At 42.2% G+C, this 70,768-nt stretch overlaps 6 protein-coding genes across 7 annotated transcripts; 3 read left to right on the top strand and 3 right to left on the bottom strand.

Annotated features, from left to right (window-relative positions):
- Positions 1–14,833: 14,833 nt before the first annotated feature.
- LOC133912314 (pathogenesis-related protein 1-like) lies at positions 14,834–15,727 on the bottom strand. The gene is made up of 2 exons (XM_062354982.1): positions 15,411–15,727; positions 14,834–15,329 (listed from the first exon to the last, which is right to left on the bottom strand). Exons 1-2 carry the CDS (start codon positions 15,595–15,597, stop codon positions 15,034–15,036), a joined length of 483 nt encoding a protein of 160 aa, XP_062210966.1. The 5' UTR covers positions 15,598–15,727; the 3' UTR covers positions 14,834–15,033.
- Positions 15,728–16,187: 460 nt separating this feature from the next.
- On the bottom strand, positions 16,188–21,867 carry LOC133912313 (uncharacterized). Of its 2 annotated transcripts, none has more exons than XM_062354979.1 (12): positions 21,556–21,867; positions 21,334–21,474; positions 21,133–21,251; positions 20,690–20,844; positions 20,093–20,181; positions 19,444–19,966; positions 18,949–19,116; positions 18,494–18,675; positions 18,316–18,395; positions 18,110–18,218; positions 16,610–16,684; positions 16,188–16,514 (listed from the first exon to the last, which is right to left on the bottom strand). In XM_062354979.1, the coding sequence occupies exons 1-12, from the start codon at positions 21,649–21,651 to the stop codon at positions 16,362–16,364; spliced, it is 1,890 nt and encodes a 629-aa protein (XP_062210963.1). In that variant the 5' UTR covers positions 21,652–21,867; the 3' UTR covers positions 16,188–16,361. The 2 variants fall into 2 exon arrangements, with proteins under 2 accessions (XP_062210963.1, XP_062210965.1); XM_062354981.1 differs by having other exon boundaries at positions 21,133–21,248; positions 21,556–21,864.
- Positions 21,650–26,867, top strand: LOC133910514 (uncharacterized). The gene is made up of 9 exons (XM_062352887.1): positions 21,650–21,849; positions 21,899–22,172; positions 22,274–22,357; positions 22,451–22,584; positions 22,669–22,766; positions 23,379–23,501; positions 23,742–23,899; positions 23,998–24,054; positions 24,623–26,867. The coding sequence occupies exons 1-9, from the start codon at positions 21,650–21,652 to the stop codon at positions 24,788–24,790; spliced, it is 1,296 nt and encodes a 431-aa protein (XP_062208871.1). The 3' UTR covers positions 24,791–26,867.
- Positions 26,868–31,973: 5,106 nt separating this feature from the next.
- On the top strand, positions 31,974–34,031 carry LOC133912312 (probable xyloglucan 6-xylosyltransferase 1). The gene has a single exon (XM_062354978.1). It carries the CDS (start codon positions 32,452–32,454, stop codon positions 33,793–33,795), a length of 1,344 nt encoding a protein of 447 aa, XP_062210962.1. The 5' UTR covers positions 31,974–32,451; the 3' UTR covers positions 33,796–34,031.
- Positions 34,032–37,955: 3,924 nt separating this feature from the next.
- LOC133912311 (probable LL-diaminopimelate aminotransferase, chloroplastic) lies at positions 37,956–41,534 on the bottom strand. Its single transcript, XM_062354977.1, has 10 exons — positions 41,374–41,534; positions 41,215–41,300; positions 40,858–40,925; positions 40,649–40,765; positions 40,238–40,300; positions 39,541–39,645; positions 39,395–39,445; positions 38,880–39,200; positions 38,503–38,709; positions 37,956–38,419 (listed from the first exon to the last, which is right to left on the bottom strand). Exons 1-10 carry the CDS (start codon positions 41,451–41,453, stop codon positions 38,126–38,128), a joined length of 1,392 nt encoding a protein of 463 aa, XP_062210961.1. The 5' UTR covers positions 41,454–41,534; the 3' UTR covers positions 37,956–38,125.
- A 7,209-nt stretch (positions 41,535–48,743) lies between these two features.
- Positions 48,744–64,448, top strand: LOC133910513 (uncharacterized). The gene is made up of 7 exons (XM_062352886.1): positions 48,744–48,830; positions 50,669–50,895; positions 60,753–61,438; positions 62,154–62,262; positions 62,358–62,550; positions 62,652–62,788; positions 63,948–64,448. Exons 1-7 carry the CDS (start codon positions 48,744–48,746, stop codon positions 64,027–64,029), a joined length of 1,521 nt encoding a protein of 506 aa, XP_062208870.1. The 3' UTR covers positions 64,030–64,448.
- The last annotated feature ends 6,320 nt before the right edge of the window (positions 64,449–70,768 follow it).

Below are 70,768 nucleotides of genomic sequence, written 5' to 3'. Positions count from 1 at the left end.
GACCACAGTCGGATACTGACCAGGGTGTGGAACCGTGGCTGGGTGGTCAACTTAATTAAAGGTGATCAAAACTTCCGACCATTTAAGGTATTGAGTAGGCCTAGTTAGAGCCAAGTTGACATCGTGTTCGACCGCCTTGTACTGTCTCTTGGACTCATACGCGACAGATCCTCCGAAGATGTGTGCCAAACTTTGATTAGCCTCGTGAAATTCAGGCTCGACACCTTTAGCTTCTAGCTTGGCTTGTTTGCTATGATACTCAGCAATTGTGACCTGGAGCTTATTATCGACCTTCTTTTTAATGACATGGCATTCGTCAAAGCTGTGTTAGTTGGTTCGGTGGACGGGACACCACTTCCTACCACCTTGGCTCAGGCCTTTGTTATCCCCAGTGTTGAGTGACTTTCTCCTATCGATCACAGCTACAGTCATATCTGGACCCTTGTGCTTGTCACTATATTTATTCTTCTTACCCTCATTCTTTGAGGACTCAGGCTTGTCCTTACCAGATTGAGGATTTCTTAGTGTGTACATAGGCTTTGGCATGCTTTGCGTACTTATAGCCCAACTCAAAAGGCTTCTTAACTGTATGAATCTTCCGAGTAGCTAGCTTCCCGACCAGATATGTGTCCTTAATGCCTCGCTTGAAAGCGATGATGACAGACTGGTAAGAGATGTCCATGATCGTATTATGCCTGTCACTGAACCTACGAATGAAACCTCGAAGGGATGCATCCTTATCCTAAGTCAATTGATGAAGATCGTCTTCCATCCTCGGGCGCTCGAACGTACCCTGGAAGTTTGCAATGAATCGAGCCTTCAGCTCAACCCATGAACAAATCGAGTTGGGTGGTAGATTAAGCAACCAGGACCTCGCAGATCCATTGAAGGCGGTTAATAGATAATTGGCTATCACCATGTTGTCATCATTGGCTGTTCAAATAATAGTGGTATAGATATGTATCCACTCGTTAGGGTTGAGATTCTCGTTATACTTTTGTATCAGGCCCGCTTTGAACTTCTCGGGCCACGGTATCGATCGAAGCTCATGTATGAAAGCTTCACAACCGCTGTCGAATTCTTCAGGAGGAGACGAGAGCAGACTATCATGCCTATCCCTTCGAATGGGGGGGGGTCACATCGACCGTTCCATCCTAGAGATATATGTTCGTTGTAGCGTCGATCATCCTCACAACGTTCTTCATAATGGTTATCTATCACTCTTCGTAGATCATGCCAATCATGAGGAATGCGATTCCTTAAGTCTTCCTGATTATTACAACCATGGAGGGGGCAGTTGCAGTTCAACCTGCAAGGTTCTACTCGAGAGCGTCCATGTCCGTGGTTCCTTGAATCAGCACCTTGCTAGCTGTGGTGCCTAGAGTCACTAGGATTGTTTACTCGAGCAGCTTGGATCTAAGCCGCATTGAGTAAAGTCTTCACCTGGTTAACCATAGGGGTTAAGAGATTCATCAGATCCAACTTAGTAATGGATCTTAAAATCAGATGAGCTCCCTAGACATTAGCCTCTGGAGTACTGAAAACATCACTACCGAGACTTAGTTGTGGTAGAGCCGATGAAGCCCCATGATGGCTGTCCTGAGGGAGTTCGTTCCTCAATTTTGGAACTAGTGCTGGTGGGTGTGTGCCCACTGGGAGTCATCGCTGAAGGCCAAGAAGCACCTGACCTCCTGCAATCTATCGATGAAGGGTTTTGTCAGGGGCACGTAAGGTCCCAACCGTAGACATCTATGGTGGTATATTTCCAGCAATGCTGATACCATGGGCGCCGGCTGCTGCTGGATCCTTGGGAATTCTGGCACCATCATTTACCAAGACATTTAGATATTTCTGTGGTCAAGTCTGGTGGTGCGCCAGCGACTCCTCCAGCCATGAACATGAATTGATCCTTTCGACTGCTCCAGCTATCAATGGAGCCGTTGTTGCCACTCTCGTGGCTTTCACCGTCATTGTCGGTGTCTACGAATTGGAGAACGTTGGGCTCTATGGGATACCACTCGAGGTGTCCCACCTCACGCTATGTGTCCAATAGGTTGAACTCGAGAATACCAGTGAGGATCAGTCCACTCTGACTATCCCAGTGGAAAACCATAGTTCTGAACGTGATATCTGATACGGCTAAAGGCGATGCGTAGACGACCTCAACCAACTTCGAAGTGGTCATAAAAGCCGACGTCGGAGAATTTGGTGCGAATGTGCACTCAAGACATAATCGATCCTAAAGAGCAGAAGAAGGTCCCTACCTGGCCGTAATCTACAGGGAGTCCATTTTATCCGTCAATCGAGACCTTTCTAGTGTACACCTTCTAGATTTCTAGGTGTATTAAGTACCACAGATTCGATTCCACAATATCCAGAGTTGTGAAGTATGGACACTATGTACCATGTCCGTGTATGATATATTCCTTCCCATAGTTAGATATTCGACACTTAATGTAGCTGAATGACATGCCTACAATAAGCATGCATCCATGCCACATGTTATATGCAAGTCACGCAAGCTTAGAGTAACCAGTTGGTTACTGATTATGTCAAAATGACACGAGACGATGAGGTGGCACATACCTGGGGTGAAGTTGAATTGTCTGATGCTGCTGACGTTGCCTCCCCCTCAATAGGGTGGGCACTGGTGATGATGTGGGACACGAATTGTAACATCCAGTTTTCAAAACTTGAATTTCAAAATTTTATTCAGAAGAAATCAGTTCAAAACCTATTTTAGATCTAAATTCCAAAAGTCAACATTTTCTTCTCTCCTTGGGCTCAATTCACCTCTTTCTCTCAGCCCAACTCATTCCCGCTTTCTTTCTTTTTTTCGTTTTCCCTGGTCGGCCCTGTTCCTCTTCCCTCCGGCCCAACTCCCTCACCCTAGCCCACTTCCTTTTCTTCTCTCGTAGCTACTCGCGCAGCCCAGCCCAAGCTGGCCTTCATCTTCCTCACGTGCCCTCCCACTCACGCACGTGCTCGCGCCCGTGAGATGCAGTCATGGACCCCACCACCTAACGACCAACAACCGCCATCATGTACCTCCACTGGAATCACCAGTTCACACCACTGCTCCTCTGCCACAAACATCGCGTACGACATCTCAGAGGATGAGGGTACCCCTTGCCATAGGGTAAGGGTTGGGACCTGCTGAGTATGTTTGCACTCACCCTTGTGCTTTTAGAGGATGACCTGGACTTCACCGACGCAGACAGTGAGGCTAGAGAGTAGGATTGGTCACGTCTGCCCCCGAGTTGCCTATAGAGTGGTGTGTTCATCATGTTGTCCCTGTTGTGCACTCTAGTGTTGTGGACTATGTTATTCGTGCACTGTTGTTTAGTGTTGTATGTTTTATTACCTTAGTGGAGCTATTTCACCACTCATTATATTGTATGACTGTTATATCATTTATTGTAAGACTCTTATTTACTAGCGACTGATCCAGGAACCGGTATAATAAAGGTTTTAAGCATCAGGAATAACCTGGGGCGCTTCACGAGATTGGGCGCCAAGGTGTGCAGTCCATCACGTTGGCGCGGAAAAGGCGTGGCGTGGCGACCGGTGACGCGATCTTGAGGGTCCAACTATTGGTGGAGGCCATTATTGTTGAGCGAGCAAGTAATGGGAGTATCTGAACTCACAAAAGTGTAGTAGCTGCTACTGCTTGCTTGATCCCTTAGTGGCTGGGATGGTACGAAGCGTTTGGGCTTTAATAGATGGCTCGAAGGTTGGGGTTGGTGAGCAGGTGGGTGGTTTGGTGACTGGTGAGGCACCGACCTTGCTTTCCCTAAACAGGTGGTGCTATCGGTTCAACCTGAATTATGCTGGGTTGACAATCCAACATGGCACTGCAATACTTTGAGGCCAACATTATGTTATTGATTCGGCTGCAAACTAAGGCATGCATGCATGATGCATCTATCGGTTTAACCAATATGATACGAGGAATTTAGCTACCCTAAGGTTTCAAAATTAGTACGCCTAGCATAATAACTAGAGCATAGTAGGAGCCAAGGTGATTCTTTGTTCCCTCATAAACTCAGTGATATTATTTTGTCATATCCTCCATCTGATCACAAATAAGTGTAGATCTTTATATTAACAAAGTCTCCAAAGCATAACTTTAATTTGAAAATCAATTTCTATGTTGAGATATGTGACCAACCTATGGCAGAGATCGTCGGCGATCGGTGAAAATCCAAGAGAAATCAAATGAAGAAGGAAGAACAGAGAAGAACAAGTTGGGGTGTCCAGAGCAAAGCCGTTAGGCTTCCGCTCGCCAATTCAAATATCTTATCCTCGTTCACCAATTACAACTCATATGTTCTCTTTATACACCTCACCGTGGTCCCATTAGTACTGTCAGTGGGCCACACACACGCAACACGCGATCTCAACTGTAGAGTTCCCGCTCGCTGGTTCTGCACTCCCCGCTCTTCTTCACACTTGCATTTTGAAATTTTGTCACGCTTGTGTTGCTGACCGAGAGAATGTCACATTCCCCTCTCCTTCAAAATCGGCTTGCCCCCAAGCCAGTGAAGTGGGAAAACGGGCGGAGCATGTCCAGATCCTCCCAAGTAGCCAGATTTGCATCCATGTCTTGCCATTTAACGAGCACTCGAACAATTATCAAACGACCCCTTTTGATCAGTTTGTGGTCCAAGAGACACTCCAGTTGTTTGTGAACCTGCAAAACAGAAGCAAGTGGTGGCAAATCGGTGTTGACCACCATCTTCGGGCTGATCTCATGCTTCAACAGAGAAATATGTATGACATGATGAATCTGACTAGTAGCAAGCAATTTCAGTTTATATGCAACAATGCCAACTCCAGATTCGATCTGGAAAGGGCCATAATACCTAAACGAGAGTTTTTGATTGGAGTGATGAGCTACTGATGATTGGATATAAGGTTGGAGCTTCAAGTAGACTTTCTCCCCAACTTGAAACTCTCAGTCAGTATGATGTCGATCTGCTTGTTGCTTCATCCGGTTTTGCGCTCTCTCCAAATGCTGATGCAGCAACTGATGCATAACTTCCCTCTCCTTCATCCAAGTCATAAAATCAGGGACTATGCACTCATCTGAAGCTGGAAGTGCAAAGTCTCGTGGTTTGGATCCATAAAGCACTTCAAAAGGAGTGGTGCCCAGTGTTGTATGATAAGAGGTGTTATACTAATACTTAGCAAGAGAAATCCAATGAGACCAGTTCTTCCGACAGGCATGAACTGCACAACGAAGATAAGTTTCCACACATTGATTCACCTGCTCAGCTTGTCCATCCATTTGCGGATGATAGGAAGAACTAAGCCTTAATTCAGTATGAGAGAGCCTGAATAACTCCTGCCATAATGCACTGGTAAAGATATGATCTCAGTCTGAAATGATCGCTTGCAGTAACCCATGGAGCTTGAAGATCTGATTAATGTAAAGCTCGGCAACTTGAAGAGTTGTAAAGGGATAAGTCAAGGGAAGAAAATATGCATACTTGCTAAATTTGTCGACCACAACTAAGATTGTATCATAATTGGCTGAGCGAAGCCTGATCTAGAATATTTAGAGGTTGAAGAAGTTAGGGTGGTGCCACTCTTTTGGTTTTTGCCTGCTGATAAACATAACAAGCTTGGACATATTCTTTGATCGTCTTCTTCATATTAGACCACTCAAAGATGCGTTTGATGCGATGATATGTTGCAAAAAAAACCTGAGTGGCCACCCAAGGCACTATCATGGAGAACGAAGACAATACTTTTCTGCATGGCAGTTTCATTCCCAATGCAGACATGACCTTTGAAACGAAGTATGACATTCTGTAAAGTAAATTCAGGGTGAGAAGCACTTGGTAGTTATAACTCTGTCAGCAATTGAGTTGTGGAAGGGTCATTGGTGTAGCTATTGACCACTGTCTCCAACCACGCTGGACGACAAATAGTAATGGTTAAAATTTCATTAGACACTGAATGTGAACGACGAGAGAGAGCGCCTACAACCTTGTTGTAATGACCTTGCGTATACTGTATTTGAAAATTCAAACCCATCAGGTTCGTCAAGGCTTGTTGCTGAATTGGTGTGTGAATCCATTGCTCGGTCATGTGAATTAGGCTATGATGATTCGTTCAGATGATAAACTCAGCATGTTGCAGATACGGGCGCTAGTGATCTACTGCAAGGATCATTGCAAGGCATTATTTCTCATATGTGGCCATGCCTTGATTGCGCGGACAAAGAGCCTTGCTGAGAAATGCAATGGGGTGATCTTCTTTCATGAGAAAGGCACCAATGCCCCGATCAAAAGCATCTATTTCCACAATGAATCTCTTAGAGAAATCAGGAAGTGAAAAAATAGGAGTATTAGTGAGACGTTGCTTGAGCTCCTGAAAGGCACATTTAGCTGTTGGAGTCCACACAAACACTGATTGTTTCGTCAGCATATTTTTCAAAGGCTTGCTGATCAACCCAAAGTCTTCGACAAATTTTTGATAGTAGCCCGCCAGTCCTAAGAAATTGCGCAATTCTTTGACATTTGCAAGTAATGGCCATGTCACAATATCTTTGATGTTATCGCCAGGAGACACTCCATTCATAGAAATAGTATGACCAAGATATGAAATGTGCTGTTGAGAAAAGGTACATTTAGTCAGCTTCACCTTCAAGCCATGTTGTCTAATAATGGTGAATACTTGTTGTAAATGATCCAGATGCTCCTCCAAACTACGACTATAGATCAAAATATCATCGATAAAGACAAGGACCCCTTTTCTCATCATTGGAGCTAGTATCTCATTCATCGCATTCTGAAAAGTGGTCGGCGCATTGCACAATCCATATGGCATGCCTCGGAATTCAAAGTGCCCGTTGTGAGTTTGAAAAAACAGTATTAGCTTCATCCTCCTCTCTCAAGCGGAATTGATGGTAGTCAGCTCTGAGATCGAGTTTGGAAAACCACGCAGCACCCGCGAGCTCATCAAGCAATTTATTAATAACTAGAAGCGGATACCTATTTTTCACTATCAAGGTATTCAAATGACGGAAATCTCTACAAAATCGCCAAGTATCTTCTTTCTTCTTGACAAGAAAAATCGAAGAAGAGAAGGGACTTGTGCTAGACTTGATCAAGGCAGCTTATAGCATCTCTGAAACTTACTTTTCAATCTCCTCTTTTTGCTCGAGTGTATATCGATAAGGTCTGATACTGACTGGATTTGTGCCAAGCATAAGCACAATAGAGTGATCCCAAGGCCTATGTGGTGGCAATGTCTTCGGCTCTTCAAAGATATCAGAAAAGGATTGAACCAGATGTTGCACTGTAGCCGGTATAGCACTGTCAGGCACAATTTTAGTCAATGCAGCCAGAAAAACCAGATTTTCAACTGAGTTTTGTTGCAACAATTGCTTTAACTGCACTATAGATAAGGGTTGACACCGATCCAATTTGAGCACAATTCCTTGTAATGAGATCATTTTCCCTTTTGATTGGAATGATATGCATTTATAGTCCCACTAAGTAACCATTGGGCTATGATTTTCCAACCAATCCATGCCTAAAATGAGATCATAACACCCTAGAGGCAAGATTATGAAATCAATATTGAATGAGTGACCTTGCACCCACCACTCACACTGAGGAATCATAGAAGCACAGCTCATGTAACCTCCATCAGCAATTTTGACTATCATCTCTGGAATAGTCATCTTTTTGTGAACTATCTTCGCAGCAGTGTGGGCATTGACAAACTATGTGAACTGCCTGAATCTACCAGAATTAATACTTCTTGGTCACCAATCATACCCACTAAATGAATAGTTCGAGCACAATCAGCTCGTGTCACAGCCACCTGAGAGATAGTCATCAGACTATCTCCGTCAGATTTAGTTTTAGTTTGAACCGAATCCGCTGCTTCCTGCTCCTGTAGCATTTCCAACAATTCCTCTACTACATGGAGTTGTATTGTGAGGGCACATTTGTGTTGCTGATTCCATTTCTCACCACACATAAAGCATAGACCATGAACACACCGATAAGAATGAAGTGTTGTCAACTTATGTTCAGGTGAACAATGATCCGATGCACGAGTGTTGTCCAAGCCTCGCCGATCACCTGATGACACCTACATCTGCACTCTCCCTTGCGCGACCGCCACACCCACCACTTGGGTAGGCATCCGAGTGGTCAATTTTTTATCTCCCTGCGATCAATCCGTCCGCGAGACGGTACACATACTTGCTCCTACAAGGAAGCCAAGGCATACACAGCATCTAGATCCTTCATGCAATGGAGAATGATCATATTGCGGACATCATCTCGGAGGCCATCAATGAACCTGGTAGTGAAGAAGACGGGATCAAGCGTAGAATTATGCGTCAGTATGGAATACATCATAGGTTCAAATTGAGTCATGTAGTCTTCCACGGATGTTTGTTGCTTCAGATCAAACATCTGATGAATTAAGTCCTGATACTGCTCACACCCGAAACGATTACACAAACGGCTGCAGAATCCCTCCCAATAACCAATGTTCTTCTGAGTTTGCAGCCAAATTCCAGCAGGACCACTGAAGTGGTATGAAGCAACTCGAACCCATAGCTCTGAAGGCACGACATAAACATCAAAATAGTCTTCACATCTCCTCCTCTAGAATTGGGGGTTCTCTCCATCAAAGCAAGGGAAATCCAGTTTAAAATGAGTGTTGATTTGAGACGAATTACTGGAAAAGGAACCGGATCAGTGGAATCAATCATGAACTACATATGATGCAGAGAAAGGAGTATACACTGTGTGAGGTGCACATGTGACTGGGGTGGGCGTGGGAGTGGTGTGCACCCCAGACGCCATGGCCCGGTGATCATGACACTCACTGTAGCTAGTTGGCCCGAGACGTAAATCCGATGGAGTTGCTCCGAGCAGAGTGCTCGGCGACTTCGCTACAAGTTCGTGGTTGTGGATGCTCGTCAGGGCCGAGATCATCGGATGCTTCTCAATTGGTTCCACTTGCTGACGAAGAGCATCAACCACCTAATGTAGATCAGTCACACGTGCCTCCATTCGCGGTCGCCATTCCTCTAGCGATTGCTTCAACGCCTCCAGATGCTCTTGCATCTACTGGTGTCATAGGCGATGTTCATTGTACGTCTTGAGGAACGCGATGAATTTCTCCTTCATGGTGACGGTCTTTTTTTGCTATCACGATAGGTAGCACAACTTGGCCTAAGGGTTCTCCAAGGCGGTGAACGACGGTGGAATAGGCAGATAGGGGTCGACGACAAACGATGGTGGAAGCATGGTGGTGGTGGGGTAGCAAGCTCTGATACCAGTTGTGACCAACCTTCGGTAGAGATTGTCGGCGATCGATGACAATCCAATAGAAATCAAACAAAGAACGAAGAAGAGAGAAGAACAGGTCGGGGTGTCCAGAGTGAAGCCGTTAGGCTTTCGCTCGCCAATTCGAATATCTCATCCTCGTTCACCAATTACAACTCATCCGTTCTCTTTACACACCTCACCGTGGTCCCATTACAGCTGTTAGTGGGCCACACACACGCAACGCACGATCTCAACCGTAGAGTTCCCACTCACTGGTTCTGCACTTCCCGCTCTTCTTCAGACTTGCGCTGTCGAAATTTTGTCAGGATTGTGTTGCCGCCGAGAGAATGTCACAAGATATTTGTATAATAAGAAAAGAAATTATTAAACTATTTACTTTTTTACATTAATATATTCTTCATATTTCCCGTCAAACATATAGTAGTGAAAGTTAAAATAGTCTGAATGCACAATTGTGCAATGACACATTTTTTATGGATTAATTAGATCCATGCTATTATAAATTCTCCGGTTTTGAAATATGCCACTGCAAAAGGTCAAAATTAGAAACATGTAATTATTATTTGGTGTCTGGCTGAAACATGCCATTTTGTAAAAATTTGGACCACAATGCCCTTGTCTTCTCCTCCAACCCATCAATTTCCTCAGTCCCTTCCCCATCCGCCATGGCCGCCACCAGCTGAGTCCACCTCCGGTGACCCATCACTTTCTATGGAGGACCAAGATAGCCCACATCCAAGTGAATTAGGATCGGGGAGGTTCAGATCCGAGCGCAATGATCGGCAGTAGAGGCAAAGGTGGGCGCGAGCGGCGCCGGAATTATCGGTGTCCTGGATAAGCTTGTGTAGCGTAGTGGTGCCCTCTGGGTAGTTGGAGACCACCTCACGAATGCGCCGAGTCAGGTCCACACGCTGCCTGAAGTCCTCAAGGAGCATCCCGCCCCCGCCCACGCCCAGAGCAGCACAACTGCGACATTGCTTTCTTCCCCAACTCTGGCAGAACCGTCACTACGAAGCTTTCCTCGGCCAACCCAGTGCACGGTGAGCTTCCCCACACCCTTCTCTTCCTTGTTCACATGAACCAACCACCACCGCCACCTCTATGCTTGTCGTCGGCTATCTTCCAGCCAAGCCCATCAGCAAAGAGGCACATCATCGAGTTTGCATGCCCGTGTAGATGCTTTAGGTGCCCTCGGGCGGGCCTATTGAGCTGTTGTTCACCCCCGGCATGCTGGACTGAGCCACGATGGTACGACCGCCACTGTACGCTGTCGCAAACTGCCTTCCGATTGTCGTCATTGATCGGGAGTGAGTCAAACGGGTTTGCATGTGTGTGTTGATGCTCTTGCTGCATCCCGGTCCATGCCGTCATGCAGTTCACCGTCGATGAGGCCAACTAGTGATGCCTCCATGGTCAGCACTGTTCTGTCAGGAGCGCCATCTCCTCACCGGGGTGTGGGTTGTGAGGACCGAGGAGGAGCACGATGTGGACGGTGGTGACGGTGAGTCCACTGGCATGGTCAGCTTTGTGGTGATGTTGTAGGCTTCCTCGGTTTCCTGCGGCCTAGTGGAGGGAGGTGAGGTCAGCAGAGGGCGTCAAAGACAAGGATGACAACAAGGTCGTACAGGATGATGACAAGGTCATCTGTGATGTGGACGATGGTGGCCAGGAGACGGGAGATCGCACCGACGAGGAGAGGAGCAGCAGGGAGATGGGGACAGTGAAGGTACATCTAGCCCCTAAGTGTGTTTTTGGTAATTAATGACAATACCTATGGACTAACAATTATGTTGAAAATTATTAGTAGGTTATTTCCATAGGTGATGCATAGAGGATTAAGTATGGATTTATTGAGGAATGCATGTGATCAAGAGAAATGCATCAAGATGAATGAGCTCTAGGTAATGCTCGGGTAAGTTACGATAATACCTATGAACTAACAATTATGTTGATAATTGTTTGTAGGATATTCCATAGAAGATGTATAAGTGATAAGCATGGATTAATTGAGGAATTCTATGAGATCAAAAGATATGCATCGAGGTCATTGAGCTCTAAGTGATGCTCATGTGAAGAAGAAGAAGTTAGAGGGAAGAGACCTCAGAGTTTGAGTATGGTCCTAAGAATATTGACAATAAGTGACAAGACCAAAGTTGTTTGTGGAGATCAAGTAACTAAAGGTATGAAATTGTCAATTGAGTTTTATGTACTAACCCATGTGCTATGTGATTGAGAGTAAGTTAGGGTTAGATTTCATATGAAGGTAAATATTGAATTGAGATATTCAATGTACCGAGTTGTAAGAGCAAGATCAAGATAAGCTTAGTGAACAACTTGTGTGCTTGATGCTTGTGGTTCATACCTTAATAGTGAATCGGATAAAGATGATGTGAAAAGAAAAGTCTTTCATGATTGGTGGATAGGAAGCAATCAAGTGAACTTCATCAAACTTCCGGAAGATCAAGAGATGATTGAGATTGGAAGTGAGGATGAACATCGTCATCAAGCTCAAGTGAAGAGTTGATGAAAACCTAAAAAAACATCGGGACTCGGATGATGTGTTTGTCAAGTCCAATGGGATGGCTAGCTCAAAGCAGAGGTATAAAATGTAGGGTATTTTCTTTTACCGATCAATGGTGATTAGAGAAGAGGAATTACCTGATTGATAGGATAAATATCGTACTATTAAGAGGGGTCTTGACGATTGTTTGAGTTTTACCATGTGTTGATAAGCTCAATCTTGCATGTGCATACTCTCTTTGGTAGGATGTTATTATTTATAAATGGGTTTTGCAAATAGTTCAAGTTCATATTCCTACTTTGTGTGACATGTCACTAAGTTTGCAAACGTGGTTTGCAAGTTGACATAGTGAATGTATTAACCCTTGGTCGCATGGAACCCTTAGGTTGCAAATTTGTTTTGCAAAAGTTTAAGGTTCATGAAGTTTTCATTGTGGTGGATCTTTGGACTATGTTTTAGTTTGATCTGATGGGTTTGAGGTCAAATAATCAGTTGGGATGTATAACCCTCTGAATAAACTTTCCATAAGTCCAAGATCACTTAAATCGGACATCGGGTTCAAAAGTTATCATTGTTTCTCTGAGTGTTGGCAGTGCTATTCTTGGAGTAGCGGTCCGACCGCCAAGAATTCTGGCCTGACCGCTAGGGTGGTGGTCTGACTCCTAGAACTAACAGAGAACTCTTATCTCTCTAGATCGGGTGGCGGTCTGACCGCCAAGGAGGCCGGTCTAACCGTCGGAGCTTGCAGAGAACTTCTGTTTTCCTAGAGAGGATGGCGATCCAACTGCCAAGGTGGCGGTCTGACCGCCAAGAGGGTCGGTCTGACCACTGGAAAGGTGAAAATACTGTAATGGTTAGTTTTAGAGTCGTTGGTCCAGTGGCGATCTGACTGCTAGCGGTCAGACCGCCAGATGTGTAGAGAAGTCAGACTTTAGGCAACGGCTATATTTCATGTTGTGGCCTATATATACCCCATGTCCAGCAGCTTGTACATGAGCTTCTGCCCCCATTAAGCATTCTTCAGCAAAGTGAATTTCTCCCCACACATTTGTGCATGTGTTGCACATAGAGAGGGTTGTGAGGCAAGAATCAAGTGCATTTGCATTAAAGATTGAGCTTTAGGCATTTGGTGAGAGTCGAGTTCGCCTTGGTTTGTTACTCTTAGAGGTTGCCACCTCTTAGACGACTTGAAGGTGATTGCGTTGTTGAGCCCTTCAAAGAAGATTGTGAATGAGCCACGGTGGTGATTGTGAGAGGTTTTGTGCACGCGTTGCATGAGAGGTAAAGTGCAACTCTAGTGGAATCGAAATAGTGAGTGGTTCATTGGATTAAACGGCTAAGATCAAGTTTCTTGTGGAGAGCCTTTTCTCGTAGTGAGAATTGCATATTTGATAGAGCAACGGTTAAATATTTGAACCCACCTCAACGTGGATTAGGTGTGATCAGTAAATCACCGATATCATGGGATAAACTTCAGGTGTCATCTCTTGTGCCATTTACTTCTATATTATGATATTTACTTGCATACAATTTACCTTACACAATTTATATTTCTAGAATCATAGTTGCTTACATGTCACCTAGGTTGCAAATCTTGACATAGATATAGAATTTGTCACTTTATTGAGACATAGAGTTTGAGGGTTTTATATGTGTTGTAACCGATCATTTTAATTCCGTATCTTTATTGGTTAAATTGGTAGATAGTTTTTAGAACCGCCTATTCACCCCTCTAGTTGGCCTCCTCGATCCTATAGACACGGAGCCAGATGCGGCCTTCGCCGGCGACTAATGGATGGATTGCTTCGGCTAGGAGGAAGAAAAGGTAAGGGAGAGATGGTAGGTTGAAGATAATAGCATTTATGTCCAATACGTGTAAAATACATGCAAAGTATGTCTATCAATGGCATGTTTCGGACTAGAGAGAAATTATAATAGCGCTGATCTGATTTTGACCTTATAGTGGTATATTTCAAAATTGATAAATTTATAGTGGCGTAAATCTAATTAAGCATTTTGTTATAAGAGGAGGATATGATTGCTAACATTAAAAAAAATCTTGTTAAAAAACTGAAAAAGTTTTAAGGAACATTAGTCAATGGATGAACCGGATGCACCGTATGTATTCGAAGAGCTCATTTTAGCACGCGCCATGAATTGTTAGACAATTAGGCACAATTGACCAACTAAATTTCTATATCTTTCCTTACATGAATAATACTTAGTTTTTTAGACAATAAAATATTTGTTGTTTATGGTGGTGATAGTACCCCCTCTCACCTCCTTAAAACCCCTAAAAAACCTTCCTCAATAAATAGTTTAATCTCTAATAAACTTTAATCACGTTCCAATAGCTCATCTTTGATCTACAAATTTCTTGCATGGCCAATGTCCCCTCCTCGTGCTCTAAATTTTCGAAGTCTCCACCTTACGAGGATCGGAGGATGCAACGAGCCATTGTTGTTCGGCTCATCCCTCTTTGTCCCCGGCGAGTTAGACTGCCTTTTGCCACTAGTCCTGAGAGAGATAGAATCCATTTCCTCATGGTAATGCCAAAATAATTTTCACGGCATATTAAACACACACATAGAGATATCATGTATGTTTTTTATTTGAGAAAAGTGAACTTATATTATGTTTAGTCAAACTTGTGTAGGCTCCCGGAACCGAATATCTCATAAAATATTCTATCCGTTCAGAAATAGTAGACGTATGTTCTTTAAGCTCGACTTTTGAAATTAAATTTTGACTAATATTTTCTCACAAATATATCATTTATAGCTTCAAAACCTATATAGTGTGAAATCATTTTAAATTGTAAACCTAATTATATAATTTTTTACACTAGATATTATTATAATTTGATTCAATATTACTCAAAGTATATAAAGTTTGAATTTTTCAAAATAAAATACGTCTACTATTTCTGAATGGATGGGGTATAACTTTATTTCGGTGCAAAACCAAGAGGGGATACATAATAAAATAACATCATTAAACCAAATCATTATTTGACAACAGAAAGACATACTAATGACTCCTCAAGTCCACACTCTCCTCGGTGCTCACTCGTCCCCGCACCGGACACTGCTTCAAGCAGCTTTTATTGTAACACACACACACAAATATGCAAGCTTTTTGTGTACGTAGGGACATCTATGACATGTTTGATCCCACTCAAGCTATTTAGTTGTAGGATTCCGGGTTGGCGATCAGGTAGGCCTCGGCGGCCTTGAAGATGGCGGTGACGGACTCCTTGGCCTTGGCGATCTCATCCTTCACCTCCACGCCCGGCAGGAGCTTGTACGTCGAGTCCACCTTCACCACGCTCCCGCCATCGGCCGCGGGCTCCACCTTGATGTGCGATGTCGCCGTCTCGATTGCCACTCCGATGCCGCCGCCCTCGATGAGCGTCGATTTGCACTCGCACTTGTCCGCGTCCAGGAACTCGAGCCTCTCCTTCATGAAGCCGAACGGCATGGCTACATAGCACAGTGGCACGTTATGCACTGCTTGATCGGTGAGGATATGTTTGTCCGAGTGTGGTGCTGGCGGGCACGTACCTGAGGTGAAGTTGAACTGCCTGACGCTGCCGACGCCGCCCTCGCCCTCGACGGGATGAGCGCTGGCGACGACTTGGGAGGCGAGCTTGGGGGCCAGGGTGTGCCAGTCCATCACGGCGGCGCGGAACAGGCGCGGTGCGGTCACCGGCGACGCGATCTCGAGGGTCCAGCTGTTGGCGGAGGCCATTGCTGCGGTGGCCGGTCGACCGAGCTTGGTGCTAGCTTTGCTTAATTAGAGGAGCAGCTCAGAGCACGGCAGTGCTATTGCAGGTGTTTGCAGGCTTGCCGCTTCCGCTTGTGTTGCCAGGGGAGTGGTAGAGTGAGGGCTTTAAATAGGCGCCTCGGAAGGCGGGGGTTGGTGAAGCTTGCGCTGATGGGGGTCCGGTGAGTGGCGACCGGCGAGGCTGACGCGCCGCGGAAGTCGTCGGGTTTTTCCACATCGGGTGGCACTGTCGGTCGAGCAAAGTGTGGCCTCCAAAGCACGTCAGAAAGTGTGCTGCCATTTTGTCAATGTTTTAATTGAAAGGCGAAGAATTTGTTGTCAAACTGGCCCACGGATCGCGTGGAAGAATTGGTCGAGAATAATAGAAAAAGGATTAGGATCTTGAGCGTATAGATCGAAAGCGAGAAGGCATGCTTGGGTTGGTGTGATTAGAAAAAGAAAGCTAACTAGGGTTGAGTGGTGGCAGAGTAGCCCACCTCATACCTTAACAAATAACAGTTAACTAGGGAATAAAAACTTTACACCAGTCAAACTAACCTAATGCCGTGGTGTCAGAAAAAGGTAAAGGAATAGAAGCAGAACTAAAAGTGCCTTTCAAATGCAACCTGCTCTTGTCAAAATTCTGTGCAACCTTTTAGCGTTGCCCAGTTTTACAAGCTTGACTACGGGAAATCAAGCTTGAAAACTAGAATACATCACAAGAATGCTGAATGCCAGCGGTAGAGTTTCTATTCATCATCATCATCACTATTCTGCGACAAATCTGAATCTTGACCAAACACCGTTTCATCAATTTCATCCTCCTCATCGGAATCGACAGCAGCAGCATCTTGCATCTCCTCTGATGGCGGATCAGATATATTATTTGCAACCGTGTTGACCTGAAGAAATTCAAATCAACAAATGATCATTCAACTTTTAACGGAAGCATAAGATTGCTGGCTTATTTTTTTCAGTGATGCAAATGGATGAAAACCTGGGCCATTATCAGCCGAAGCCGGCCAGAAAGCTTCAGTAAATTTTCAGCTGCTGTGTATCTTTCTGCACACATCTGCAAATGAAAGATGATTCAGTTGTTTCTTGAATTTTAATTATACTTCTGTTATACTTGGAGAATGGATTGTAGGCCTCCAATTATAAACCCAACTTGCCAAGAACTGTTTACAAATATTTGGTAGTGTTAGGTTTGTGTCAGTGGCATGCCAACCCGATATCAGTCTCAGGTCATATTTTGGCCAATTCACGTCCAAACATGGGGCAGACAAATTAACCCCCCCGAATTTGGCATGCCCCTGGTGGAATTTAGTGGCAAAACTAAAAACACAAGGATAAAGTAAATATGCTTCACAATGTTTCATGCAGTTAGGTCCCATTTGAAACGCAATAATTTCACAACAATTCATAGGAAATAATACAAATTCTACAGAAATGCTATGAAACTCCCTGTTCCAAACAGTGCCTTAATGTGACATTTCTCACCAATGGATTAGGGAGCAAAACATAACTCAGCATTATCAGTAAGTATTACAATATAGAATGTGATCTCCCAAATTTATCTATCACACTGAAATTGTTACCGTGACTCTTTATCTCAATATGCTTATTTGCTCAATACCACACAGCCGCTGTATCAAAGCTGTATCACATGCCAATACGACATCATTATTTGAGCTGTCGGGAGATTTCTCGAGTGAGGAACCACCTTTCAACAAGAACATGTGAACTCACCATCTAAACCATTCAATCAGTGTAGGGAGGAATATAGCCATCCAGATTATGGGAAACTAACAACACTAGCATCTCACGATGCAGGCCTGACGAACACAACCCCTCTCCACACTGATCAAATGGATCAGATCGTGATTCCCGCAAGTTCACACAGAAGGTGTATGAACCTGATCACAGAAAAGCTAGCATCTGTGGCCATCTTGCACCTTCTAAACAAGATCAAGTGGCCAATGCATATATACATACATTCTGCTATCTTTTGGTATGACCAAGCGAATCTTGGTACTCAACCACCCAATTTGCATTTGGAGGTCTTTTGAGTTAGCGAGCCACATTCTACCATTATCTAATACTAATCATTGAACCTAAAAGCCAGTCACTAATAGCTTAACCCTCTCTATTGCGAGCTAGCATTTTCACCACCTTCTGAACAAGATGTAGTGGTCAATGCGTACAGGTATACATTCTGTTATCTTTTGGTATGACTGAGCAAAGCTTAGTACCAAACTACCCTACTTGCATCGGAGTTTTTTAAGTTAGTGAGCCACATTCTGCTGTTATCTAATATCGATCTGATAACCTAGGAGCCAGTCGCTAATAGCTCAACCTCTCTCTATTACAACATTCCATAACATTAGCAGCAGTGCTATAGCATGTTTCAGATAAAGTGAAAAGCATGCAACAGCTACAAAGAGGTAAATAACATACACAGCGCGCTTCAACTAGTACTGGTAGCAAGAAATAGTACCTTCTCAAGGTTGCTAATCACTTTTGTCGATTTCTCAGAGGAAATAAAACGTCCATGAATGACTAATAGGCAGTATATCCACCGCAAAACAAGCTCTGTGCTACCGGATCTGGAGAGACAAATCAGCAATCAGGACAGAATACACGGTTAGACACTGCACGAAAACACACTGGTGAACAACACATATACATGGGAGTCTTGAGCACCTTGATATCCATGCAGATACTAATTTATCCAGAAGTTTGCAAGCATCTCCAGGTTTCAATGATCTTAGATGCACTCGGATCTGTTGAACAGAACATCATGAACATAGTACAGGGTAAACATGCAAACAGCTATATGATGGAACTTTGAACTGAAATTCAGTTCATCAGTTCAACAAACCTTTTTGCTGGGTAAATTAGCGTCGACTTTTATGCTGCCACTACCAAACAGATCCGATAAAATATTAGTGGGAATGCCAGCATGGCCTTCCGTGCTCCGATCAACTCTAGTATCAATGACACAACACTTCCTCATCATGTCTTCAATGCATATGCTGTCATCTTCAATTCTTTGCACAGGAACTAAACAAGAAAAAAAAAAGAGTGACGTTATTGAGCTGTTTAATAGACAGCAACATACTGAAAATTGAATAAAAGATCCATACAAGTAAAAAAAAAAATTAAAAAAAACCAAGATAACTTCTAGCGAATAGCAACCAACAATTTGTAGCTGTGTATGGGAATTGGGAAACAATAGCTTATGTTAAGTTCAAAATATCCAGAAAAACAAGTTGCTGAATTTCATTGCTTATGCACTACAGGAAACGAAGAAGATACTACTAACAGATAATTTACCTCTTTTCTGAATTGATCTTGTAGTGGTGAGGTCACTATGAACCGCAGGCTCAATGTCACCACTGGGTTTTGTTGCACCATGTTTCCTTTTCTTTTCCTGTGTATGGAGCTTAACAAGAGGAAGGATGGCATCTTCTGCATTGGCTCGATCTAGAGCAGTGACAGTTTCTATAAGAAAAGAATCAAAATTCAGCACAAGAGTAGCCACCAAATATTGTTTGAGCCTTCTGAAATAAAGGCATGGGAACAAGAAAAATTGAAGGGTTATGGAACAGATCTAGCTTCAGTCAAATATGGTCTGCAAACATTAAATTCCAAAGATGCTTCCATGCTTCATCCTTTTGAGAATTGCAGAAATTAAAGCACAAAGCCAGTAGTTGATTCTAGCTACTAAAACCTTCAAGTGAGTTATGATTTGTGTAACTCCCACAGAATGGGCGAAGCAAAGAAGCAAGATCAATTTTTCCCCATAATTGATGAACACTACCAGTATACCTTGCTTCTTCGCAGATTGACCTTTCTTTGGGATGGTGGTTTGAATATTTGGTAAGAGAACTCCATCTTGAGATATACCCAAATTAATATCCGTACCATAACAAACCAGAAGTTTATCAAAAGATGGTTTCACTACAGACCCATAAGCCAGCAGAACATGAGCAGAATTAGGTCCATCAACTCCTTGAAGTTTTGCGGCAAATATCGAGAATGCCTGCTGAGCTCTTGACAGAGAGGACTCAGATAATGAAATCTTGGTAGGCTTCTTATTACGCAGGTCATCCACACTATTCCCAGACCAGAAATAGCCGATACCGATCTCAGAAATAGCCAAAATGTGTATTTCTCCTTCATCCAAACATTTACAGTCCACGAAGATTGCTGGGTGCTCCATCGACAGTATACAGCTTGAACTTTGACTTTTACCACCACCCAACTTCCAAATGGCAATATAACGTTCTCCAATGCCAGATGACAGAACATACTGGCCATCATTGCTAAAAATCATGCTCCTCACAGCAACCTAAAAGGTATATGTGTGTATGAAATACCAAAAGGTGGGCATTTGAAAACATAAAATAAGAGCGGAACTGCAGGAACTAGTCTCAGAAAAGGAACACCAGTAGCTGAGAGAAGAAAAGATACTCACTGCGTGCCCAGAGAATTTTTGAATCTTTTTGTTGTCAGAAGTACCAAAGGTTCTCAACTGGCCAGCTGCTGTTGCTAAAATCTTTCCATCTGATAAATTCAAGTACAAGCTGCATTTCATTATTGTGAAGAATGGTACAAATATGTTGGATATGGAATGAGTATATGCATATGCATGATTTGCTAAGACATATACATTCAGATAAACGTTGGATCCTACAACTACAAGGACCTCAACCAAAAAAGGCATAACCAATAGACATTCCAGAAAACAGCATATATCAATTGATTAATCATATTAAGCGATAAATAAAACATGTAAGTCCTGAATGACATAAAAACATCATGTACATGCCAATAAATCATCCCTCAATGCAGATAGCCAGATATTCTTCTTTGAATTAATGTTCATGTCAGATATAATCCTGTAACATTTCTCGCCAAACTACAGGGACTAAGTGGCATCAAAGTTTAACTAGTGCTGGTTTGTAGTCAGCGCATCAAAGATGGTATTGCATCCACAATACATAAATTAGCATGAGAAAGTACAGTAGAACTAAAATGGTCATGAATTCAGAAATCATTTCAACATCGATACCTGGTGACACAGCTAGTGCAGATATTGCTTTTGAAGATGATCTAAATTTCCCTAAAACAGACCCATCTGAGGCATCAATCTTACAGACCATGCCATCAGTGCCTGCAGTGTACACAATCCGCCCATGCTTTGAGTATGCTACCACCGTCACGCCCCTGAACACATCAAAATTGTACCCCTACATAAGTGAACACATTTGAGCTCAAGCTTGCATAGATTAACCTTACCATGGAAATTCTAAATAGGGGCAGATCAAAGCTACAAGCCTACAATCTGGGTATGCTTGGCTATGTGCTTATGCTTCTCTCTTGTTGGTATGGTAACAGAAGATTCTGTACCCAGATGTGGTTGTTTGAGCGAATGAAACTGGGGTTTCTCAGTTTCTCCTACCATCTTGTGAAAGAAAAAGAAAAGGAGAGGAAAACATGCATACACCAACATACCCTGGGTGGCAATCGCTGAGCCTCCACTTCCACTGTCCTGCGGCGACATCGAGCGTCAGCACATCCCCACTGCCTGTTCCAAGCACGAGCAGCGAGCTCCCAGCCTTCCTCTTATTCTGCTAAGGGCAAACACAAGCACAAGATATGGAAACATACCAACACAACGTTAAGCTGTACGATCTCAGAATGGGAGTTGCTCACCTTGCTCGAGAGCTGTACCCACTTCATGCAGGTGTAATCGAGGGCGAGGTGGCCGCGCCTCGCCTCGGCGAGCGCGCCGACCTCCACCGCTGGGATGTCGGCGAACTCGGTCTGCAGGCGGCCGCGCACTGCGTCCCATACCTGTGTAAAGAGACCGAGTTAGCCTATGGCAGCAGTGACAAAGCCTCTAAGGCGACGACCGCGAGTTCCAGCGTTCCGTGCCTTGATGCGCCCGTCCCCGGAGGAGAGCGCGAGGAAGTCCGCGGCGGGGCTGAAGGATGTGAGTAGGTCGCGGATGGGTGTGGCGATGGGCGCCATGGCCTGCGCGCGGCGGGCGGGCGGTCGTCGCGGCGGCGGGAGGAACGGTTTAGGCGGGCGGGCGGCGGCGGCGGCGGGAGGAAGGGTTTTGTGGCCTTGGGGGAGGAACGAGGACTCCCCTCGTTCGAGCGAGTGGTGGGAGCCGACAGCCGAGCCCGAGTCTTGCCGTTTGGGTCAGGGTCTCTGGACACGGGCCCGGTCGGTTTCCCTCTTTGTAGTTGGCTTCACGCGGCTGAGCCGGACCGAGAGGGGCTAGGGTTTTTCATCCCAAACCAACAACCGTTTTGCCGCCGCACCAGTCACGCCGTTCCCTTGCCGCCGGCGAGGATGGAGTCCAGCACCGAGAAGCTCCGTGGCCTCCGCATCACCGGCCCCCGCCCGCCGATGCCGCGGCGGATTACGAGGACGACGACGAGGAGTACGAGGAAGAGGCGGAAGTGACGCTTGGTGTCCTGAAGAAGCAGAAGCGCCCAGGCCTCCTCCTCCGCCACCTGTTCCCCGGCAAGGCCGGCGGTACCCTGGTGGGTGCGATGTCATGATCGTATTGTACGCTACTAGTTAGTAAATATTTAGTACAGTTCGGACATTGTATTGACTCGAGGGTTTGTGTGGATTTATTCAGGCGTGGCTGGATCTCATAAACCTGCCGTCGGGGAAATCCAACTGCTGTGGCTTCTGCGGCGAGCCTCTTCAGTTCGTCCTCCAGGTGCTTGCTCTGTGTATTCTAAAGTTGTACTTGATCAGTTGATTACTTTTTTGGAGGTCGCTTTGGTCACCGATTGGGCTTGATTGTTCGTAGATTTATGCACCAATCGAGGACAATGCTGCAGCATTTCACCGCACACTATTCGTGTTCATGTGCCCATCAATGTCGTGCTTTTTCCGAGATCAGCATGAACAGTGGAAGCACAAGCACGGGAATCCATGTAGAAGGTGAAGCAAGTCCTATGATTTTGTTCAGAGCTCAGATACTTGTGTTGCCATGATTTTGACTGCTTCAAGCGGATTGTGTTGCAGCGTGAAGGTTTTCCGGTGCCAGTTGCCACGGACTAATGCCTTTTACTTGGCTGAACATCCAAGGCTTAACGGCTCTGACAAGCCACTATGTCAAGGAGGTACTTCTCCTTTGTTTCTGTTGCATAGCAGGTGATGCTATATTTCGTGCATTATGTGATAACGCCCCCAGATGTGCATGATCGCCCCTCATATCGAGCTAATGCATAAATACATGAAATTTGTTTGATAATGAACTTCTGGATTTGTGGATCATATCTTCAATTGTGAAGTGGAGGTCATTCATTCGTTTCTGCCAATGTGCAACCTTTTCTCCATGTCAACTACCTTGTTTTCTAAGATATTCTTTTGGAAGCATTTCTGTATATTTAGAATTGCGGTGGCTATGAACCTATGGCACATACAACTTGTATTCACAAGAAGTTATTGAACTTTTTTTTCTCCCAACATTATTTCCCCACTCGCCACCACTGCCACTCCTAGGATGAATACTGGATGGTGGGAAAAGTTTATTTAAAATTGCATAAATTACACACACATGTACATCAATTGCTGTCTTAAAACTTTCTGGTCATGTCATTGTACTGATGATGTGTTGTAATCCTGCGGTTTACTAGTTGTTGGTAGCTCTGTGCTGTGCTTATCTCTAGACACTTCTGGCTGAACAGTCGATGTTACTGATTTCTTTCAATTGCTCAACTATGTGTTGCCAGCTCCTGTATGTCACTGGTGTGGTACCTGGAAAGGCGATAAAATATGTAGTAGCTGCAAGAAAGCAAGATACTGTTCTGAGAAGCATCAGGCATATTTCAATTTGTATCACCCATTGATTGGTCTCTGACACGGAAGTGCACATTTTGGATGAATAACTCTTGATTTTTTATTTTCTTATTTTTGTCAGGCACTGCATTGGCGCACTAGTCATAAAAATGTTTGTCTCCAGATAATCAGTTCCTCTGATGCTTCAAATTCTGTTCTGCTGGCGGCAGGAAAAGTGATCGTGTATGAATTACTAAAGGTATTTATACTCTTAACAATTGAATTGTGTTTTGTTGACATTTTTCATCTACTTGCAGTTCCTGCTAGTACTTCTTGGCCAGAATTTGAGATAGAAATTGACTATGAAGGTAATTTTGATTCCGATAGCTTCAATGAAAATGACTCTAAGTCCTTGGTGATGCAAAGACATGGCAAACCAGATGCTATGATGCAGTCATGGATGGATCAATTTGAGGTTTTGAGCCCCGTTTTCTTTTTTTTTTTAGAATAATCTCTCTTAGAGTTTTGCTGATGTATTGATCACTGTGTTTATTTACTGCTATCTCTGTGTAGGCTGATGCTGACAACAAATGCTGGGCGTCTTTCGAGAGCACCAGAGCATGTGCTGAGGTGAGATTGCATTACTTGCATGATTTCTCTTCTGTGTCTACTATGTTTGGTAGTGTATTCACCTCCATTTTTTACCCTACCTGTTTCGGAAAATGGCTTTAATGTGATTTTTCTCAATATTTTGTTACTGAACTTGTATTAGTTTTGTTGCATAATTATTCTAAAAAAAATTGCCGGTGTATGCATATCATGTTTAAATAGTGACTGTTAAGTGTTAAACAGTTATTATACCAGGAGAAGTTATGGCAGGAACAATAGACATGGTCCCTGATTCCGTGGTTGTAACTGGCAGTAACTGTGACTGAATTAAAATCCATAACCTGCTAAACAGTCATGTAAATGGCATTCCTTGTTCATCCTTATATTACGTATAGTTTTCCTTTCAACCCTCATTGAAATGGTGTTCAAATAGTTAGATCTATGGAACTGTCAGATTATTCTGCTTAGTCAGTGAAGCCTCACCACCCCTAGCATGCTTATAATTGCACCCTGTGTTTTTTTCTCTCCCTCCTGCCTTTTTTTTTTCTGATTTTCTCATGTGCTTACATATCTGTATATGTGTTTCCAGATAATGCCACAATTGCTTTATTACTTCGGTGTGGGAAACAAACCAGACTCACTTGACTGGGCAACAATTGTTGTGTACACATGTCGAGGGTCATGTGATCAAAGGGTTAGCTACAAAGAGGAATTTGCTTGGGTTCAGTTGTACCCTACAACAACCATGAGGCCCTAATAACATTTACCTATTCCTCACAGTAACCTCTGTCGTATGCTGCAGATTTGAAACTTCACCTGTTTTTCTGATATATGCTAGCAGTCACCCTCAGTTTGTTGCTATAAGTCCTCAGGTCTGCTTACAGGCTTAACATGTGTGGCCAACTAATAGGAAAATGTTGACACATTGATATTTTTATTTTATTTTTTAGGTGTCATAATTTTTGTAGAAACACAAACAATTCATTAAATGTACGCACCATTCGAATTTGATATTAGGATGTTCTAACTTCTAGGCAGTGAGAAGTGAGCCTCTTAAGGCTCATTGTTGCACCTATGCCCTGATAATCGGTGTATCAACAAGCAACAGTTGCTGTAAAATAGAGATACTTTAAGTTCATTGCTTTTGGTCAGATGTGGAACTATGTGTTCCATCTGGTTACTGAAATTCCACCTATAATCATTTACGTCTGCTTGAAATGACTTTTAGCTTTGCGAAAACAACTAAGTCAAAACGAAAGATTGTACTTAGTTCTTATGGATAGATCTAAGAGTCCTGATTATTTCTCTGTTCATCTGACATGCGGTTAAGTGATCGCTTGTACATTTGGTGTTGAGTTGGTGGGATTTATCTGTGGTATTAGTGAATGGTAGCATATCCAGTAATAATGCGAGTCTGGTAAAAAAATGAAATGAGGCTGAGAAGTTGCCGGAAAATTCTAAAAATAAAGAATACCAGATGTAGTGGAGTGCATGTTCTACGTCTCAGCAAAATTTGAATATCAAACTCAATAGCATTTTCGTCATACAAAATATGAAGATCAAACTCAGTAGCATACTAGCATCTGATTTCTTCACTGTTCTAAAAAACTGTCCATTTGTACCTCCGAATGCTGCTGGGTTTTGTCTTCAAATTTTGTACGAATGTAGAACAATCCATACCTTACATAAGATGACCTTTTTTTAGAATTTCTGAAAACTTTTGAGTTTGATATTCACGTGAATTTTCAACATATTCATATTTTCGCCCGTTATAGATTTTTTAGGGATATTTTCCCCTGATATTTAGCCATTAGTAAATAGTTAAATGTTGTGTACTGTGCTTCCAAGCGTACTCTTTATGTTAGGTGACAGTCTTTAGCGTGAGCAAAATTCACATGCAGTACCATGTTAGCCTACGGCCATGCTTACCTGCAGTCTGAACGACAAAAGTGAATGCCTTATACTAACTTATGTTATGCTCTCCTGTATTGCTAGGGAATTGACGGGAATCGTTGGCTTGCACTCTGACCTGAAAACTGGTGTCCCAAGCTTCTTATTTTCGGTATTGGATATTTTTAAAATAGGCCGTGGCTTCAATATTTTCAGGTCATTTGATTGTGCGGTGTTGTTAAGCAGCATTCGATTATGGTCCCAATGCTTGGTGCTCGTCACAGTGGCTTTGGTCTATTTAGTCGTTAGGGAACTTGATGACAAATGGTTCCATTCCTTGTGGTCACTCTAGTAGTTCCACCCATGACCGGTTCAATACTTTAATACGTCTCGTTGAGTATCTATAGTTTTCTTAAAAGATCCTTAGTCTCACTCTGTTTTTTATGTTAAACTGAAGGAAACCTTTTCCTTTTTTTTCCGGGTTCTCAATAGTCTCACAAAGCTATTCATACAGATATAATCTTTTCCGACAATTCCTTTCTCATCGGCTGAAATTTTGATGGTGTGGTTTTATGGACCTTGGATGGTTGTGCTAGTCATCCGGTTGTTTTTGATGATTGACATCAGAGACTTGGCTGCGGGCGCGTCTTGCTGAAATTATTCGCGCGTTGTATGCCCGGACGCCCAGTATCCGTGTGCGTTTTCGTTGATTGGGCGATGTCCTTGACAGCGTTGCCACAGCGTGTTTTATTAGTCGTTTGGTTCACGGCCGCACGTCTTTCCTACGACGTCGACCGCTTGGTGGTATGGCTGTGTTGCTTGCACGACCCAGCCGGCGCGCGCATGGCCCGGTCAAGCTAGCTAGCCCAACAGCTGACGGTACAACATGCCAATGCCAAAGGCGCAACAGAAGCAGCCACTTTGGGTGTATTTGGTTCTTCGTATCTTTACCATTTTAGATGTGTTTGGTTCTTTGTATTCAGAGAATGTGTATAAAATTTAGAAAAGAAATTTGTTTGTTTACTTGTATTTATTGTTGCAATTTGGTCTAACAGGTGTAAATATATAGTTCATCCTGACTCAGGAGTAATTCGATCTTCACTCTATAGCTTAGTTCGACGGATGTAGACTCTACATCCACTTATATAGAAGAGCTCATTTATCAATGTTATAAAATCATCTTTATACGTATAACCAATTATAATTTCAACTCTTGTATCTATCCATGTGGCTTCAAATTCACTCAACCAAACTAAAACTTAAATCAACCTATTTAGATAGATACAATAAACAAAATATTTTTTTAACACATATGATTTTACTCAACTTATCTTCTCTCAAACTGTTTATACGATACAACACTACTAAACTTAGTCCGAGAACAGGGTTTACAAATATGTTTGACCTTAAAAAATCAGCTTCTGGCAATTGCTGCGGTAACTACATAGTAATTCGGTGAAATTCAATAAAAATCGGATAAATTTCATTAAATTTTTAATCTTTTAATTTTAAATTTAAACTTAACTAAAAACTAATTCATTTATAAATACAGTACAAACCGAATCAACTAATAACCAATAACCATGATAATCAATCTGTTAGTGACGATTTTGTACCCAGCAGGGGAAAGAAAACACCCTTTGGCTCGCAACGATACGGCGCACGCGGGTAGACACATCTGGCGGGCAAGCATGGCACGGAACGTATCGATCTGCCGGAAAGATCTGCGGGAGCGAGAGGATTGGACCCACTGGCCGCTTGTGTTTTCTTTTCCCGGTCTGCATGTACCAGTGCCGTGGCGTGGTCCAGCAAGTGGCCGGCAAGGGAAAGAAAACTCGGTAAAGAAATGGAGACTTACGTGCGAGCCTCTGGACGGCATTGGCCCCTTGTGCTGACGACGACCTGTACTGGAGGTATCCTATAATAACAATTGCCGCTAATCAAGAGCCAAGACTTTTAAGTGTCCGTGCTCGTGAGATCTTCAATCAATGAATCGAGTGAACCCGGAGATCCGATCTTTTCCTGGGGCAGATCGGGTCTGCATCACCGCTTATCCCTGTAACAGATGAATTATTACGCAGAAATTATTTTAAGGAAAACTGGAGGGAACAAGTCAGTACATATTATATATATTAAAAAAAAGGAAAAAGTAAAGGGGAGAGATTAAGGAGGAAAGAAAACAAAATAAAGTCAAGATATTACAATCTTGAATCTAGTCATGTCTAGAAAACAACTCTTCTTCGCTCTGTGCACCATCAAGGTGAACTAAGAAGTAAATTTTGCTTTGCAACTTAAAACAGAGATGTCTAAGTTTTTAAGAGCCAATCATTTCTGACGGTCCAAATTCTCCAACTCATTACGATTATGATCTCCATGAAGAACGGGACATTTAGTTGTTACCTTAAGTGTCTCCAAATGTGGTGTGAATCAAAATGTTGTGGGATTGAAACACCAATAAACTCCCAGCAGGCCCTTGCAAAATTACATTACAGGAAAAGATGACGACAAGTTTCTTCTCGCTAGAGAATGCATAATTCGCAGGTATAATCATCCAGGATCATATTTTTCCTCCTCAGTCAATTTCTGGTGTTCAATCTATCCTTTAAAAGCAACTAAAAGAAAACTTTATGTTTCTTTTGACATGAAGAGCTCCAAAACCATCTGTAAGTAGGATGAGTTTGGAAGTGACCAATTAGTACTTTATAAGCTTTCTTTGAGGAGAAAGAAGAAGTGCCCCATATGTAGGTCCAACAGTCTGGATCATCGAAGAGGGTTAAGCTTTGCAATCTGTCCTGAAGGATATAAAATTGAGAAAAAGCTCGAGTGGATAAAGGCAAGTTGAAAAGCACCCAAGGTTGATGATCTCTCCGAGCAACAACCAGTGTATGAGTTTGAGTCTCAGCAAAAGAGTATAGTTCTGGAAAGCTTTGAACTACAATTTTGTCATGCCAAAAATCATGCCAAGAATAAATAGAATTTTCATTACCACGTATTGCTTTTGCAATTCCTTTGAAAGTGTCCAGAAGTTTAAGAACACTGTGCCACCGAAAGGAACCTTTCAATCTCAGACTTGGGAGCTGGTCAGAAACATAGTATTTCTCCCATAAAAGATTAACCCAAGGGATTGAATATTTGTTGAAGAACTTGTCTAGATGCTTGAGTAAAAAGGAGTCATTATGAACTCTGAGTTGAATCACCTCAAGACCCCTCATTCTTAGATCGACACACTTTTTTCTATGCAGTCATAGGAGGTTTTTTTAGCGTTCAAATCAGCTCCTCCAAAGACAATGACATATGTATTTATCAAGTTGACTGATCACACTGAATGTGAGCTTTTCTACCGAACTGCCACGGGAATCACATGTTCCGAGGGGTTCGGTTTTACTAATTACCACGGAAGTGAGAAAAGGAACTGTCCTACTGATCATATTTTAATTGCTTTATCGTTTAGGGTCCGTATGGTGTAGTATACTTATCCGAGTTTAAATTCTTGATTCGGTAAGGTGCTCGTATTTTTTTATTTAAGGTCTATTTGGTTCGCGTCTAAATTTATCACATCATGAATTTTTAGACAATTTGTTCAGTTAACTGTTACAATTATGATAAACCATAATTTGTTAACACGTTGACCCACAAATCATATACTAATTTTTTTTATTAGTTTTATCACACTTGTGACTAAGAAATTGTTAGCCATATTTTTTAGGTAAACCATACTTAGTTAATCTTAAACGTAACAAATTTAGACGCGAACTAAAGATGTCCTTAATCCCAAGAAAAATAGTATATATACCCGTGGATATGTTAAGTGGTCAAAGTGTATATCCATGTTATGTGAGGTTAAATCTCTAATATAGTTTAGATATGTGATAGGACGTAACTACGGGTGTGTGGGTGTGAGTGTCCAACTTATAATCTCAAACATGAAATATTTTAATTGCCTGCTAATGGAAAATTAAAGCTTCTTAACTACGTTACGAACACATAGATGTGTACTTAAAGACAGTACATGTGTGTTTGATTCTTTAGAAAGGTTTTATATAGTTGTATCATATATATATATATATATATATATATATATATATATATATATATATATATATAGGTGTTCTATATATAGGAAAACTAGTATGTACTCCTGGGTGTAGGTACTCCCACCTCTTATATACCACTTTTACACGTGTATTATACTTCTTTATCACTTTAAATATACTTCATTAGTAATTATAAGATACTACAATACAAATCCCACGAAAATTTTTATGAATTTCGATGTTTTTTTATCATAATTTGCATATATACTTCTTTTATGTATAAAAAAGAGTATATAGCAAAAATAAAAGGCTAACATTGAATTTTTTCATACAACTCATATTGGTGTATCTTAGAATTAGTATTAGAGTATACTAAAAATGATAAAAGAGTATAAAGTGTTTGTTTAGGTGGTATATTGCATGTGGGAGTACATACTCCTAGGAGTATAGAATAGGTGTCCTCTATATATATATATATGGAGAGAAAGCAGATTGAGTGAAGTTATATTTATTAAAAATAAAAGTATTTGGTTAATTGTATCTCTCTCGACAGACTGAGCTGAGTTTTTGTTTGGTTGATTGATCTGAAACCGTATACACCCACCAGGTCAGGCTAAAAGTGTATATTTGCATTTGTCAGGACAGACTAAAATAGTATAGGTAGATAACCGAACACATTTATCTCTATGATTATACGTATCAACCGAATCAAACTAGAGCGAATTTAGACAATCAAACACACCCATGATGTCACATGCTTTAGATTATAGAATTTTCACCGCTCAGTCTCACACCTACCCAAATCAAAGGGGTAAACATATGGACCCTAGCGAGCCCTAAAATTTGGCTGACACAGGCAAACCCGAAAGTAGTTTAGTAATCATGGCGATCTCTTAATTACTTATCGTCGCCATCAGAGTAAGCAAATTGAAGAACAATGAAGGTACCCACGAACGACACGCCCAACTCCATTGGTACCGAGCAAGCACCTTAGCTAGTGATGGTGAGTACCACAACAGCCCACACGTCAGTGGACGAGGCAGTAGCTTTGGGTGGAGTGAGCCGCCGGAGTAGATGGTCCCCGGTGGTGACCGAGACGTGAACATATTAAACATTGGAAAAAGTCACCACGTCATATGCAAGTTGCAATCTCGCTGCGACATCGCTAGCCTGCCTATAACTGGTCGCCATCGAGCGCTCAGAGCAGGATTAAAATTTCACCAAAATTTTACGAATTTCAATAATTTCAGAGATAAACGAAATACCTAATTTAAATTTTTTTATTAACATGTAACACATATAGTAAAGGACGAAAGATGACCAAATTTTGATTTCTTTTGCTGGTGAAAAAAATATAAAACGAAATTAAAATCTCTGCCGAGAGTGACTAGCGACGGCCACTCCCCGCCCGGTTTTGACTGCATGGGCTTCCCCCCGTGGGTCTCCATCACATCAAGGCTTTTGCATGGGCAACCCAAGGCTGAACTTCGATGCGTTTTCGCTCGTGGTAACGTGTACATTACTTTTGAGTTTTGACAATTCCATGGGTTGGTTTGTCACAAACATCGTCGTATGACTGGAAACGCCAGGTACATTTCCGAATATGTTTGCGTCAGCAAACGTTCCAGTCGCTTTTAACCGTATTTTGCACATGAAATACACCGAAAGGATGACGACCCCGCATGGTTTTAAATTTTAATACGTCATACGGTAAGATTTGAGCACAATAGGATCCAAAAGGGGCTATAAAAGTCAAAACGTGAACGGTCTTCTCTCCCCACCGACAGAAACGAAAGGATGAATCTGAAAAATATTGTCGTAAAGATCATATAAATTAAAAAATACCATCAATATTTTTATAACATGTAACATCTAAATCTAGATATTATCCTAACAACCGATAATATTTTTCAAAAGAGTCTCTCCGGGCCCACCCTCCAAATACCCACCGCGTCAAGCCAAACCAGAAGTGAACAGTAAACGGCAGTCGATCCTTAATTAAGTAGCCGTGTTACCGGCGGAGGGTGACAGGGGGTGGAAGGGTAAAAGGCGTAGAAGCATCGCATCTCGTGTCCGCGTCGTCCTGCAGTCCTGCCATTCCCTTCCTTTCAGCGTCGCCTTCTTCCTCCTCGCTCCCCCATCCGCGGCGGATTTGATTCGATTTCGATTTCCTTCTCGCCTCGCGTCTGGAGCCAGATTTCCCCACCGATCGCCACAGACAGCCAGCGCAATCAGCTCCCCGAGGCGCATCCCCCCACAACCCGCGCGCTGACTCGCGGGCAGGCCACGCTCACCGTCACCCTCCCGGCCTTATTAATTCCCCTTCCCCATCCCCGCTTCAAAACCTCCTCCTCCTCCACTCCCAACCCCGCCGCCGCATTGCTCGATTCCGATTTGTTTCCCTCTCGCCCTTGCACAGTTTTGTTCTTTGGTTGGTTTGGTTTGTCTGAGAGGGGAGTTCGATCGGAGGGAAGGGAAGGGAGGGAGGAGGAAAATGTGGGCGGCGGAGCGGGTGGTGGGGGAGCGCCGGATGCGGCAGATCCAGCGGTTCGCGCGGAACGCCAAGCTCACCGTCGTCTGCCTCCTCCTCACCGTCGTCGTGCTCCGCGGCACCGTCGGCGCCGGCCGCTTCGGCACGCCGCAGCAGGACCTCATCGAGCTCCGCCAGCGCTTCGTCTCCCACCCGCACCGCGCGCTCGCCGAGCACTACGACGCCAGGTCCAGGTCATCCTCATCGTCCACCGGCGCGGCGGGTGGCGGCGGCCGGAACGATGAGCCCGATCCGCCGCCGAGGTCGCTCAGGGACCCACCCTATACGCTGGGCCCCAAGATCTCCGACTGGGACGAGCAGCGCGCCGCCTGGCACCGCCGCCACCCGGAGACGCCGCCCTTCCTCAACGACGTCAAGCCGCGGGTGCTGCTCGTCACGGGGTCCTCGCCCAAGCCCTGCGAGAACCCCGTCGGCGACCACTACCTCCTCAAGTCCATCAAGAACAAGATCGACTACTGCCGCGTCCACGGCATCGAGATCTTCTACAACATGGCGCTGCTCGACGCCGAAATGGCGGGTTTCTGGGCCAAGCTCCCGCTCATCCGCGCCCTGCTCCTCGCGCACCCGGAGGTCGAGTTCCTCTGGTGGATGGACTCCGACGCCATGTTCACCGACATGGCATTCGAGCTGCCGTGGGAGCGCTACGGGCCATACAACCTCATCTTGCACGGCTGGGACGAGATGGTCTACGACGACAAGAATTGGATTGGGCTCAACACAGGCAGCTTCTTACTGCGCAACTGCCAGTGGTCGCTTGATATGCTCGATACTTGGGCGCCAATGGGGCCAAAGGGCCCTGTCCGTATCGAGGCCGGCAAGGTGCTGACCAAGTTCTTGAAGGATCGGCCAGTGTTCGAGGCCGATGATCAGTCGGCGATGGTATACATCCTCGCCACACAGCGTGAGAAATGGGGTGATAAGGTGTACCTTGAGAATGGGTACTACCTCCATGGTTACTGGGGGATCTTGGTCGATAGGTATGAGGAAATGCTCGAGAATTACAAGCCAGGGCTCGGTGATCACCGGTGGCCGCTTGTCACTCACTTTGTCGGGTGCAAGCCTTGCGGGAAGTTTGGAGACTACCCCGTTGAGCGTTGCCTCAAGCAGATGGATCGTGCATTCAATTTTGGGGATAACCAGATATTGCAGATGTATGGGTTTACGCACAAGACGCTTGCGAGCAGGAGGGTGAAGAGGATTAGGAATGAGACTAGTTACCCGTTAGAGATGAAGGATGAGCTTGGGTTGCTCCACCCAGCATTCAAGGCTGTGAAGACTACTACATGATAATTAGAGTACAATTCTACTTGTTATTTTGTTTGTTCGTTCTAGATCCTCTTGGATCTAAATTTAAAGTGTTCTTTTTGTAGAATTGGGGTGACAATGGAGTCTGGGTTGGGATCATGGGATGGATATCTATGTTGTAATGTGAGGTGTTAGGAGAATGATGTTATGTTTATTTGTTGGCATAAGTTATGTCTTACACTCCTAGAAATTGAGTTAATGAAGGAAGTTATTGGTCACCGCTTTACTTTTCCATAGAATTTCCTATATCTCCTCTTATTGGCTGAATAGTTGTGATTTTCTTTTGTCAGGATTGTACCAGTAGGTGTCCTCAAGTAATTATTCATGTGATATTGGTGTCTTCTTCAGCAGGATAGGGTTGTCCTCTGAACCAATTATTTTGCTCTCTTCGTTGCCTTACTCTTAGTGGTGGTTGGTTAGCATGACGCTCCAGTTTTGTCATATATGTGAGCTCAAAATTCTCAAAAAGTATACATAGCTGGAAGCTACCTTCAGCTTGCATTGTTCTGTTTTGTCCTTGGCTTGATCTTTATCCACTTCGATTTAAACCATTGAAGAGGCCTTATACTATGCGCCAATTTCCTTGCATTTATAGCATGCCATTGATATTGATGACAAACTGTGGATTGATGTTAACACGTTCCTTCTGGGTGCTGTAAATGTTGGTAAGGGCATCCCACTATCATCAAAGATTTTGTATTTATACCCGCTCTTTTGCACTGTCAAATGTCAACATAAACGTGGTTCTTCTGCATCTAAGTGTTCAAGTGGTGTTCTACCCGGTTACGAGAGGATGTTGCTCAGAGGGACCGAGCTTTCAATCTTGGAGTTCTTTTGTTGCATCTGTAATCGTCACTTGTAATTTGCTAGTTGGTCCTGTCAGGTGCCTGATCCTTTGTAACCTCTCGTCTAGCTTCAGTTGCTTCTGCGACTGTTAAACTAATGTTTTGCTGAAACATTGCATTGCTCCTCCTGTTAATGTGAAACCTGGGTAGCATGGAGGCTCTGTTATCCATTTTGTTCTATTTGCAATCTTGACAATTTTGGCAAATGATAACGGTAACTTGATTCTAGTAGTTTTCCGGTGAGAGTTGATGCCCAGTAACCTGTTTTTCGACAGCAGCAGCCCAATCTTATTGGCAAGAGAGTAGTACCAGATTGATGGTTACAATTTTGATTGCTATTGAGAACGGAATCAATGCCATTGCTTATGTTCAATTGCGAAAATAACTGAATATTTGTATTATGACTTCTCTTTCTGTCTGCCAAAGAGCATGATCATGAACAAATGTGAAAGGGAAAATTAGAAAAATACCATCGCGCAAAATACCATCGCGCAGAATACCATTGCAAAAGTCCTTGGGTTGGAAAATACCATCGGAAAATAGGTGGCTGCTGGAGAATACTACCGCCGTTCATTTGAACGCCCGGAACTCCGTCAGTGAGTGAAAACGATGGTGTCCTTCTGCATATTTTATAAATTCAAAAGGTGAATTTCTTAAAATCATACTGATTTTTGTGCTCGTAGAATAAATAACAAAGAACCCATTTTAACTGGTTCAAACTAAAAATCTCTTACAAATTATAAATGAAAATCCTTCAAATTTGACTGTTTTTGTATTTCACTTGAATTGTTAGGGCATAAATTTATTTCCCAAAAATCAGGAAAAAATTATTAATATTTATCTAAAAAAGTGTACTAATTTCTAAAATTATTGAAAACCCTAAGTTACATGAGGAATTTTACTGTAAAGTAGCAACACACGCTAAAACACTAAAATAGTACGATAGTTTTAGTGTGTGCTGCTACTGTGGACTAAAATTCCCCATGTAAATTAGGGTTTTAAATAATTTTAGAAATTATTAAATTAGTTTATATGAACATTCATGAATTTTTTCTGATTTTTGGGAAATAAATTTATGCCAAAAAATTCAAGCAAAGTAAAAAACAGTCAAATTTGGAGAATTTTCATTTAAAATTTGTAAGATATTTTTAGCTGAAACTAGTTAAAATGGGTTCTTTGTTATTTATTCTACGAGCACAAAAATCAGTGTGATTTTATGAGTTTTGGAAGTTCATCTTTTGAATTTATAAAATATGCAGAAAGACACCATCGTTTTTCACGTCACTGACGGAGCTCTGGCGTGCAAATGAACGGAGCAGCAGGCACCCATTTTGCGATTTTCCAACCCTGAACTTTTGCGATGGTATTTTTCTAATTTTCCCAATGTGAAATTTGCATATTCCTTGAATGTTGCATTCTGTGAGAACCCGGCTGAATTTGGCATGTGCGGTGTGTGAACACCAGAGCTGTGACGGATCTAGAAAATATGATTTTTCAGCAGCCCATGGCAGGTTCTAGTAAAATTATGTAACTGATCGTACGAAGTCAACCATTCGCTCTTCTCCATGCTGAGGTAATTAGAGCTCATACTACAAAGGATTCACTTCTCTAGGTGGTCAACTGCCATAGATACTGGAGTAGCACTGCTAGCAGAGTAATATTTTACATGCCAAAGAAGCAAACAAAAAAAAACAATTGATTTGACTAGATATTTTATGGTCATCTTTGTGTACTCAGCGTGTGTAACGTTTCAATGCATCTTGGGAGACATTACGCGGTAACAGAGACAACACAAGGACAGCGAAGAAACGATCATAGGCGGCGAGATAACCACTTGACTACTTAAGGCCATCTCCAGCGGTGCCTGTTTCCAAGTACTACAATATCTGTTCAAGTGCTATAGTGTAGAAATGCCGATCGGCAATGAGCTCCAGTAGGAGTGGCAACTGTCACTATAGGGATGCGGCTTGGATGCCGTCGAAGGCTTAGGCCATCTCCAGCAGCTACTTTAAAATTTCATCCTCTAAAATACTGTTACAGCATCCTCTATCACTATTACAGCATCCCTCGTTGCATCCATCTCCAGCAGCTACTCTATATCTTATCCACTATCTTCTCTCCTCTATATTAAAATATTTTTCCCCAACCGCCATAACCGTCATAACAGCATCATTTTTTCACGATAAATCCAATAATACCAATCTTATGTTGTCAATTTGCCCATCAATAATACAGTTGCCCATTGCCAAGACTAAAAATGCTAGCTATTACTGGAGTTGAAGAGCTTCTGTAAAATATAGTGATATTGCTACCAAAGAGAGGTTTATTCTTTAATAGAAAACTTTGCTACCTTTGTTCCAAGAATAAGGATTCAGATGTACACCATTTTCATCTGCATTGAGCCAGAGCACGAGGGGCTTGGACCTCGAAGAACCAGTAGAACCAGTAGAAGAGTGCGGCGCCGTGCTTCTCGCTGATGGTGACGTACCCGGTGTAGTACGTGAAGCTCACGTTGAAGGCTTGCCCCGGCACCCGCGGCACCCAGTCCCGCTCTTGCTTCCCACGCTGCGGCGGAGACAGCGACCACAAGGAGGAGGAGGAGCTGGGAGCTCCCGAGCTCGGCGGCGGCAGCTCCCCCAGCGGACAGGGTGGGGAACACGGAGGCGGCGTCCCCGTCGACGGCGAGCGCTGCGTCTACGTCCAGAGCAGCGGCGAGCGGCGCTGGAGGAGCTCGGACGCGGAGGCGAGGAGGCCGAGCCCGCGCCGGAGCACGTGCTCTACGACGGGACCGCCCTCAGACCGTGTAGGCGCCCACGAGGAGTGAGTGGGCCAGGAGCTTGACCTGCGGCGGCGCTGATGGGAGCGGGGAGAGCAGGAGAAGCGCGCCAACAGTGAAGCAGACACCGTATCGCACCGCAATTTTGCCGCCACCGGCCCCCTCCCCGCAACCCTGTTCACCTAGATACGGAGTCCGCTGGAGAAGCGTTGTGGACGCACGCGAAGCCGTATCCGACGTGGATACGGGATGATGGGCGGATACGGTATCACCTGGAGATGGTCTTAGAACTCCAAATTTACTGTTTTCTCTCTCATTCCCTTATCACTGTTTATAGAGACTGACAGTGGATTTGATAGGAGGTGAAGAGTAATGAAGGTAGAAAATAGGGTAACTGCTGGAGATGAAAAAATAAGGAACGCTGTAATAGTATTAAGGGATGCTGTAATAGTATTATAGAGGAAGAATTTTTTAAATATCTGCTGGAGATGACCTAAGTAATGATTCAAGCGCCTCAGGGCTACAACAAACATTGTTTAGGATATGAAACGGTTAGGATGGAGTAGCATAGAAAGCCTACAAAAATATCATGTCTCAATTCTAATATCTCCACAGAGCGAAGTTGGTGTTCCAAAGCTGCTGTGTTCTTATTGATAGTCTTTCCAAGAGGATACAGAAGCTGAGTCGGTGCTCACTCGTACAGCTGCTTTAATCTTCTCGCAGCTTCAATAATGTTATCTCTGTGGCCGAATGCGCTGACCCTCACGAAGCCTTCGCCGCCAGGTCCAAATCCACTGCCAGGAGTAGTAACCACATTCGCCTTCTCAAGGATCTCAGCAAAAACGTCCCATGAATTACGACCAGGGAAGTGCACCCACACATACGGAGCATTCTTGGCACCATATACATTGAATCCAAGTGATGTAAATGTGTCAACAATTATTTCGGTGTTGTCCTTGTAGAAGCCAACAACATCACGCATAGCCTACACGGGAACAAAGTAACAAACAGATGAGAAGAAACAATGCAAAAGAGCCATCTGAAGATTTCAAAAACCTGATATCCTACCTTTAGACCCTCTGGAGAGAGGCAAGCCAAACCACCAGCTTGAGAAATGTTCGATGCGCCATTGAAGCAAGTGCTGACTATGCGGTTGAAATCTTTAGCAACTGGATGTCCATCTGAGAAAAGTAGCTCCTTAGGGACAACAGTCCAACCCAGACGGACACCAGTGAACCCAGCGTATTTTGAGAATGAAGCTGTCTCAATGGCAACCTACACATAAACAAACAATAATGACATGAGTGCAGATATACACTTATACTTACTCAGAAAAAATGGTGTTAACAATCAGACTAAATGTGTTGCAGGGAAATGCAAAAAAGACGCTTCAAATTTTCCAATATGCAGTATAAACAAGTGAAACATTGAAAAACAGAGCGCACCTCCCTTGCTCCAGGAATTTCAAAGATAGACTTTGGGCTGTCATCTGATATGTACATAGCATAAGCAGAATCATAGACTATGATGGACCCATTGTCCTTTGCAAATTTGACTAGTTTAGTTAGTTGGTCCCGAGATGCAGTAGCACCAGTAGGATTGTTAGGTGAACAAAAGAAAATTATATCTGTTCGTGGGACAGTTGACAGATCAGGGAAAAATCCATTTTTGGGACTGCATCTCATGTACTCGATGTTTCCATACTTCTGAACGTCTTGCTGATATAAACCAGTTTGCCCCATGATAACACTCGAATCAACATATGCCTGTTAAAATGGAAGATAGGCTTTAATTTTCACAAGGCAAAGTGTAAAAAGGTAATAGTTTAGCTATAAGTAACAGTATAATAACAATGACAAGAAAAAAAAACCACATCACCATAATCATCAAACAAGTTTCAGAATCATGGATATGAAAGGGGAAAGAGACCGAGTGTTTAACTCAATTCAAGAATTCTTACAGGGTATGATGGGTCTTGGACTGCAATCGTCACATTAGATCCAAAAAGGACCTAAAACATTGAACCAGGGAAATTATTAACAAATAGTTAACGTGAACAGTAAACTCAAAACAGGGTAAACCGGGGAGAGGTAGTCCTTTCGGTACCTGCAGACGAGAAATGTCACATTTTGCACCATCAGAGACAAATATGTCTGTTTCTTCAATCCCAAGATCCGCATAGTAGGTTGTAGCAATTGCTGCCCTTAGTTTCTGTATTGACAACCAACACAGCATTATTAAAAAAAATCGACCTATGGGGGAAGACAGCCACCATGGCATTGCATTTAAAGGTCGAGAAAAGGCACTAAAGGCCGGCCACCCAGGGGCATCTCTAAAAGTGACTTCACGGCCACCCAAGACCACGTTGAAAGCGACACACAGCGAGGCACCTTTTTTTGAGAGATCCAGGGTTTGAGCCATGGTTGGTAGCACCAACTACTGGGTGACTTACCCCCGTGCTACTAGCACGTTCTCAACATATATGCAGAAGTATTTGGAAGGGCAAGTTAAATCATAAGCAGATTCATAACAGGATTGGTCTTTGAACTAAGGCAAGAAGCAAATCATTACAAAACAGTAACTCGAAGAAACGGAGCATCAGATTCATAACAGGTTGAAATCAATTATTTTTACAAGTAGAACTATTCTCCTTGCATATTATTAATATCCAACCAAGCTTACACACATATTCCACAAAATAGCTATGTGCAACTCCATAATTGTAAACCCGCTATCTGAATATGTCTACTAGTGCATTGACACTTCGACAGAAAAATGATAATAAAGGCACAAGCAATAGTACCTTTTCACCTTGTTCAGCTCCATAACCACTGTATCCATCAATTGTTGATAAAGCATGTGCTCTCTGTGTTTACAAAAAAAAAAAAAAAAACTAATCATGAAAAACTTCAACTGTAAAGATATATCGTGCAGACAAAAGTACAAATAACTTTTCTTAGTTTACTCCTATAAAGATGTACAAGAAAAACCAATTGATAACCAAAATGAAATAAAAAAGGTTAGGTGGAATCCATTGCATCTACACAAGAAAAATAATTGATAACCAAAATGAAAAACAAACAAATTAGGTGTCATCCATGATTACACAGAAATGTTTTGACTAAATGACATTTGGCAATTTTCATGTCGATTGTAACATATACATTGAAATCAAAAGAACCAGTAGTTTCTTACTTTAAGAACAAGAAGATACCTCTGCCATGCCATTAGTTATGACATCCGGAATGGGCTCGGTAGTGTCACCAATCCCAAGACTTATAATCTTCGCGTCAGGAAACTTCAACAAATGAGCTGCCCTTCTCCTGGCAATCTTCTCGACAGTCGACAAATCGCCACTATCAGTAAAATCCCCAACAAAATAGCATCAAAAAGAAAAGAAAGAAATTGACAGCAACACAGAACCTCAGGAAATAAATAGCCTGCTTGGAGCTTGGCCATGTTTGCATTGCGCGGGACGTTCGTCTTGTAAGCTTCACCACAAAAGGAATAAACTTTTAGCAAAGCCACGTCTGAATTTCTATTCCTACATCTCCAACCAACTTGTTACACGAACGCAACATCAGCCAAACCAAAAGCTACGACAGATAAAGGAAGGCGTGTATCACAATCTGTAATAGCCCTGTAGAAGCCGAACTTGAACTTCTACCATTCGATTGGATGCCTCAGTGATAACTTTTTCTAGATTGATAACTACTAGAGCTTAAACATAGCACCCTGCAAACGGATTAGAGACGACGTGTACGAGGGGCAGGTTCGTACATGTATCGACAGATGGGGGGCTACCGACACAGCGGACACTGACGGATACCCTCCCCGCGGGCCGGCGGTGGCTGGTCTTCGACGCCCTGGAAGCGTTTCACAGTTAGAACTATCTATCGAAGCAACGGAGCGCACGGGGAGAGGGGAGAAGTTGGGTACTTGAGGGAGAAGGTCGACGAAGAGAGGAAGGAGGAGGAGGACGCGGTGATGGCCGGGGCGCCAGCGCCGGCGGTCGCCATCGCCTCAGCAAGGGAAGCAGCGGCGGCGGCGGAGGTTGGGTAGGGTGACGAGTGAGAGAATGCAGAATCCTTCGCTTTCACAGGGGGCGGGGGGAGCACGGAACGAAAATGGTGGGCCGGTTCGGCTCGACCAACGTAGATATCCGGGCCGGCTAACCCACGGCGACTCCATGGAGTCATGGGCCTAGTGAGCCGGCCCGAACGGGGTCGTTCGGTACGCTTTCGCGAGTCTGGCTCGACCCTGGATGCAGATGCAGACATGCAGTACATGTTGGAATTTTAGGTGACTTTAACATTTATTCAACCCAACGTGGAATTTATATTACTGATATATGTGACTGAGAATAATTGATGTGGAATTTCACGAATGGATACTCGAGGTGTCGAGGACAGTTGGGTTGAAAAACAATAGAAGAATTAATTGATATTGAATTTATTAGAATTTATATATGTACGTATATATTTCACCCGGATCAGCACAGGACAGAAGATATGGATTTATTTTGCAGGATCGACTTGCAAACTGTTGATCCACATGATCATATTAGAATTAACATCATGTATAAAATTTAATTATGGTATATGACTCGTACATGTGTGCTATAAACTAGTATATTAATCATGATTGGTGACATGACTAAGGACTAAGGAGTCTTACAGTTTCTTGAAAACAAGTGGAATACTTTAACACCTGAAAGTGGAAGTGAAAGTGGAGTCTACAAATTTCTCGTTTTCATTATGCATTGTGAGCGGTGCTATAAATAAAATAAAAGAATAAAAGGTAGACTGTATAGCTCTACGAAACTCTAACAATACACATCCATCTAGCTTTTTACTTGAATGCAATCCATCCAATTTGTTAGTTAGTCATGATTGTCCACGTACGCCATGTGGTTAGGGATCCGAGAAAAACAAGCGTCAATGCGTCGTGAGCAGCTGCGATATTAGCATGCAGTCGCGCGCATTTTTCTTAGAAAGTAGCAAGATGATTCATAAAAATTAATAACTGACTAGACTCGTTACAGTATCTTTTTTATATTATAATCCTTTGATTTGAAATATAGGTATATTAGATTTGAAATATAAATATCCTTATAAAATGCATAATCATAAAAAGACCAAAACCTTTTAGGGCTCCACCAATAAGCTATCCGTCCCTAATGCTCCCACAACTCTCAACCGCTGATCATGTTTTTATTATTGATGATAAGAATGGGTCCCGAGATCACGGACCATCTTGAGCTCACCTGGGTGATGTTGCCAGATCCTCTGCTCGCTGCGTGCTTGACTTCCTCTATTCCTATTTCGCTTGAACAACGAACATGTGGTCGACTCTCATTTGCATGTATGTAACGTCCTCGAAGCACAGGTAGTGAGCTAGATGCATTTCTTGGTCTAGTCGACGACCATCTTGTTGTAAACGATATTCACCCCCCCCCTCCCCCTTTCTCTCTATATATGTGTGTTTATATGAAGAATACCTCTTATATTCACACATGGAATGTTTCCATGCCCTGGTAAATTGCATCTGGGAGAATATTCTAGTATTCGTATATGTGATTTGCTACAGGTATTTAAACATAACATAAACACTAGATAAGAAAGCCAATTGGATACATACCTGTTGACTAGGTATATACGGAGATGAATTCACCGTTGAAGAGACATATAGGGCAAGAATAGTGGTAGAGAAACTAACTGCAACCTAGAGAAAAAAATTAGCAAAAAATGTTCCAATGATTTAGCTCTTCTTCCCGTTCTATGTGTGGTCCCACCGCTAAATAAAAAAAAGAAAATCAATTTGTTAGCCAAACGGACAGAAACAATCTCTTCTTCGATCTACTGCCCTCTCCTTTCGGAATGGCAATCCAACCTACGGGTACCATGCCCGTTAGGCGCGGACATGGATCTTTTTTTTTTCTCACAGGTGTCATGGGTCGGGTACTCACAAAGTATTAGGTCGAGCACAGGTTTTATAGTCCCAATGGTATACCTGATATATAATGTTAGCCTAGCTCAGTCCATTGTTCATTGCTAACCCCAACCCAGTCCAACAATTTCAAGTTTCATTGATTGAATTGCAGCGCACCCCCACCTACCCTGCCCTCACCTCGCAACCGCCGCTCGCGCCCCTCCCTAGCCAGCTGCCACCACCAATGGCGCTTGCCAGCGCCCCTCCCCTAGTGGCCCGCCGCCGCCAATCCATGCCTCGTTGCTGCCCGCCAGCCCATGCCACTCCCCTAACCAATCGCTGCCAACCTTTGCCCCTCCTCCAGCCGATCATAGCTTTCAGCCCGCGTCCCGCCCCCACCTGGCAGGCCGCCACTAGCATGTGCCCTTTCTTAAAGTGCATCTAGGTCTCCTATGTGGGTTTTAGATAATTGATGACAAGCAATTAATGGACTAATGATGTGTAATGAGTTTATGAACATTTATTAATCTCATGAAGTGTTAAATGACACTATAGTCCCTCAAAAAGAAAAAGAGAAGCACCTTTTGGATACTCAATAGATTTAAAATTATCTTTTATTTTTGAATTTGAGTATAAGCATGTCGTACTATCAAGAGGGATACATTTAAAGATATCTCAGTGCTCAAAGTACATTTTTGCCTATTTGTGAGAGACACAAAACACCACATGAACACCGGGAAACTCTAGTGTAATGTCTGAACCCGGAAGTTTCGAATAGTCGGAATCTCTGGACTCTCTCCGGATAGGGGTCTCGGGTGAGTCTTTTTTTCTGGATCAGGAGGTTCCGGATAATTCCAGAAAGTCCAGATTCTGGAGCTTTGGAAGCTCCGGATTATCTCTGGTTAGGACTCTCGATTGCATTAATTTCTTGAGACCAGAAGTTCCAAATATTTCCGAAACCTCCAGATTTTGTTACTTTAGCAGGGTTTCGAGGGTAGCTATCTCAGGGCAATCCAGAAGTTTCGGATATTACGGATAGAACCAGAGAGCACTGTAACAGCTAGTTTCTAGGGGTTCAGTACAAATACCCCCCTCAATCCTTCACGCAGGGGGTGCTGACCTAGTTGAGCTAAAAGCCTCTAAAGCACATTTTAGAGTTCTCCTATTCTCTTCTCTTCAAATTGTTGATAGATTTTGAGAGTTTGGTGAGGATTTGAGATTTAGTGCTAGTAAAAAATATTTCCATCTTTGAGCACTTGAAGACATCATCAAGCCGCATCGACATCGCGTTTGTTACTAGATGGCTAGGTGTCACCCGATGAGCACCCAAGCTTATAGAGTGCTGCGGGAAGTTTGTGAAGGCATCTCCTCACCTCCGTAAGGAAAAAGGACATTTGAGTAAGCCCGAGCTCGATCTTCGTGGTCGCTCGGTGAGGAAAATGGTTGAAAGAGATCTGGCTCTTTGTGAGCTCATCAACGGAGACTTAGGATCCTTGGATCTGAACTTCGGAAAACAAATCACTTGTCTCCTTGCTTACTTTCTTGTGTTCGTTCGTGTTCTAATTGACTTTTGGGTGATTTGCCCCAATCTACGCGAGTGTGTGTTTGTTGATGCAGGTGTCTTGTCGAAAGGACTCACTACATCTTTTATAACATATGGTAACATCTAGAATCAACTAGAAGTCACTAGGCATTGTTCATTTTTGAATTTACTCACTATGACCGGATTATCCGGGTTGAGCCCGGAACTTCTGGATAAGATCGTAAGTTCTGGATTGAACCCAGAGGTTCCGAATTCTGATTAACCTACTGCAAAGTTTTTAATTTTTTAGGAACATCTATTCACCCCCTCTAGTCGACATCTCGATCTTTCAATTGGTATCAGAGTCTAATCTCCTACATAGCTTCATTGCTTAGAGAATTTGAAGATATCAACATTCGAGGATAAGAGTCTAAAAAGTTCAAAGGATGATACATCAGGCGATAGCAAGAACAATGGAGTTGAAATCGGTTTCAATTATGATAAATTGAATGCATCTCTTATATATATGTGCCATCTGGGTGTGCACCGTAGTTTAACGGTACACATTATGTCGCTTAGAGGCATATGATGAAATTGCATCTAATCTCTCTTCATCCAAGTATTTGGAAGATTATTTGCATAGGTTTTGTGTTGGTGGAATAGGTGTGCTACTTAGTGCTTTAAGCCTCGAAGAATTCAATAAGGTGGGTGGGCTTGAAGACGCCAAGGAGATATAGGACACACTCCAAGTGGCACATGAAGGCACTACAAGCATGAGAGAATAAAAAATAGAACTCTTGGAGGGAAAGTTGGGAAGATTTGTGATGGAAGACGATGAAAGCCTCTAAGATATGTATGATCGCATGATAGTGCTTGTTAACAAGATCCTAGGGCTTGGAAGTGATGAGCTAGATGACCACAAGGTGGTAAAAAGATTATTGAGAGTCTTCACACCAAGGAATCCCACCTTAGTTACAATCATCCGTGAGAGAAGGAATTACAAAAAACTCATACCAGGTGATGTGCTAAGGAGGATCCTAGCTCATGAGCTCATGGAGGAAGAAGCCATAGAAGTAAAAAAAAAACCTAGTCAAACAAAGCTCAAGCTTCAAGACCAAAGAAGTAGCATTCAAGGAAAGCAAGAGTAAGAAAGTTAAAGAATCAAGCTTAAGTTAAGAAGAGAGCTCCGATGATGAAAAAATTATTTTCTTTTTGAAGAAGTTCAAGAAATTCTTGAATAAGGGCGGCTATAGCAAGTACAAGAAAGATAAGTCCAAGAGAAGACAATTCAAGAGAGCTTGCTATGAGTGTGACGAGATTGGTCACTTTATAGCCGAGTGTGCTAACAAGAAGAAAAACAATGAAAAGGAAGAGAAGAAGAGCAAGACTTACAAGAAGGATAAACTCAAGACCTACAAGAAGATCTATTCGGTTCAAGCTCACATCGGTAAGGAGTGGGACTCTAACGTACGACTCCGACTCCGATGATGAAGGAATCGCCACCATCACCGTCCGCTCCATTCCACTTACAAGCTCATTTTTTAGTGACATGGGCGACAATGATGACACACTCACTTGTCTTTTGGCAAAAGGGCGCAAGACATACTCCTCCGGTGGAATAAGTTGGGTGCTTGATAGTAGATGCACCAATCATATGAACGAAGAGAAAAGCATGTTTTCATCATTTCTAGAAAATGGAGGATCACATGAAAATATGTTTGTTGATGATGGAAAAGGAGAGATAATAAGTCTAGGTAAAATTGTTATCTCAAATGACCATTCAATTTTTAATGTACTTCTTGTTAAGTCTTTGAGCTATAATTTGTTGTCCGTATCGTAACTTTGTGAAATAAGCTATAATTATCTTTTCACTAATGAGGGTGTGACCATCTCTAGAAGGGAGAACTCCTCAATAGCTTTCATGGGTCGTTTGAAGGGCAAACTTTATCTTATTGATTTTATAACAGATAAAGTGAAGCTTGAGACATGTTTGATTGCTAAGTCTAGCATGGGTTGGCTATGGTATCGCCGACTAGACTATGTTGGAATGAGAAATTTGTCTAAACTTGTAAAAAGGGAGCACATCCTAGGACTAACAAATGATTCTTTTGAGAAATATAGGATTTGTAGTGCATGTCAAGCGGAAAAGCAAGCTAAAGCTCCACACCCCGCCAAGAACGTGATGATGACTACAATACCATTGGAGCTTTTACACATGGATCTATTTGGACCAATTGCCTACATAAGCATCAGCGGTAACAAATATTTTTTATTTTTTATTGATGATTATTCTGATTTCACTTGGGTATTCTTTTTGCATGATAAAAGTAAAGTTCAAGCTACAATCAAGAAATTTGCAAGAAGATCCCAAAATGAGTTTGATGTGAAGATTAAGAAAGTGAGAAGTTACAATGGAACCGAATTCAAGAACACTCAAGTCTAAGACTTTCCTGATCAAGAAGGGATCAAGCATGAGTTCTTGGCACCATACTCCCCTCTACAAAATAGGGCTATCGAGAGGAAAAATAAGACTCTAATAGAGTCGGCAAGGACCATGCTTGATGAGTACAAGATATCAGATTAATTTTGAGCAGATGCCGTCAACACTGCATACCACGTTTTTAACAAAACCACCAGTTGTGTTGAAATCACGCGTGATGTGATATTTGATGAATCTAACAGCTCTCAGGTGGAGTAAATTGATCTAGATGTGTTAGGTGATGAAGAAATTCTAAGTGAAGCAATAAAAAAGATGTCAATTTGTGAAATAAAGGCTCAAGAACCACAAGATCAGCTAGAGCCCAATATTGATCAAGATCAACCTGGTTCCTCAACTCAAGTGAAGCCACCTACATCAACTCAAGATCAAGACCAAGGTCAGATCAAACTCATGTTGACTCCAACAATCTTCTTGATAATAATGAAGTTGAAGATGTCCAAACCCAATCCCAAGTGTCACAACCAAGAGTACATTAAAGTATACAAAGAGATCACCTGGTTGATAATATTCTTGGTGATATACGAAAAGGGGTAACCACTCGATAAAGAGATGTAAATTTTTGTAAATATTACTCTTTTGTTTCATATTTGGAGCATTTGAAGGTAGACGACGCACTTGGAGATCCGGATTGGGTGATGGCTATGCAAAAAGAGCTCAATAACTTCACGAGGAATGAAGTCTGATCCTTAGTGGAAAGACCCAATCAAAACGTGATTAGCACCAAATAGGTCTTTCGGAACAAGCAAGATGAGAATAGGATTGTGACAAGAAACAAAGCATGGTTGGTTGCTCAATGGTTCACTTAAATAGAATGTTTGAATTTTGGTGAGACTTATGCTCCTGTAGCTAGATTTGAGTCAATTCATATATTACTTTACTCACCATAATTTCTAGCTATATCAATTGGATATGAAGAGTGCATTTCTTAACGACCCAATTTCCGAATTGGTGTATGTGGAGCAACCATCTGGATTTGAAGATCCCGAGTTCCCTAACCACGTCTATAAATTCCATAAGGTGCTCTATGAGCTTAAGCAATCACCTAGAGTATGATATTAATGTCTTATGGACTTTTTCATAAAAAAGAGCTTTGAAATAGGCAAAGTCGACACTACTATCTTCACTAAAATAGTTGATAATGATTTATTTATTTGCCAAATATATGTCAATGACATTATATTTGGTTCTACTAATCAATCATTTTGTGAAGAATTTAGTAGGATCGTGACAAAAAGATTTGAGATATCAATGATAAGGGAATTGAAGTTTTTCTTAGGATTTTAAATCAAACAACTCAAGACAGTGATATTCATATGTCAAGCCAAATATATCAATGATATGCTCAAAAAGTTTGACATGGAGAATGTCAAGCCTATCAAGACTCCCATGCAAGTCAATGGACACCTCGATCTCAATGAAGATGGAAAAGCCGTGGATCAAAAGGTATATCACTTCATGATTGGATCCTTGCTTTACCTATGTGCATATAGGCCCGATATAATACTTAATGTGTGTATGTGTGAAGATTTTAAGGCGCTCCAAAAGAGTATCAATTAGTGACCGTTAGAGAATTCTTAGATATTTGGTTCATACCCCTTATCTTGGCTTATGGTATTTTAAAAGTTTATCCTTTGACCTAAGTGGCTATCCGAAATTTGATTATGTCAGTTGCAAAGTGGATAGGGAGAGTACCGTAGGGACTTGCCATTTTTTTGGTAGGTCATTGGTCTCTTGGTCCTCAAAGAAACAAAACTCTATAGCCTTATCTACTGCCAAGACCGAGTATTTTACAGTAGGTTCATGTTATGCTCAACTACTTTGGATGAGGCAAATCTTGAGAGATTATGAATACAATATGACCAAAGTTCTACTTTTGTGCGATAATGAGAGTGCTATAAAAATAGACAATAATACTGTGCACACTCAAGAACCAACACATAGATATCCGACACCATTTCTTGAGAGATCACTCAACAAAAGGGGATATCGATATTCACCATGTGAGAACCAAAAAATAACTAGCCGATATCCTCACCAAACCACTTGATGAGCAAAGATTTTTTGAGTTAGGAAGTGAACTAAATATCCTAGATTCTCGCAACGTGGTTTGATATGTTGCATAAACTTGGTTGCTTTGGTCTAGTAGCTTTGGTAGATAGGAGTTTGCGAAAATCTTATTTTAGGACTATTTTTTTAAAAGATTTGATTCTTTGATCTAATGATCATACTTTGCTACTTATGATCATTGTTATGTGTTGTCGTTTGTTTGCTGATCACAAGTGGTAAAATCTTTTATATGTCCAACCTTTCAATCTCTCCAAGATCCTTTTCAAATCTCGGCTCAAATCTCCTTCAAATCATTTCTGCCATCCTCTAGAAACCAAAAGTTCCAATCTCAACCCGGAAGTTCTCGATTCTGGCAATCAATTTGGAAGTTCTAAGTTCATTCCGGATAGTCCCTCTCGGTTTCCTCTTTTGGGCCAACCCAGAAGTTTTGGGTACACCCAAAAGTTCTGGATTCAGGAATTTTTAACTTCACCCGAGAGAAATACCCTTTCATTCTATCTCTTTCATGTTTCATCCTCTTTCTCACAACCTCTCACGCCATTGGACCCCTCTCCGGTGATCTCAAGTTTTCTCTGCTAAAATCTCGAAGTTCTCCACCAAGGTCACTCTTCTCGGGGTTGGAATCTCCGGCCCTCTCTCCGAATCATCTCCGGGATCTTTGTTTGAACCCTAAGGTACATCTTGAAATCATCGATCCGGATCTCTCAATACCGAGCATTAGAGTAAATTTCCCTTGGTAGACTAGTTTCTTATCTATCATAGAATCATGTCTCATAAGGGTTTGAAGTTTCATTGGATAAATCCTTTGTTTTCCAAATCTTTGCCCTAGTTCGGGTAATCCAGAAGTTTCGGATTGTCCAGAATCCTGATTTCATCCTTTGGCGTCGTCTCTTATTCGATCGATTCCATATCTCAATCATATCTTTCATACCTTTCTTAGGGATGTTTGAGATGGCTAGAAGAGAGAAGGATTTGCAAACTTTTCAAAGGAGGATCAAATCCAAGCATGATCCAAAAAGTCAAAGGGGGATGATGGTGGTAATGGTCAAGGTGGAAGCAGTGATGATCTAAGGTTTGTGTCACCGGCTGGTCGTGTAAAGCAAGGAGTTTGCAAGGACATCCAAAAATGACCGAAGTCAGGCACCAGTGGCATTCATATTAATGATCCCGCTCAAACTGCAAATGTGCCTCGTGACGGTGCTCTACCACCACAGGGAGGGAAGAAACTAGCTGGCAGAAGTAGTAGGAAGGAAAAGGAGATAACAGATGACTCCAATGATGAAGATGAAGGGATGAAAGAGGCTGATGAGCAGCAAGAAGAGAGGAGTATGTTGCCACCCTTGAAGCTTTGCAAGTCGTTCAATGCAATTTCAAGTTCAAGTGGATTGAGCAGGAAAGTGATAAACTACTCGGACAAGTCAGGAAAATGCAAGAAGGAAAGGTATGCAAATCCTTTTGAGTGTGAGAAGAATTTTGGATTCACATTTTTGGAATGACTTCCAATATGATTTTTTTTTGAAACTGTGATCCTTCCAAAGAAGAAGCTTGTCACTCCCATGCAATGGATAGATTGGAAGTATATGACCAAGAAGAATGACCCAATCTTCAATGAGGTCATAGCTGCTTATGAGCACAAAAAGGTCAAGAAGATCATAGCTCTAAAATATGATTGGAGTGTTGAAGTAATTGCCCAATTTTACGCTACACTTCACTATGACCATGAAGCCGACCAAACCATGCATTGGATGATTGAAGATGAAAGGTATAAGATCAAATATAGTGCTTTTGGTCGCTTATTTGGGTTTGATGTTCGTGACACTAGCAAGTCAAATATTCATAATGAGGAGCAGTTTTCCACCAATGAAGTTGATTTCATGTATGATAATCATCTTGGTGAAGTAGTGTATGGAACAACTAAGGGTATGAGACCATTTTACAAGTATCTTAATCTTTTGTTTCGTGCCACTCTAGCTCCCAAAAGTGGTGATGGCACAAGTGTTCTATCGATTACAAGGAATTTGCTTGCTATGATGGCTAATGAGGGTGAACCTTTTAGTGTGGTTAATTTCATTTGGGAAGAGATTCATACCACCACCCACATCCTAATAAAGAGTTATGATTATGCTCCATATATCATGATCATGATTAAGAAAGTGATAAAGAAAGATTTTTTTCAAGAAAGTCAAGTATGAGCCATTAAGGATCAGATTGGTGAGCACCAAATCCTCCACCCAATCAACATCTATGCCTTCCTCTCGAGCAACACCTAGGAGGGATTCTTCTCCTCCTTCTCATCGGTCCTCGTCTTCTTCATCGTCGATTCGTGCTATGCTCAAGGCCATCTTTGATGTGTGCAAGACTAATCCCATGAAGATTTGAGAATACAAAGCAAGCACCAATGCTAAGTTGAAGAAGATTGAGATGAGGCAAAAGGATATTCATCGCCACTTGGGCATTGAGCCTCCATGTTCTCTAGTTGTATCTGAGGAGGAGAGCGATCCTGAGGTGTTTGAGGACCCATTAGCCTGGTATAATGCTGTCCAAACTGCTATAGAGGGTGCCGGGACATCGCATGAGGCTGACCAATCATCTGAAGAAGAGGAAGAAGAAGGAAACAACAGAGATAAGGACTATGAGGAGGACAGTGATTCATCTTCCTAGTCCTGTGTTTCTCTTCCCTTTTTGTGTGACTTGATACCAAAGGGGAGAGAATGCTATCTTTATCTTATTCAGTTACTATCCTTTTCTTTATGAGGTTGGACTATGTGGTGTGCTTCTTAGTAGTTGAACTTTACATTTGTAAGTCTTAATTATGTTAGTGTGAGATCTTTATGTTACTCTATGGTGTAATGTTAGTTTTATCTTTCATTGTGTGATGTTTCTTGTCATATGCATCACGATTATATTTGGTCACTCACACTTGTTACACCCCACAGATGCTAAGGTACAGGGGGAACTCTCGCAAAAATCTTTTAAATATGTGCATTTGATGCCAAATTTATATTTTAATCAATGCACACATTTAGTGAGAGCTCACCGTATATTGGAGGATTCAAAATCTTTAATTCAATTATAATTTTTAAGCTCTAATTGTGTTGTCATCAATCACCAAAAATGGGGAGATTGAAAGTGTATCTAGGGCATTATGTGGGTTTTGGATAGTTGATGACAAACTATTAATAGACTAATGATGTTTGGTGAGTTTATGAACAAGCATTAGTGTCAAACTCGTCCAGATTACACTCGGCTTAATTGACAAATTAGTCGATTAAAATGAGAGTAATTCCGATAATTCCGATATATGCTCAACAAATCCCAAGATCACAACATATATCGTTTACAATATAGTTTCATCACAAGATATGAACATAGCGCAAAACTTTTAATTTTTTATTACATACCTTGTTCACAAGTTCCAGTTTCTACTTATATCAGAGGTTTCATATGTAGTGAAAGTATTAACAACAAAAGATTAGTGGCGCCATTGTCCAGAAGGCTCCACTGAGATTAGTTTAAGTAGAACTTCTCTACTCCAGACCATCACCGACATCAGCGGGATATAAATATCTATAAACTAGCTCATCGCTAACTGCATCAACTTAAGAGCAACACCCTGAGTACGAAGGTACTCGCAAGACTTACACAATATGGGCATATACTATTCCGACTTCAAGGATAATGCACTTGGATGAATAGCAAGGAGAAGCCACAAGGTTAAGTAGATTTAGCGAAAAACACTTTAATCAATATAATGACGCAAACAACTAGCATCAACCAACAAAAAACATAAACTTTAGTAAAGTAAGCTTGATCGACATAAATGAGTACCCACACATGTGTCTCCTAGAAGCCCACATACTTTTCATTTTCCAAATTGAACGAAACTCTACGATGTTGCCCAATGGGCATTAAGTGTGCTCTATGACCAAGAGCACGGTAATTCAAATTGATTTTACACCCTGAAAAAGAGTACTTCTTTACCCACACGATACGAGACCATTCAGCTTATGCAACTTGAGCTACATAAGGGGGGTACTCGTGACAATCTTTCCCAAATAAGCCCCAACCGTTTGGAGCATGCACCTTATGGTGTGGAGGTCAACTAGGTCCACTCCCAGAGCAACCTAGATACCTCTTACAAGCCGCAAACCAATAACACCTTAGATATTCAAGCCAAATGACCATAGTTACAAAAGGTATTCAGCTTATCTTTACCATATTCGGATATGTGGTTAGTTTAAAAAAAATGCTCAAGCCAAACGACATCACGTACAGTGCTTAAATGATGCAAGCAGTCTATAGCACATGGGTCTCCTCTCCCAAAATGCTCCTAACACCGCTCACATCTCGTCTCAATCTCACCAACTCATCATCCTGCAAGTGATCCATGGCACACGGTTCTCCTCTCCCGAAATGTCCCTGACACCGCCCAACTCATTATCCCAACTTGTCACTTCTTTGAAACAGTAATTGAGAGTCCTGTAACTTGCGAACAATAGTTACATCTATCACTCGACTTCTACCAAAGACCTATGCATGGGCTAAGCAATTACCGAGTCACTTTTAAGTTGGACCATGAAACATATACCCAGGCTACAAGGATAAGGATTTAACAACTTTATTAAGGTAGGTACTATGCATCAAATAGGTTCAACCTGATTCCCGACATCGATTCGCTAAAACATACATATAGGACTCATAGAAATATCTAACAATTTACCAACAATTCACTAAAATATAGTAGAGATATGATAGATGCTTGACTAGTGCTGCATGTTGTTCACTCACGAACTCCACTGGTTTGTTCCCGGCTTCAACCATGTGACTCTCCGAAGCACCGGTTTCTAATTAAAAGAAGTGCACCGCAATGAGTATGGATGATATGCGATGAAGTATGCTCCACAGTGTATGACGACACTGGAGATGCAATGCATCATGTCATGCATTGATATCATCAAATATTTCACTTAATTTTGATTATTGTTAATCATTTAATATTTTTATTTATTAAATTAGGCTTAAAACAAAGCTTAATCTTAAATAGAAAGTTAATTATGTTTAACATGAGGATGAATATTGTTAAGGAACATGGCATAAATTAATAAAATTTACAAAATTGGTTTTCCCAATTTTGGAGTTACCAATAATTAAATATGAATTATTAAGGCTTAAAAATTCATTAATTAAAGAAATTAAGTACATATTTCATGGCCACTAGCATTTTTATCATGTAGAGCATAATCATACAAAACTAACCAAATTGATTTCACTATTTTTAGAGCTATATTTATTTTTCTATGAATTTTACAATGTTCAGCCGATTTAATAGTGTGACAATAACCCTATTTCACTTTTTCCTGGAATTTCCAAATACTCAAATGCCCTAAACTTTTTGCACCCAGGACCTATCCAACCAGAAAGGTGACCAGTGGGGCTGGCTATGCTGACCGGGTCAAAATTGACCCAGGCCAGGCCACACAATGCCGAGCCACGACCGGCGGTTTGGCCTTGCCTCGCCAGCGGCGAATGAAGGCGTGGCTCCGCCAACGAATGGAAGCACCAGCACCAGCGTGACACGGGGAACTCATCTGGGCCACATGTGGTTGACGATGATGGCCGGAGCGGCCAGTAGCGACGCACAACGGTGGCAGCATGGCGATGACGGCGCTTGCATGGGGACATGGCAGAGGGGCGCGGTTGGTGGTCGGGAAAAGGGTGGCTAAGGTTTAGTGTGCCATAAGGGATCCAGCCAAGGGGTCTAAGGGCCGAGGGCCTGATTGGCTCAGCAGGCGGCGTGCGTAGCGGGACGATGGTGGCCCAGAAAGAAGCGCATGAAAGGTAAAGGGGAGCTCGGGGAAGCTCACCGTGCTCTTGTTTAGGCTGGAGGACCAGTGTGGTGGCGGGTCAGAGGCGGAGGGGCAAGCCGCCGGAGTCGAAGAAGAGAGGGGCGGTGTGCCAAATCCGGTCGAACTCGATGGGCAATCTAGTGAGGGAGAGCTTGGTGAAGCTCTACGACGTCGCCCTGGACCCCTCTTGGTTCGGGCTTAGGGGATTCCGTCGGTGGCAAGGTAAATTTGGCCAGTCGTTGCTACGCTGCACGCTTTGCTCTGTATGCTCTCAGCGGTAGAGAGAAGAAGTGAGGGAGAGAGAAGAGAGATAAGGGCAAGAGAGAGGATATAGACGGCGGCCGCTCTCTCAAAGGGGCTTGGTGGCCGACGACGTGGCTTTGGCCGCAATAGTCAACAAAACCAGCGGCCTCCCTCTGTAAGCTACTCGGCCGAGACAAAGGAGGGAGGGGATGACTTGTGGGGCCGATATGAACAATGGCCTACATGAGCAAAGATCTTCTTTCTTTGCTCTGCTCTAAACTAGATCTTCCCAATGTCTAAAAATTATAGGACAATTTTTGTTGGATTCTATAATTCATGTGCAACCTATTTTAACTTGTTCGACTGAAAAAGCCTGAGCCAAATTTGATCTAAAATTCTTCAAAAGTACAACCTTTTCTAAATTGCATAGATTTTTAATGCTTCAAAATAATTCCCAAAAATTTGGGAAATTCATTAATATTCTTTATATGGCATGGACTAATTTATAAAATTATTTTCAATCCTATATTGCATAGAAAATTTGTGAGTTACTTCACAATACACCACTTAATATTAATTTTAACAATTTATGTTTACTTTAAATTGCATGTCAAAAATTGCTCAAAACAGTTAAGCGTGATTCTAATAATGCTTAATGACATGTTTCTGGGTTTTGTGATGTCACAATTAATCTCATGAAGTGTTAAATGACGCTAGAGTCTCTCAAAAAGGAAAAGAGAAGCGGCTTGTGGGTACTCAATAGATTTAAAATTATCTTTTATTTTTGAATTTGAGTATATGCTTGTCATACTATTAAGAGAGATGTGTTTGGATATATTTGAAGATATCCCGGTGCTCAAAGTAACTTTTACCCTATTTGTGAGAGACACAAAACACCCCACAAACACTGAGAAACTCTAGTGTAATGACTGAACCTGAAAGTTCCGGATAGCCGGAACCTCCGAACTCTCTCCAGGTAGAGGTCCCGGGTGAGTCTTTTTTCTGGACCTGGAAGTTCCGAATAATTCTGGAACCTCTGGATTCTGGAGCTCCGAAAGCTCCAGATTATCTGTGGTTGGGGCTCTCGGGTTGTATTAATTTCTTGAATCTGGAAGTTCTAGATATTTTTGGAACCTCCAGATTCGGTTACTTTAGCAGGGTTTTGAGGGTAGCTATCTCAGGGTAATCCGGAAGTTTTGGATTAATTTGGATATTCTGAATTGAGTCATAGAGCACTGTAACGGCTAATTTCTAGGAGTTAGGTATAAATACCCCCTCACCCCTTCACCCAGTGGGTGCTGACCTACCTTGAGCCAAAAGCGTCTAAAGCACATTTTAGAGCTCTCTCACTCTTTTTGCTTCAAACTCTTGATAGATTTTGAGAGTTTGGTGAGGGATTTGAGATTGAGTGCTAGTGAGTAACATTCTCATCTTTGAGCACTTGAAGATATCGTCAAGCCGCATTGACATCGCGTTTGTTATTCTTGGAGGTTCATCCTCCTAGATAACTAGGCGACACCCACTGAGCACATAAGCTTGTGGAGTGGTGTATGAAGTTTGTGTAGGCATCTCCTTGCCTCCACAAGGAAAGAGGACACTCAAGTAAGCCTGAACTCGATCTTCGTGGTCGCTCGATGAGGAAAATGGTCGAAAGAGACCTGATTTTTTTTGAGCTCCTCAATAGAGATGTAGGATCCTTTGATCCAAACTTCGAGAAACAAATCACTTGTCTCCTTGCTCACTTTCTTATGTTATTGTGTTCGTTTGCATCCTAGTTGACTTTTAGGCCATTTGCATCAATCTACGTGGTTATGTGTTTGTTGTTGCATGTGTCTTGTGGAAATGACTCACTACATCTTTTATAATATGCGGTAACATTTAGAATCAACTAGAAGTCTCTAGGTGTTGTTCACTTTTGAATTTACTCACTGTGACTAGATTATTCGGGTTAAGCCTGGAACTTTCGAATAAGACCGGAAGTTCCAGATTGAATTCGGAGGTTCCGGATTTTGATTAATCTGTTACAAAGTTTTTATTTTTCAAAAACCCCTATTTAACCCCTTTAGATGACATCTCGATCTTCCACCTCCCACAATGGGCCATCGCCGCCAGCCCGTGCCATGCCTCCGCCGGCCACTCACGTCCCGCCCCTGGCCGTCACATAGCACAAATCCATCCGCAGAGCATAAAACACAATCAGATTGATGTTGTTTTGGTTGTATACCCGTGGGTAACCCAGCGGGCTTCGGATACCCGGCAAGCACGGACATGGGTAAAAATATTTATCCGTCACACTTCATAGGTGCGGATCGGGTCATACGATTTAGATGGCGGGTCCGGTACGCATCTGCTTCACCCGTACCCCCACACGATGCATTGCCATCCCTACTCCCTCTTCTCTCTCCTCAACGGAAATCACGTCGCTACCGCTAAATCCGACGTGGGTAATGGAGGACCTCGTTACTGGCCACAAAAATCGAACCCCCATGCTAGCCTGGTGCCAAACAACCGTTTTTCCCTTCGATTCGAAACCCGTTTTTGATTCCAATGGTCCTCATTTTCGGCAACGACTCCCGCTCGGTGGTGACTCCGACATCCCTCATCAGAACGGGAGTCGCATCAACAGCACACTATGCATTGTGCTGGCTCCTGATTTTTTTTTTTTCAAAAGGACGCAAGAGGTTTGCTGATTTTAGCTCCTGATCTGGAGGATCTAGCAAGCCTTAGGTTCTCCTCCAAGCGCGATCCAGGCCCTGACGCCCGGGCCGCATGGCGTGCGTGCGTTTTTGCCTCGGCTCGCGAACGGACGACTTGCTGGGACGCGTGCGGCGATGAGCGCGGTGAGCCGTGGGGCAAGCAGCAGCGGCGACCGCGATGTCTGCGGCCATGCCTTGCTAGCGACTATGTTTTGATTGGACTACATCTGCTTGCTTCGATCCATCACGGCATGACGACGTCCTCCTCCTCCGATCCATCTTCTTCATGCCCAGCGACGCCGTCGACATCCATCGTTCACATACCCACATTCAAGACCTAGTCCTCCACTGGCACGTTTGTTTTTGGCGAGTCGACGGTTTGGTGTACCAGGGCATCGTGCAGATTTGTTTTGATTTGTCTTGCCAAAGGAGTATTGATCTTTTTGAGGGAAAGCCATCCTGACACTTTTATTGATATTAAATAAGTATTACATTGTTTGTCAATTATGGTAAAATAACAAATTATGGAGGTTCCTTGATCAAACACAAGATTGTGAACTCTTCACTCGACAAGCTAAGTTATGAGCAACATAATTATTTTGCCTAAGATAAATATTCAACTATTACATGATCAAAGTTGCGAGCTATAAATGAGCATTTCTCGTAAATCGCTATAGCTTGCCTAGCTAAATCCATACCATCTAGTATAGTCTTCACCACCTCCATGTAGTCCGAATTGATAATCATATTGTTACACCCCACTTGACCTGCGAGGAGTCTATCACAAAGGGCATGTGCTTCAATTGTTACAGCCGCATGGACCTACAATATCTTATTGTTACTGTAGGAAGGAGCATTAATCTTTACGGACTCTTATATGATATTATTATGGACTCTAATGTGACAGGAAAAGGAAACAATACCAATTGTATCATCTCCACAACAATCAACGGTGTGAATCTTTCTTTCTTTTCATCAGCTAACGCTGTAATTTATAAACCTTGAGAACAAATGATGTGCCTCTTTTAACTTTGCTTTACTAATATAATAGATTAATCACCTCTCGTAATCGTTTCTATAGCATTTCATGGGTCTCGATAACTTATCCAAACCAGCATAGTTCATTGTGGAAAATAATATTTGGTAAATTATACCTTATACTTTTGCTAGGATTTTGATAATTGTACACACGTGTCATGTTCTTAAATTTTTTTTTCCTTTTTTTTTCATGTAAACACGTCCTCTCACTCACCTGTAGTTATTTTGGTACTGGTATCTACCACAACAATCAGGTTGTGTAAAGAGATGGATGGATGACTAGAGCCAACGGTATTGGTTGGTACACTTCAGCTCAACGCTACTGAGTTGTAGCCTGGATCGATGTCCAGATCAGCGCTGGAGTACTTCAAAGAATGAAGCACCTGGGCAAAGGGCCCGTGCACCTGGGCCTCGCGATGAAGTTGGCATGGACCCGTGACTCCGTGAGCCAATCGAGATCCGGAAAGACTCGACGCTGCCACACGCAATCGCCGCTCCGGCGAGCTTGTACTTGCAGTCCTGTACTGCAAGCTCTGGAATAATTGGCGTGCTTCTTCCGCCGCCCCTAGCGCTCGTCGCCTCGTCGGTGTGTGCTGATCGAAGCACGTCGTTCACGCCCGCGCTCTCTCCCCCCAGCATGCATGGCCAGCCAACGACACGTACGTACGTACGACAGGACGAGCGACCAGCTCCGACTATGTGAGCAACCCATCGCGATTCGCGATCGAGCGAGGAAACACGCAACACGCGCGTCCGTCCGTCGCACAGAGACTGAGAGAAAGAGGATTTTTAAAATAATATTATTTTATTAAAAATTACAAAAATATTATTTAAAATTGGAATTTTGCAGAAATAGTTGTCTTGGCACTATAATTGCTGACTAGCAAACAATCAGTAAGCAGAGTACCGACTTCCCAATTTTTATATAAAAAATCATAAATTTTTCATATTATTTTGGATAAACATAATTTTATATAAAAATTATATCTATCAATGATATCTATAACTTTATAGTTGAACACTTTGCCATTCGAATTCATTTAGATACCAAAAAGTGATATGAAATTCTGGATCTAAAATTTATAACATTTTTTTTATATCTAAACGTATTTAAATAAAAAAGTATTTAATGGTAAATATATAGATATCGTTGGTATATATTATTTTCATATAAAAATCATCTTCATTCAAAATTATATGAAAAAGTTATAAATTTTTATTTGAATATCGGCTCCGGTACACATGACCAGAGAATTGCAGATTAGCTATCCGGTTGTCAATAAGTGACTAGTTGACACTTCGATTGCCGATAGGTGGCTCTGCGACTTTCTTATTTTCAATATTACTTTTGCAATTTTCTAATAAATAATATCTCTACTATACTTAAAAAGAACCAAATGAATTCGTCCGTCTGCCACAGCCGGACGGCCGACGCAGCATCGCCCGTCCGATCGCGCCCGCTAGCCCGCACGAAGCGTCGCCGTCCATCGCATAAATCATCTGCGTCGTTCGTTCGCCCGCCATCTCTTGACTCCTCTCGTTTGGCCCCCATCTCCCGACCTCCCTCGCTACTCTCTCCCGTCACGGCGCATCCGCCGGCTGCGATGCCTCTCGGCCGAGGAACGGCAGTGGGAGACGGAGACGGAGGCGCTCATCGTGCTATCTCTCGGGTTCCCCATCGACGAGCTTCGGCCAGAGGAGCGGCCCCTCCTCCCGGCCCCCATCGCCGACGCGCCCAACGACTACATTGTCGTTCGCAATCACATCCTCGCCTCCTGGCGCGCCGACCCGAGCGCGCCGCTCCCCCGCGTGCGCGTGCTCGAGACCGTGGCCGCCACCTACGACCACCTCGTCGCCGCGGCCCACGGGCTCCTCGTCCGCGAGGGCCACATCAACTTCGGCGTGTCCGCCGCCTTCCCCACCGCCCCGCCCCTGGACACCCCGCCTCAGGGCGCTGCAACAGCCTTCGTCCTCGTCGGCGGCACGGGTCGCGCCGGGATCCCTGCCGCGCGCCAGCTCCTCCGCTTCGGCCTCCGCGTGCTTGTCTTCGAGGGTCGTTCGCACCCCGGCGGCCGCGTCTACACATCCCGCCTCGGCGAGGACAAGGCCGTCGTCGAGCTCGGCGACAGCGTCATCACCGGCATCCACGCCAACCCGCTGGGTATGCTCGCGCGGCAGCTTAGCATCCCACTGCACAAGCGTGTTAAACTGGGAGGGTTATGTGTGCAACTGTGACATTTTCTTGCTTTTAAGCGGTTTCTTCTCTTGATTTCCTATTATGCTTGTAGAGGGAATGATTGATTCATCATTTCCTCTCTTTTCTTGGGAGAATTTTAGTTAGGACCTGTTTAAATAATTGGCGTGTTGTCCTAATTTTAGTTATGCTAGGACCAAACTGCTTCGACTTGATTTGAATGATCAATTTGCAATACAAGAAGTTAGGTGATGAACCGATGGTCAACGTGCTTTCAATTAACTATGTTGATTTAATGGCTAATTATGTATATTTTTCGACTTGGAAAATCCTGGGCTGGATTTGCTTAGAACTGGCACGGCATTGTTGAAGGCTAATCACAGAATATGTAATTTTCTCTTTTTTATAAGAATTTATCAAATTCCTCAAACTTAGGTTTTAGTTCAATGTCCTGTTTCTGGTTTATTAATGCAAATTTTGTTATGTACTAATTTACCACAGCCAGTATCGCAAATAGCTGTGATCCATGGAATTAATGTTTTGCAGATGAATGATGGAATGACACAGAATATTGACATATGTAGATTCCAAAAATGCAATGCTATATGGTCAGCTAACTATCTATTCATTTTAAACTCTGACATGATATGCACTCCTCATTTCACATTATTTTCTATCCCAGGTGTTTTGTTGTGCCCTTGGGCATGTCTTATCATGGCAATTGGATTATCTGCACTAATTCTAGGCTTATGGCCCATGCATCTGATTTGGACATACTACTGCATTATCAGGTACAGTGTGCATGTTCTGCATTCTATTTTTGGCAAGTTAATCAAATTACTAACCAAAGTGCTCACATTTTGCATCCTCCTTTTCTCGAAGGCAGAACTAAGCTGGTGGGACCTGTAGTAAAGCTTCTGCTTCTTATTGTTGCTACTGCAATCTTGATCCTATGGTTGATAGTTGGCATCCCAGGAAGCGTCCTTTCTGGATTAGTATATGGTTTTCTAGCGCCCATAATGGCCACATTCAGTGCAATTGGAGAAAGCAAAGAAAAGCTGTTTGTTCATTGTTTTGTGGTAGATTTTTCTTTTGATGATCAATTTATTAGTTATATGTTTATCTCCATGTTGGTTTGTTAGAATTTCTTGAAGACATTGCTTGCTATTCCTAATTGCAGGATAGAACATGGAGTACTATCACTGGAAGTTGTACTGTAGTCACGGATGTGAAAGACTTGCTTTTCCACTCCTATTTTTCAATTATGGATGACATTCGTCTTCAGAAACCTCCTGATGGGAAGCCGTATGAGATAAGGTCTGTTTCCTATTCTGTTTAGTATTTTTAAACTTTACACCTCAAGATCCTGAACTTTAATGGTTACCTTTCCTCTTTCTTCTTTTTTATCATATGGCCTTCAGCTTAATCTACAAGTAACACCTTTAATGCTTGACTTGAGAAAACACTGGCAAGAAACCTTGCATTCAGAAGTTCCTTTTGAGTGATATAATCCCCAGATGCGATGCTTTACCTTTAGATGGCATTTTTCTAATTATTTTTGCTTTGAAGAACAGTGAATAATAAACTGGCATACACAAATTACTGATTCTGAGCACGAACCTAGGTTTGTACGCTCCAAGTCTTTTGGAGGCTGTGCCTTGCTCAGATTTCTGTTGAACACCTTCTCTATGTATGGCAGCACGAACGTTGGTGATCGAAATAAGCCACCAGTCATGAGAGTTGTATCCGGAGTAGCCTCACATCGAGCAGCAAGCCATGTACTACAAATAAAATGCAGATATATATATATATATGTATATATATATATATATATATACATATACATATATATATATACATATATATATATACATATATATATACATATATATATATATACATATATATATATATATTACAAAAAAGTAACGCTCAGTTCCCTTCCTCTTCTACTTGGCAGAGAAATGAATCATTGGTCTGGACCAATAATATCTTAAGACAAGTAGTGCTTTTGCATCATATATACAATGCGTCCTACCTTCCTGTACACATCTTAGTTTTATATGCTAGATATTGCATTACTTTTGACACATCCTATACTGGATGACTTGCCTGTTAAGTGTTAATGCACTATATTTTGTTGTGCTTACCCACTGATGCCCTGGTGTGTTCTGTAATTATATCCCAACTAGAAGACTGCCATTACATTAGGACTTAGATGAGGAGAGTTGGTTTGAGAAATGAGACCGGGTTGAGTCTTGTAGATGTTAGAGACCATATATGATACTTCTTGATTGTTCCAGATGGTTAAAAATGAGGCAAAGAGTGTTTGATTGTTTGTTTGATGCAACCCATCAGCTAAAATGTTCATACTCAATGCCTAATGACTAATTATAATTTTTGTTTTGGAAGATGCAACCCATCAGCTAAAATATTCATACTCAATGCCTAATGACTAATTATAATTTCTGTTTAGGAAGATATATACACTACCTCACCTGTCAGAGAAGTCAAGACGAAAGAGGACAAGGCTTGAGGATCTAGGATGCTGGTTCTAATAATGATAGATGAGTAATACAAATATAAAGACTTGCTTATATGGAGTGTATTTTGGTCATATATTATTACATCAAAATTGAAGGAAGAAAAGATTGTACTAAAAACACGGATGCTTAGCCAAGACTACTTTCATGCTATTGTAATAATAGAGTACATGTTCGAAATATGGATGTCGTAGTAATACACGGGCACCTTACTATCTTTGTTTTCTCCCAAACGTCTGATTTTGGACGAGACCCAAAGTATAGAAAAGAACTCGATGTTCAAGAGTTGGCCATATCGTTAGAAAGCTAGCCTTTTATGAACTATGATGTCTCACGTTGCAAATTTGTAAGAATGCTTCCCTTTGTCCATTGGTGCCATTGTTTTCGCTATCCTAATGTCTACCTTTTTGCAGATTCTTATGTCATTTGCACAAATTAACATATTCTTGCTTTTTGTGTTCGATCAGGATAGAACTCTGATCGTACTTGACTCAAATCCTATTCCACATTGATGTAAAGATATGCCATACAAGCAGTACACACCTAAAATAATTCATATTTCCAAGTACTATATGTTTGCCATGAGAGTAGCACGCCCTGGCTGGAACGACGATGTTTATAGATGGCAACATATACTCCACACTGGTACTCTAATGAATATATATGGGTAACTTGCTTTGAACGTCACTATAAACAATAAGTAATAAGTATGTTTATCTAACACAATTTACAATTCATTCTGCCGTAGGTATTTATCTGGTTATTTCGTTTTGCAATTCATGTACGCATGGAATGGTAAAAAGCTATACATGTTAATCTACATGGTGAGCATATTACTTTGTTGCACCATTGTATGTACATTTCAAGTTACAATACTATACTTTACATATGAGATATATTTACATTTATATATGATGCATGTGCATGATGGCCAAGCACTGAGGAGGTATTTCTTGATCAGTCTATTAACGTACGATGGGAATTCACGTCGATATGTAATATGTGCAGGTGTATGAGAATATCTTAGCTGCATCATGGGCAACACGATTTGAAAGAGATAGTTGTGAAAATAAATATATTTATATGGACTTATTTATTTGTATTCAAAGTTGAGTCATAGTTGTATTTAGAATCCAAGTTGCAAGTTCTATCTAAAAGCGATTTTGTTATTTATCATGTGGCTATATAACTAGATAGTTCCATATAAATTACTCAAGTGTGTTGGTGATTTGCTTTTTTCGGTTTAATTTTTTTGCCAATCAAATGTCCTGTTATTTGTTCTTTTTCTTCCCTCAAGCGTTACGTTCTAATAATATAACAAACCCTGTCTCTACTGTAGTAAATGATTATTTATCATATTTGTTTTGAAAAGTTAATTGTAAAATATGCATATTTTCTAGGAGAAGAAATTACCAGGCCCCGCGCGCAAGTATCAGCTTGTTTTGCATGCCTTGAGTACTTAGTCTGATGACTAGACGAGACAATACCAGCTCGCAAATTTTTGGCGTATGTGGCAACGCACGAGCAGCTAACTATGCAGACAAAAATAACAAGAATATTGTTATGTTATTTTGGAATATGTTTCGGTCATCTGTATTATCGTGATTTTTTTTATTCCTGTTGCAATACACAGGTATTTAGCTATCAAACTTATTTTTTAATCATCTGAATTCAGACAAAAAGAACAAGGACTTCGTTATGTTATTTTGGAATATGTTTCGGTCATCTGTATTATCTTGTGAAAATTTTCGATTCCCGTTGCAACGCACGGGTATTTAACTAGTTATTTAAAAAATCAGGGAGGGGGGAGGGGGGAGGGGGGCGCAAGGGAGCACAGGCCTGTGGAACACGTTGTGTGGGGTGGCTCCTCCACGAGGAACACATGCGGTCGGTTGATGGATGGAAACGGTTGGGATGTTCCGGTGCTTGGTGGAGAGGACGGACACATGAACGACCACCCAAGCGGATGCTGAGCGATCTGCGTCATGACGTTGCCGAACACTTCGGCAAGTCAGAATGGGATATAGCTGCTCACGTGTCCTGCTTCTCCACCCTGCACGAGTACACCAAGCACCCACCGGCCTGATGCTTCACACCCATATATAAGAGAGATTGTATGTACCACTCAAATCTCTACTGCAACTGCAATGAACCATTCCGTCGCACCTCGCACGCCAATTTATAGCACTCGAGGACTTCGCTAGGATGCATCGACCAGGAGGCACCACACCAGGAAGCAGTAGTGCATGGTTTTGTGCCCAGAAACAGGAGGAAAACGGGGGCTAAGGGCCGAATGATGCGGGCCCTTTTCAATAATTGATGGCCCTGCAACACGATTTTTTTAAAAAAATATTATTATTTTATTGAAAAATTATAAAAATAATATCTAAAGTCTGACATTTATAGAAAAATATCTACGACACTACACGTGCCAACTTGCTACGTGATAATCAGGAGCGAACCCAGGTCTATAATAGGCTAGACTTCAACTTGAACTATGGGTCCAATTTACTATTGTATTTAGTGTGGAAAACAGTAGTTTTTAAGGTTTAGTCTAAATTTTAATAAGCTAACCTGGGGCTTAGCTCAGAGCTAGTTCCGCCCTAGTGACAGTACGCCCTAGCGTTTGTCAGCTTCGTGCGCCGATAGTTCATGTGTCCCATAAACAATATTTTAAAAAAATTATAATTTTTTATATATATCTTAGATGGAGAATATATAGTTAAATATTTTTCTATTTGAATCCATTACATATCCAAAAAATATTTATAAATTTCAGATATGAAAAACTAGATCTAAGATTTCTAGCCATTTTTTGGGTATCTAAACATATTTAAATGTAAAATGTTCAATTAAAAGTTATACATATCGTCAATAGGTACAATTTTTATAGGAATATCATTTTCATCTGAAATCATATAAAAAATTATAATTTTTTTCTTTAAATATCATCTGCAGAACACAGGACATGTCGACACGTAAAGTACCGATATGCTCTAGAGCTCACTAGTAACGTGTTAGCATGATGAGTGCAAATAAGATAGGTCCCTAATCGTCACTCTGCATATCGACAGATATCTATTTGTATAAATATCGGATTTTAAATATTATTTAATTTTTTAATAAAATAATATTATTTAAAAAAAGTTGCCTGCAACACACACGACACAGGCGTGGCGGCTTTGTTCGTCTGATATCTTCGTACCGGGGAGCAGCCTAACAGTTTCAAAGTGGCCATCTTGCTCTGAAAATCTGGCTGAGGTCGCTCCGTGGCCTGAGAATGTTGGTGTTTTTCTCCTCGATTCCGGCAGATTCCCGGTGATAAAAGCCGAGACGCTGACGGCAATCATTAACAGTACATAACAGGTGAGTACTAGTCATCATCTTAGATTCCAGTCGTGATTGGTCGCAGGTGTAAGTGCGATTTTTTTTTATATTATTTTATAAAAATTGTAAAAATATGTATTTGTTTTGAAAAATTACATATCTAAGTGCAACGAGATACAAAAGTTGCACGTGTAATTGTTTGAGTTAAATTTTTTAATCCAGATGATAGTACATAATGTTTCTGAATCTTTTATGACTATTTCGTTGGTGATTTGAATTTTGAGAGTATTGAAACATAATATTTTTTATTTTTAAACGTATTGTCTGTTGGAAGACCTACAGGAGTGTAGATCTATAATTTTTTTAAAAGAGATACATATATTTGTAATGCTTTTTATTTAAAAAATATAAAAAAATTCTGTATGTGCGGTACAAAAGGGTGCAAGAGATGGTCTCTCCAACGAGATGCGTAAGATGGGCTCTCTAACAAGCACGCTGCCAATTTCCACTGGCCCAGGATTGAAAAGGCCATGCAAATCCCGGTTAAAAATTTAAGATACAGTTTATGGCCCATGAAGGTTCATGTACCATGAATATTTGCTTTTGTTATGAAATGGGCTTATACCGAAACTATATTGTATCCCAATAAGTTGTGCTCGAGCTTCGGAAGGGAAACAGGATCCATCTACATTTTCTTCACGTCTTTTTCTGGGACCGGGAATTGGGAAAATGGATTCGGTGATCAGTGACGACGCCAGTTTACAACAGCTTGGTCTCGCAATATTCGTCCTTCTAAAATCTTTGCTTCACAATATTTTTTGTATTGACGTAATCATACTTTTTACTCCCCACACCTACATTAATTCCAAGAAAAGGATTTAACAAAATTATTGTAGCATACAATAACAAAACTATTGAGATAAAGCTTCTCTAAGTGTAGGAAATCATGTAGATACGTAGTGCATGTATTCCAACTTCCAGAAACCGGAACCTGTATTTTTCTTAGACTGTGGCGACCTATGCCAGTTTTCAATATCTAGGCCATAGGCATATACTAGGCTTTTCTACTCCTCTTCGATCTGGGAGCATCCCGTGGGGTTGGAACTTGGAAGTGTTTGTGGTGAATGTGTGATGGAAACAAGTGCAACTGTACCATTCATGCATGACTCCGACGAAGCCGACGCAGAAAGAAAATGAGCGAATTCAGACAGCAGTTAAACCTGCAGTCTCGATTGGCGCGTAGCATCATCTACTAATACGTAAGCAGAAGGAAGCTACGAAGTCATCGGGTTCATCGCTTGGGCTGGCAGCCAGAGACGCGAAGCGGTCAATCGGTGTGGGCAGAAAAAGCAGCAGCATTAGAAATTCAGAATGGGCGCGTCACAGTGGAAGTCCCAGTCACAGACGAAAGATTCGCGTCCTCCTCCACCACTGCCGATCCATCAGATCAGGTCCAACACTTTGACAAAAGCAGCAGGTTTAGACGAGCAGGGGCTGTACAGCACTACAGCGCAGGTGGCCTGCCGACTCTTCTTTGGTCAAGTTGAGGCGCTGGATCGTCTGACTTCATGCGATGACTTCATCCCAACGTGATTCGTTCGATTCGAAAGGATTATACACGATCTGATACAATATTCATGAACAGTAATATCGATACAGTATTCTTACGCGAACAGGCTTGTAGCCTGGTGGTAAACCTCCATAGGTGGAGGGAACCGATTGGGAGCTCGAGTCTTCGGTTTCGCACTACGTCAAAAATCTCTGAGAAAGCTCTTAAAAGGGGCTGGTGTTAAAAAAATGTAGTATTCTCACGAACTTTGAGTGCCTGAGTGGGCGTAATACAACTAGAACTGTGCCTTGGTAGCCACTTCTGAGCTTCGAGCATTACAGTTTCTGGAGGAAAAAAATGGTCAGCCTTGCTAGATATATGGCCTAGGCCATTTATAATTCTATAAATTCTGAAAGGTCCAACTATATCAAAGAAGAGTGCGCATCCTAATCTCATCTTTCTAATATAGATAGAGAGACAACTGTAAGGGTCGTGTCTTTCAACTCATTAGCTTGATGGGTAGGAGGAAAGGAAGAGCTCATGTGTGTGCTGGCTCGCTCACCTCGACATGAATGGTCAGCTGAAATCCAGTCCAATATCTTGCGCAAATGCAACCCTCTTTTGCAATTTTATTTTTGCTCACAACCATATGTAGAATACTCTATCCGTATGCCGGCGTGTACAGGCGATCAGGAGAGCATGTCTCTGGAATTCATCATGGTTGAGATTTTGCACTGGAAGAAGACGAATAAAGTTTTTTGAAACGCTCACACGGCCGCTTACGATCTATTTCCTCTATGTTGTCTTCTGCATCGATATCATGGCATCCTACATATCCTCCTACTGCTATTGTCTCTTCTGAAGAAGATCGAAACGTTCACTGCAATCATATTTTTTCCTAACATCGAGTATATTAGAGATATATTTTATGTAGCGTTGTTATATACATGTCTAGAATATACTTCTGTTATATGATCATGCTAGTTTATCTATTGAGCTTATTATTTATCTATAGATTAAATTATATCTAAAAGTGATGATTTATCCGACAAGCCTTATGATGACTTTTGTTCTTGGGTCTAGTTCGAATCTGGCTCTCAATTCTCAAGGTGAACCCCTAATTCTAGTAGCTGGCCGTTGTAAAATGGCGCAATCCCCTATGTTGCCGCACAACACAAGGAGAGGATGCTGGGCGGCACCAAGACTCTCCCATCGTGTCATCCATGGCTAACTCGTAGGCCGGTTGTTCTCTTTCTAAAAGATGTCCAATTGTTTCCGTGTGATCTCAATGCACATAGATTTTTGTAAGGAACCGATAAATAGTATTCTAATTAATCATAAAAAATGATCATTTGCAACAATAGACTATTCTTAAACGATACAAGCGGCCTATGGTATCCGGGTTTCTCTCCCGAACTATACCAAGGAACTCTTTCGGTGCAGAAGATACCCCTAATACCATCCACATCTCATCTCATTCTCACATCTCATGCAACACACATCATTGTCATTATGTTTGTAAACAATAAATAAGCTCTAAGCTCACGGACAATGGTTGAACCATTGCTCGACTTCTACGGAGGACATATGCGTTGCTAAGCATTTCAAATAACTCTTAAGTTAGACACCAACAATATTATCAAGGCTACAAGGATATGAATAATCAACAACTCAATATAGAAATAATGCAATTCATCAACATAGGTTCTACCCACCAAAACCCAACAATGGATTCATTACTCATGCGAACATACATAAAGCATAATTTATCAAGTTATACAATACAGGATCCAAAGTAGTACGTTGAGTATACTTAGATGCTTGGCTTGCTACTCTGATTGTTGCCTGATACTCCTGACGTAACACTCTCAGAACTTT

The sequence above is a fragment of the Phragmites australis genome, chromosome 3 (genome assembly GCF_958298935.1).
Source record: "Phragmites australis chromosome 3, lpPhrAust1.1, whole genome shotgun sequence".
NCBI lineage: Eukaryota > Viridiplantae > Streptophyta > Magnoliopsida > Poales > Poaceae > Phragmites > Phragmites australis.
Note: the sequence above shows the minus strand (reverse complement) of the source record. Positions and strands in the feature narration are given on the sequence as shown.

What these genes read in the sequence shown, in the direction of transcription:
- LOC133912314 (XM_062354982.1), bottom strand. Translation starts at nt 15,597, where the DNA reads ATGGCCTCCGCCAACAGCTGGACCCTCGAGATCGCGTCGCCGGTGACC. An exon ending in GCAGTTCAACTTCACCTCAG is followed by an intron (nt 15,330 to 15,410) that starts GTACGTGCCCGC and finishes TGTGCTATGTAG; the next exon opens with CCATGCCGTTCGGCTTCATG.
- LOC133910514 (XM_062352887.1), top strand. Translation starts at nt 21,650, where the DNA reads ATGGCCTGCGCGCGGCGGGCGGGCGGTCGTCGCGGCGGCGGGAGGAAC. An exon ending in CATGGATGGATCAATTTGAG is followed by an intron (nt 23,900 to 23,997) that starts GTTTTGAGCCCC and finishes ATCTCTGTGTAG; the next exon opens with GCTGATGCTGACAACAAATG. An exon ending in GCACCAGAGCATGTGCTGAG is followed by an intron (nt 24,055 to 24,622) that starts GTGAGATTGCAT and finishes ATGTGTTTCCAG; the next exon opens with ATAATGCCACAATTGCTTTA.
- LOC133912313 (XM_062354979.1), bottom strand. Translation starts at nt 21,651, where the DNA reads ATGGCGCCCATCGCCACACCCATCCGCGACCTACTCACATCCTTCAGC. An exon ending in CTCAGCGATTGCCACCCAGG is followed by an intron (nt 20,845 to 21,132) that starts GTATGTTGGTGT and finishes TGATGTGTTCAG; the next exon opens with GGGCGTGACGGTGGTAGCAT. An exon ending in CTAATTTACCCAGCAAAAAG is followed by an intron (nt 18,396 to 18,493) that starts GTTTGTTGAACT and finishes TCTGTTCAACAG; the next exon opens with ATCCGAGTGCATCTAAGATC.
- LOC133912312 (XM_062354978.1), top strand. Translation starts at nt 32,452, where the DNA reads ATGTGGGCGGCGGAGCGGGTGGTGGGGGAGCGCCGGATGCGGCAGATC.
- LOC133912311 (XM_062354977.1), bottom strand. Translation starts at nt 41,453, where the DNA reads ATGGCGACCGCCGGCGCTGGCGCCCCGGCCATCACCGCGTCCTCCTCC. An exon ending in CAGGCTATTTATTTCCTGAG is followed by an intron (nt 40,766 to 40,857) that starts GTTCTGTGTTGC and finishes ACTGTCGAGAAG; the next exon opens with ATTGCCAGGAGAAGGGCAGC. An exon ending in TCTCTCCAGAGGGTCTAAAG is followed by an intron (nt 38,420 to 38,502) that starts GTAGGATATCAG and finishes GTTCCCGTGTAG; the next exon opens with GCTATGCGTGATGTTGTTGG.
- LOC133910513 (XM_062352886.1), top strand. Translation starts at nt 48,744, where the DNA reads ATGGAGAATGTCAAGCCTATCAAGACTCCCATGCAAGTCAATGGACAC. An exon ending in ACATACTACTGCATTATCAG is followed by an intron (nt 62,263 to 62,357) that starts GTACAGTGTGCA and finishes TCTCGAAGGCAG; the next exon opens with AACTAAGCTGGTGGGACCTG. An exon ending in TGTTTGTTCATTGTTTTGTG is followed by an intron (nt 62,551 to 62,651) that starts GTAGATTTTTCT and finishes TCCTAATTGCAG; the next exon opens with GATAGAACATGGAGTACTAT.